We start from the raw sequence: 72089 nt of genomic DNA, 5'->3' as shown, positions 1-72089 counted from the left end.
CTTCCTCTGTGGCGGCATCCTTCAGATCCCCCTCACTCACCCGTGTTGACAGGTATCAGGAACTCTTCATGCTTGGCTCTGTGCGGAGGCACGGCCCTGGGTTCTTCTCCTCGTTCCAGCTTAGAGGTCAGAGCAATTTTGGAGATTGGAAACCCTGCCCATGAGGAAGGAGAAAGGAGGTGCTCTGTGCTAGTTTGCGAAGGGGCCCCAGCCTTTATCCCTTTGTGGAAAGAAAGGACGTTTTAAGACAAGAAACGAAGGCTTGGCAAGTAGACTGTTTTACCTCAGAAGGACAATTAGATAATTTTCTTTCTCTTGTATAAAGAAAACTCCAGAAGTTTTACTGGAGACACAGATATTAGTCCCCAGCCTGAAAGAAAAAGTGCAGTTACCCAAGGGAACGAGAAAAAAGGCTGGAAAGAGAGGACTCAGCCGTGGTAAAAGAAACTCCTGTTTCTAAAAACAGGGCAGCGACTCTTAGGAATCTCCACGTCTTAAGGGAAATACGGTCTCTAACTCCGTCCCGGGTTCAGTTGGACAGGAATTCTCTCATCCGTCAGGAAATATCAAGGCCCCACCAAACTATTGTTATTTTAAGATTGCTATGTCCTGTCTCATTCCCAAAGAGGATTTGAGGCAGATCCAGTAGTACAGGAGGAAGGAAAGAAATCACAAATATGGATCTTCAGTTGGGGCAGGGAATTAGGGAGAAGCAGCGGTCCTTACCCAGCCAGAGGCAGTTCCGGTGATCCTCCGGCGTCACGTCTCTACAGAGCTCCTTCTGGGCAGGATTCAGACAGTCCCACTCTTCCCGGGAGAAACGTACAGCCACATCCTCACGTGTTAATGCATCCTGAAAGGATACATTCTATTATTCCAGTTCCTGACCCCACTGTGTAGGCCCAGGATGAGGGGCGAAGCTGGCTGAAGCAGAACAGAGGCTGGAGGGCGCCAGCGTCACTGTGTCCATGTGGGATTTAGGTGACAGACAGGGCTCATAGTGGGGAATATCTTTCAATAGCTGGGCCTCAGCTCACAGGGAGCTGGAGGAAAGGCAGGGGGCTCTGATGGCAAATTATTGGACAAACCAGCCAGAGGCTGAGGAAATGCCATCCACAGTAATGGGGCTTTAGAAGGCATGGAGAGGACTGAGACCCACCTCTAGTTTTTCTGACAGGACAGGAGCCATACTGGGGGTCCTGGTCTTTTCTCGGGCACTGGGAGGTATCGAGTAGAGCTGAGAAGGAAAAAGCAACTGTGAGCGCCATCCTCAAACTAAAGATAACAACAGCTAAGTTTTATGGAGCATTCCGGTGTGCCAGACCCTCCTGAGAATCAACGAGAAGCCCAGGAGCCCTCACATCCACAGCGCGCTTCCTGGCCCCAGGCCCCAGCCTATCTGCCACTCAGCTGTAAAATCATCTTAAGCTAACGTGCTGTAGCTTAATCTCGAAAGACCACGCAAATATCTAGGGTTTAGGTTTCAGATGGGGTTGTTGGGGTCTTCAACCATCCATAAGCAGAAAGAGAACGAGCGACGGCTAACAGAAACGTTGCCATGAGAGCCACTTAAGGCCATGTCTTTTTTTCCCTCATCCGCCTCTTCGCACCAACACCAGAGGAGCCCAGGGAAGAGGGACGGGGAGGCAGTTAGAGAACAGCCTGAACATACTCCAAGCTGAGCTGAGAGAGAACTTTGAATCGGATATGCGTGAAGAATTTGGGGTTTGGTTTTGTTTTGTTTAGTCATGGCATAGAGAGAAGGGAGACAGGGTAGACCGAGGAGTTTGATCTGTAACCGACTGTGAACGATCCGTTGCGCTAACTCACCACCTGTGGACCAGCCAAGTATTCTTGAACGAGGACTAAATCTTAAAAATCGGCATAACAGTGTTGATAATGCTGTTGTGGTTAGGCTTGAAAGAGAGACCTTATCTTTTAAAGCTACGCACTGAAGTATTTGCAGATGAAATATGATGTCTTGGATTTGCTTGAAAATAATATAGAGGTGGAGAGAGGATAAGGGAGGACTGGCCAAGGGCTGGTGTGTGTTGGGGCTGGATGATGGGCATGTGGGGTTATCATACTATTCTGCCTACCTTCATGGATGTTTGAAATTCTCCATATTAAGAGGTTTGAATAAAAACCTAAAAGTTATTTAAAAAACTATTTTGATAACTAAAAATGGCTGAAACAACCTCAGTGTTAAAGTTCAACCCGATAGGGCAATAAACATACACAGAAATACACATACACACAAGTATGTGAAGATATAAATATTTCCGGTGGACGGGGTTAAACACAAATAGGTTTATACTATGCATGGCGTTCTGTAATTTGAGTTTTTCCCGCCTTATGTTTTGGGTGTTTTTGTGTATTGGTACTTTCAAGTTTATTGCATTCCTTTTCAACAGCTCAGAGTATTTTGATATACGAATTTACTGTAATTTTATCAGTTCCCCATTGATGGACACTTAGATTGCTTCTAGAGTTTTCCAATAACAAACAAAAATGCAATGGACAGCCATGTGTATATATCTTTGCATTCTTCAGCAAGTACACCTGATGGGCGATACCTGGAGGCTGAATCGTTCAGTAAATGAACAGGAGCAACAGTCAACACTCCTGCCGACAGTGCCGTATTTTGCCTGCTTCGTTATGCACACGTCTGCATCCATCAAATTAAAAAATGTAGACACAGGAGCATAAAACACACTTTTTACAGCTTGCTTTCTTCACGAGAAAATCTTTCCATGTGTGAACACATTAAGGATGTTTTCTTGAGATAAAGGAAGAACTGAATCTGAAGGCTGAAAGAGCTCACTACGTTCTTGAGAAAAAAAATAGTGATTAGGACCAAGACACATCTAGAATAAAAAAGAACGCATGTTTTCCACTTCTGGAAGACAGACCCTTATATTGGCAAATTTGTCTAATAGAGTCACAGATAGACAGAACAGTCCCAACCAGGGTAGAGAGTGACTAATATCAAAGATGAAAATTTCCTGGAATTGAAGATGGACCAAGTCTTCAAATAGAAAGGGCCAACCAAGTACTGAGCAAGATGGAGGAGAGGAGAAAGGTGGGCAGGAGGGGTGGGATCAGCCCCACATCTAGGTACATTTTAGTACAGATTCCACAACTAGGCACATTATACAGATTATGAACTCCAAGAATACAGATTTTAAAACCTAAAATGAAATCAGGAAGAAAAAAATAGTTACCAACTCTGGTGTTTTTCAACACCACTAAGCAATTAACTCATTTCTGACACTATCTACCTGGAGATAGCAGCAGAACCCACAGGCTAGGGGCTCAGTCCCACAAGACTGCCCCCCTCCAAAACCACACACTTCAGGTGCCAATCCCAAATCCAGGTTGTCACCTGCCCTTCTGACTCACCGGCTATTGATAGGAGCTTCCCACGGCCCACTCCATGGGTTCGATTAATTTGCTACAGCAGCTCAGGGAACTCACAGAAACATTTTACTTCTTAGATACCAGTTTAGGACAAAAGGATCAACTCAGGAACAGCCGGCTGGAAAAGATACATGGGGCAGGTTATAGGGAGGGGCGAGGAACTTCCAGGCTGTCTCCCAGCTGGCCACTCTATTCTCACCTCCACGTGTTGCCTGAACCCTGTCCTCTCGGATTTTTATGGAGGCTTCATTACATAGGCATGATTGATTAAGTCATTGGCCATTGGTGATGGAACTCAATCTCCAGCCCCTCTCCTCTCCCGGAGGTTGTGGGGAGGGGCTAAAAGTTCCATCCTTCTAATGAAGGTTGGTTCCCCTGGTAACCAGCCCCATCCTTAGGTTGTCTAGGGATCCACCAAGTGTCACCTCATTAACATACACTCAGCTGTGTATAAGGGGTCCTTATGAATGACAAGAGACACTCCTGTCACTCAGAAATATCCAAGGGTTTTAGGAGCTCTGTGCCATACCAAATATATTTCCTATCGACCACTCCAACAAAAAATCGAGCTGACATCATACTTCTCGTTTGCAATCCTGGCGCTAGATGACAACAAAGCATGTCTTTGGAGTTCTGTGGAAAAATTAGAATTGAGAATTTTATAAACAGTCTAATTTATCTTTCAAATACCAGCCTTCTTTCTCCCTCAAAAAGTGGGAAGGGGTGAATAAACAAGGATGGCAGAATGTTGCTAATTGTTGGCTCATGGTACATGTTGGTTCATTAGTACTCTTGTCTTTTTCATGCCTGTTTGAAATTCCCATAGAACAATGTTTTTAAAAAAAAGAAGCATTTTACCAAGTCAGTACTAAAAGTTATAATTCAAATGTAAAAGCAAATTATCTTAAAATGTTAAGATTCTGAAATCTTTCACCCACAATGGGCTACTTGAAGATGTACACAAGCAAAACAAAAAATAAATCCAAGAAGGGCTGCACGGTGGCGCAGCGGTTAAGTTCGTGTGCTCCACTTCGCGGCCTGGGGTTCGCCTGTTCAGATCCTAGGCGTGGACATAAGCACCACTTGTCAAGCTATGTTGTGGCAGGCGTCCCGCATATAAAGTAGAGGAAGATGGGCATGGATGTTAGCTCAGGGCCAGTCTTCCTCAGCAAAAAGAGGAGGATTGGCAGTGGATGTTAGCTCAGAGCTAATCTTCCTCAAAAATAAAACAAAAATCTGAGAGAGAAGGTGACATGATATATAGGAAACAATGATGAGTAAACAAACCAGCATAATACATAGTGAAGTCTGAATGATTATTGATAATTGGTCTGTGAAGTTTAATAAAATTGTTTTAAATGATTCCTAAGAAATCAAAGGCACATAAAAATAGTATAAACTTAAAATTCCAGATAACAGTAAGACAAGGGAGGTAGCTGGGGGAGAAAGGAGTAAGGAGATGCAATGGAAGTATGAGAATGTCTACCCTTCTCTGACACTGGGAGGGGTGAAATAGTGGGGAATATAGTTCATTCTTTACATTAATAGAAAAATGAGTTCAAATAAGAAAACAATTTAAAGCTCCAAATAAGCCAAAAAAGAAGACATGAATAAAAAAAGTTTTTGAAAAATAAAAGCAATGAGGATTTGCCCTACTAAATACCAAATATTCTTTAAAGCTGCATTAATAAATGTGTGGGATTAGAGTACAAATAGGCAGAGAGATCAATGGGAAGAACAGAGGAACTCCAAACAGACCCAGGGTGTAGAGAAAGGTTTTGATAAAGGTGGTATTTCAAAAAATGATGTAGGGGGGCCGGCTCCGTGGCCGAGTGGTTAAGTTCGCGCACTCTGCTGCAGCGGCCCAGGGTTCGGATCCTGGGCGCGGACATGGCACTACTCGTCAGGCCATGTTGAGGTGGCGTCCCACATCCCACAACTAGAAGGAACTGCAACTAAGATATACAACTATGCACTGAGGTGGGGGAGGTTTGGGAAATAAAGCAGAAAAAAAAAAAAAAAAGATTGGCAACAGTTGTTAGCCCAGGTGCCAATCCTTAAAAAAAAAAAAAAAAGGAAGATTGGCAACAGTTGTTAGCCCAGGTGCCAATCTTTAAAAAAACAGAAAAATGACGTAGGAAAAACTGGCTATCTGGCTGAGAGGAAAAAAAGATCAACACCTCGCATCATATAGAAAATAAATTCCAGATGCATTGAAGATCCTAAGGTTAAAAAAGATACTTAAGAAAATATTCGAGAATATTTTTGTAATGTTTGATAGGAAAGGCCTTCCTAAACAAGATGTCACACCCAGTAGCTATTCAAACAAACAAACAGAGTCGGCTGGATAAAAAATTAAAAATTTCTATATGACAAATGGCACTATTAACAAAATTAAAAGATAAACAACAGACTGGTAGAAAAATCCTCTCAGCAGTAGGGGAAGGAAAGTATTTTTCCCTCTACTCTGCTAGGTTCTGTGGCTGAGACCCCCCAGAAATAAAAGACAGATTAACAAGAGAGAAATAGACACAAGTTTAACAACATGTATATGTCCTGTGCGCATGGGAGAGACCCAGGAAAACTGAGCAAAACTTCCAGAGTTTTAAGCACCTTAAACACCATCTTCAGCTAAAAATGAAAGGTGCTGGGGCGAGGTCACCAGGAAGCAGGTAAACAAGGGTGAGGTTTGTCATGCAGACATCAGTCGGGGCGTCTCCACTGATGAAGGGGCTTCTGGAGGTTCTGAGGCAGCCTTTTCCTGGTGCGCAGAGGGAGGCAACCCCACAAACGGAGATTTCCCTTATAAATGTGAGTTTCCCTCACAAAAGGGTGAATCCTACTCTGTTTTTAGAGCTTCTCCTATGTTTCTTTTTTCTCAAAAATAATCAGTTCAAAATAATCCTTATGCCAAAGAGGCAAATATATTTTGGGGTGGCACATTCTGCCACCCTTCATAGCCCGTATAAAATATAAAGGATTAATATAAACTTCTAATGTCTAGAAGCTCCTAGAAACCAATTTAAAAAAGATAAACAAGCGAATAGAAAAATGGGTAATCTAATTCTCTTTATCTAGAGATGATCAAGGAGTGGTCATGTGACCGAATTTTAGCCACTGACATGGAAGCAGCAGTCTACAGGATGGTGCTTCAGGAAAGCCTTTGTTTTCTGTGCTAAAAGGGGCAAAGCCAGCTGATGCACGCTTTCTGCTCCTTTCTCCTTCCTGCTTGGAATGTAGATGTGCTGTGTAGGGGTGCAGCAGCCATTTTAGGACCATGAGGTGACAAAAAATGACAATGAGCATGAACATGCCAAGGATGGTGGGAAAAAAAACAAATCTGGGGCCCTTATGGCGTTGCCAGACACCTCGGTCAGCTCTGGACTACCTATCTCGGGACTTCAGGTTTGGGGAGGCCAATAAACCACAGCGAGAATTTCTGTTACTCATAGCTGAATGCATGCGGAACTGAAACATTCTGCCTTCCCTCTTGTTCCAGCCCTCTCTGTTTACCTCAGCAGCAGAAGGCTACTGGGTTTTGTTTATTGATCTACTATCAGGAAACCTCACGGAACCCTCTTCTTCACTCTAATAATTGATCTTTCGGATTTTTTGTCTAGACATCATATCTATGGAGATAACTGCAAATAATGGCAATTTATTTCTCCCTTTCAAATCTCTTAACTTTTTGTCTCTTTTCGTTTCTTGTGTCTGTTAGGACCACCAGTACAATGTTGAACAGAAGCCACCCTAGTGGGCATCCTCTTATTTCCCCTTTAAATGGGGTGATTCTGACGTTTTACCGTGACTATATTTAAGTATTTGATCGATCCTTTTTACCGAATTAAGGAATTCATCGCTAATCTTAATTTGCTAAGTGTTTTTATCATGAGTTTAAACATTTTTATGCACACACACACTCTTGCTGGCTTTGATTTGCAAATAGTTTGTTTAGCACTTTCCCACGTCTATGCTTTTAAGTGAGATGGGCCCATAATTTTCCGTCTCTTACTGTCCTTTTACGAGTTGAGTAGCTGTTGTTGGTTTTACCTATTGCTGTTCAGAGGTTCAGTGGCGCTACCTCATAAAACCACGTGGGGCTGATGAGTTTAGTTTCATTAATCTTCAGTCTTCTAATAATCGGTGTACATTCAAAGCATAAAATTTGCTGTAAGTACCATTTTGGCTATATATCACAAGTTTTAATATGCATGATTTTCATTGTCATTCGGTTCTAAATAATTCTGAGACTCCATTATGATTTTCTTTTAGTCCAAAAAGCATTTGGAGATGTCCTGTTAAAATTCCAAACTGAAGGTTTTGTGCGGGAGTAGAGTAATTAAAAAAATTGTCTTGGGGCCAGTCCCCTGGCGTGGTGGTGAAGCTCGTGTGCTCTGCTTCCATGGCCTGGAGTTTGAAGCTTTGGATCCTTGGTGCAGACCTAAGCACCACTCAGCAAGCCACGCTGCGGTGACATCCCACATAGAATAGAGGAAGACTGGCACAGATGTTAGCTCAGTGACAATCTTCCTCAAGCAAAAAGAGGAAGATTGGCGTCAGATGTTAGGTCAAGGTCAGTCTTCCTTACACCCCCCCAAACGTTTTTTATATCTAATTGTATTGCATTGTCCTCGGGGAAATAACCCGTAAGATATCAACCCTTAAGTGCATTCCATGTGTGCTTGAAAAATGTCTCCTTGTCTCATTGTTGGGTTATTTACAGGTCCATTAGATTAAGTGTCTTAAGTTGTGCTGTAAAAGTCATCTAATTTATTACTAAGTTTGTCTGTTTATCAATTGTTGAGAAAAGTATAAAATATCTCACTATGGTTGTGAATTTGTCCATTTCTCCTAGTTGGAACAATTTTTTTCTGCTTATCTTTTGAGGCTATACTGTTAGATACAGACAGCTTCCAAACTGTTATATTTTCCTGATGAATTGACCCTCTTAAAATTATGACCTACCCCTCTGTATCTTTGATATAGCTTGTTATCACATGGTTAGTTTTGCCAGATAGTAATATAGCTGCACCAGCTTTCTTTTGCTTAGTAATTACCTGTATACATATTTTTTGCACCCCTTTACTTTTCAAGCTTACTGGATAATCATGTTGGTGTGTCTCTTGTAAACAATATATAGCTGCACTTTAAAAAAAATCACCATCTTTGAAAGTGCACATTATAGTCTGTCTTAAAATTCACTTGAGATTTCTAGTAGATTGTCATACCTCAGTTATACAATTCTGTTACTCAGTTAGAGTGCTTACTGATGCGTTGGGATTTATTTCTACCACCTGCACTCCAGCTGCCCTATTGCCTTCCCCTGTTTAGTCTTTCTCGATAGCACTGCTCCTCATATACATAGTAGATATTTTATTAATTTCCTTTGTTTATCGTCTGCCTCCTGTCTCTCGAGTGTAACCTCATGAGGGCAGGGATTGTCTTCTGTTTGTTCACGTTATCTCCCCAATGCCAAGAATAGGACCTGGTACACAGTGGTCAGGCCATAAGTATTTGTGGAATAAATGAATGGAAATGAATTATATTTGTAACCAAAAGTCTCCTGCCCAGGCCACAGGGCAGGACTAGATGGTTTTACAAAAATGTTTTACCAAACCTTCAGAACAGATAATCCACATTACTATCTAAAGAAGGGAAAGCAACTCAATTCAATTTTTAAAGATGGTTTGACTAAATAAGAAACAAACCAGCGCCGGCCCAGTGGTGCAGCGGTTAAATTCGCACGTTCTGCTTTGGTGGCCCAGGGTTACCCGGCTGGGATCCCAGATGTGGACATGGCACCGCTCATCAAGCCATGCTGTGGCAGGCGTCCCACATATAAAGTAGAGGAAGCTGGGCGCAGATGTTAGCTCAGGGACAGTCTTCCTCAGCAAACAGAGGAGGATTGGCAGCAGATGTTAGCTCAGGGCTATCTTCCTCAAACAAAAAAGGAAAAGAAAAAGAAAAAAACCATTCTCACTTATGAACATGGATGCTAAAATCCTAAACATCAATATGACAACTTTATTAGTATAATAAAATATATCATAAAATTTTATCACTGGAATGGAAGGATCTTTAAACATTAAACAAATCTATAAATGTAATATACTATATTAACAGGTTAAATGAGAAAAGTCATATGATCATTTCAATAGATGCAGAAAAGCGTTAGCAACTTGAAACATGCATGATAAAAATTCTCAAAAATCCCAATAAAGTGGATCTATCAAAACAGAAAGCACACATCATATTTACCTGTGAGATTTTAGAAGAAATCCCATTAAAGTCACGAACAAGACAAGGATGCTTAAGATGATTTCTATTTATCTAACAGTTTGACAATAAACTGCAGGTCCTAACTTATGCAAGAAGAAAAAGAAAGTCACAAGAACTGGAAAAGAAAAGATAAAAAACCACCTTGTTGAAAGACAATATGGGGGACTGCCCGGCGGTGTAGTGGTTAAGTTTTCGTGCTCTGCTTCAGCAGACTGGGGTGCACAGGCTTGGATCCTGACTATGGACCTACACCAATTGTCAAGCCATGTTGTAGCTGTAACCCACGTACAAAATACAGGGAGATTGGTACCGATGTTAGTTCAGTGACAATCTTTCTCAAGCAAGAGGAGGAAGATTGGCAACAGATGTTAGCTCAGGGCCAACCTTCCTCCCAAAAAGAAAACCAAACAGTATGTATTATCTACCTGAAAATCTTAAGAAAATTATTAGAAATAATAAAAGCTCAGCAAGTTGCTGGATACAAAATCAACATACAAATCAATAACATTCTTTTCTATTATAATAACCAACTAAGATTTAATAGGAATGAAAAGATCTCATTCACAATAAACACTGCAAAGTGACAAGACCTTGTGTAGAGATATGTAAGTATGAGGAATTATAAAATATTATTGAAGGACAAAGAAAGAAGACCTGAATAAATGGAGAAATAAACCATAGTAAGGAATGGAAGGACAAAACATGGCAGAGATATCCATTCTCCCAAACTTCCTGTATAAATTCATTGTAAATGTTGCATCACCCACAGAGGCAAATGGACCCTCCTCGCCCCATACAAAATTTGGTTCTAATGTCGAGACTGATGACTCCACACACACACCAAGGAGTATGAAATCGTTTATCAGTTACACAACTGGGGGCTCCAGGGAGTGGAAGGCAGCCCTCACAAGCAGATTGAGAGAGCAGGGAAAGGAGACGGGGCTGGGTTTTTGATCATTGTTGGGGCTGGCTGGGAGTTCCTGCTCTTCCACGAGCCCCGCTGCTCCGAATCTCCTGCTGACAGTGGAGGACACCTGCTTTCTTACCAGCTTGCTTAGAGGTGGGGCATGGGGAAAGAGAGGGGGTAGCTTGAAAGCTGTCCGCAAACATCAAAAGATGGAGTCAGGCTGCTCGTTATGCATTAAAATTTCAAAACTTGGTTAGGACTTTGCTTTTCTTTTTAGCTGGTGTAACTTGACAAGTTGATCCTAAAATTCATAAATGTGAAACAGCAAAAGTCTAAAAAGTTTAGAAAAAAATATAGGAAAATAACAAGTAACTTTGGGGTGGGAAGTATTCCAAAAATACAAAAAGGGGCACATTGAAAAGGAAAATACTGATGAAATTTAACGTCTGAGGTTAACCCCTTAAGTTTAATATCTGCCTTTACCCTCTGTTTCACAAAAGTATCGCCTGAAAACACGGGGAGCCACAGCAAACAAGGTAAAATACAGACCGAGGGGAGGGGTCACAGAGGTCCTTCAGAAGGAGTGAGTGGGACATGAGGTGCGTTCACGGGATTCAGGTGACAATCTAGGGCAAACACGGGGAGATGTTTGCAACACACACAGCTGATGAAAGGCTGGTTTCCAGAATCGCGCTGAATTGTGAAAATACATCCAGCCTGGAAGTTAAGGCCCAACTCAGCCTTTTATTAGAATTGAATAATTCCCATTTGGCTCTTCATTTTGTCACCCATAAAACAAGGGGATTGGGTTATAGGATTGCTGAAGATCTTCTATCTTGAAATTCCAATAAATAGCCAATTCATGAGATTATCATATTTACAAGAATATTGATCCTCATCATGTATTATGATTGCAGGCAGACCTAGAGTCACGTTACACAGGAGCCACCTATTAGCTGGGAGACTGTCTGCAAGACAATTACCCTTCTGGTGACTGTTTCTTCATTGATAAAACAAAGAAACTAATAATAACACTGTTGTTGAGGAAAAAATTAAATCATGTACGTAAAGTGTTTAGCACAGTGCCTGGCTCCTATTAAGAGCTCAGAAGATGTTAGTTGTCATTATCATCACTATTATTAAAATAGGAATTGTTTCCACTTGAGTAAATGTAAAATTGGTACTCTGTGACATTTATTCACTAGGGTTCCATCTTATTTTTTAAGGAGTCTTAAAGTGAAACAAGAGGAATCATCTACAAATTATTTATTGCCCACTCTCCACTTTGGAAACATAGAGATATGAATGAGTTATTTTCTAAGTTCTAGGCACTGCTCAGAATTTATATTTTGTTTGTAAATCCCCCTCAAATGTTAAGCATTGGCCCTGATGTAAGAAAGAAAATTAAATTTCTTTCTTTTTTTTTTTTGAGGAAGATTAGCCCTGAGCTAACTACTGCCAGTCCTCCTCTTTTTGCTGAGGAAGACTGGCCCTGAGCTAACATCCATGCCCATCTTCCTCTACTTGATATCCGGGACGCCTACCACAGCATGGCTTGCCGGGCGCTGCCATGTCTGCACCCGGGATCCGAACCGGCAAACCCCGTGCCTCCGAGAAGCGGAACATGTCAACTTAATCGCTGGGCCACCAGACTGGCCCCAGAAAATTAAATTTCTGATTCTCTTTCCCTTTACAATATCCTCAATAAGATAATGAGAATATTACTTTGTTTTTGTATTTTTATTAAGTGACTTTTTCCAGACTATATGAAGACTTTCTATGTATCAACCTAGTGGTAAAATAGGCAAGTAGATAAGCAATTAAAAGAACTCTGAATGACTAAAAACATGTCAAAAGATGCTCAATTTCAAGAAAAGGTAGGAAAATACAAATTAAGACAATGGTATTCCATTTTACAACCATCTGAAATAATTTGTTGTCAGCAATGCCAAGCGGTTTAAGGGGTAACCTGGGACTCCTCAAGAGAACAATTTGGCATCATCTAAGAGGACTGAAGATGATGCTCATGTGCTGTGCCAGCAACTGCACTGCTCAGGATCGGAGAAGCGCAGGGTTCTCACAGAGTATACAGTCATATTTGCTTCAACACTGTTTGTGATAGGAAAAAAAGGGGGAAACATCCTACATGTCCATCAATAAAATAATCATACAATGGGCTGTTATCTTGCAGTTAAATCGCACTAGAGCTTATCTCAGCATGGTTTAAAAAACAATAATAACTGAAAAAAGCAAGCTGTGGAGTGTGGTATGATATCATTTATCGCCAATTTAAAAATCTTCAAAACAAAATGATGTAGATTGTGTGTAAATACACATTTAGCAAAAGTGCAAAATGATACATGGAAATGAGAAACACAGAATTCATAATGGTTAGCACTGGAGACAGAAACAGGTTCAAGGGAAACAAGGTGCAAGGGTTTACAGGGGAGGGTTTCTAAACACAGAAATTTTATTTCTTAAAAAACGGAGGGGGAGGGGTAGAAAGAGAATCTGAAGCAAATAGAGCGTAATTTAAAGATCTGGAAGAAAAACAGGTGGTGGGCACATTTATTTCAAGCATACAGATAAGAAGAGAATAATACATTTCATAATATTTTAATAAATGAAGACACAAAAAGTCAATAAAAATAGTGCACATTTTTTCTAATTTTGTATGGGGAAGGCTTTTCTAAGAACAAAACACTGGTGAAGGAGTGTAAATTGGCTCAGTATTTTGGAAGGCAATATGGTGACACAAAAAGTGCACACTATGCCGCCGACGAAATGAATATGCAAACACAGGTTGCTGTGTAGTCTCTCGAGTTTCTCGAGCTCTTTATTTTTATAGCCTCTAAACAAAGCTGGCATTTTGCCAAAGCAAGGAGTCAACGACTTAAGCCTGCGTCCCACAATAATGACCTTTCCCCTACATATCTGTTTCTAACAGGTTCCCTCATAATGTTTCAAACTCCCAAGGCCCCAGGCTTGTCCTTGTGAGGAACTGATAAAACATCCTTGTTTGCAAGCAATGTTTTCCCTGGGGCCTTGTGAGTTCACAAGGCAGAACATTCTGTTTGCAGAAAAGTCCAGCCAGTCTTGTGGATGCCTCGCGTGCAAGCGCAACCACATTTCATGCCAGGTCTCCTTCATCTCTCCCTCTTTTGTTAGCATTTTGACGGACAGCATGCGCAACGGTCTTAACGATACTTTTTAGTTGTTGTCGCTTTCTCCAGCGCCGGAAGACTACATAGAGAAGCAAGCATAAAATCAATATTAGCACCAGATTCCCTAAAGAAGTAGACAGTAGCGTATTTACATGCCCCAAGGGATTCAAACGGTTTAACCCCTCCTGCAGTCCCTTTAGTATGTCATCCCCCGTCAATTTAGGCAATTCTTTACTGAAAATGTCTGCAATAGATCGTTCGAGTTGCATTATCTCTGCAGTTAAATTTTGATGACCCCGTAAAGAGCACTTAATCTTTTCCCATCCTTCTGACATGTTAAAATGCAGTGGGGTGACACACATTTGTGTAGAATTCCAATCACATTTCAATATACTGCGGGTAGCAAGAACTGTCAGTTGATCCCCTAACCAAGATACAGTATGTTGCAAGTTAATTACATCGGTAGCTAATTGAGCATCTAAGTCCTTTTGCTGTTGCCATAAGGCATGAGAGTCTTTGTGCCATTCCCTGACAAAGTCCGCAGTTTGTATCTCTTGCTGCAGTGCCAGGCTGGCCACAGCGGCCGTCGCAGTAACGGATGCAACCGCAAGGATAGTCGCGACGATCAATCCTACTAGTCGATGAGATCGATGTAGTACAACTTGAAGGGCATCATACAGATGTGAAACAGCAATAGAGTCAGACCAAGGACGTGTCAGATTAACAGGCATCCAAAGCTCGGAACGAGCTTTTACAATTATTACAGATTTATTGGTATCTTCGATTGTCTCCCACCAAGTTTTATTTACACATTGAGTAAAGACACAATCAGCAGTACAATTTACATATCCCTCTGTAACACTTAACATAATTTTCCCTGATAATAAGGAATAGGGAAATTTGACACAAGCCGTTGCAGTGTAGGTGTTATTCTTATGTAGGTGAACCTGAAAAGGTCCGGAACTTTGAGGCACATTTAAGGTAAAATTACCAGTCCATACAGTCAAATGTCCAGACACCGCCCACAATTTCCATATATCTCCCTGAATTTGAGGATAAGGAGGATGTTGTAAAAGTGGGGGAACAAGAGCGAAATGCTGCATAGTCACAGTCTTATTTCCATAACCATTTAAAGTTCCATTGTGGCAATGCCACTTTAAGGTATGTTTCGACCATTTCTCTACTCACATCCCCCTTTTTTAGTTTTGTGAGATATTCACGCAAGGTCCTATTAGCACGTTCAATGATCGCTTGACCTTGGCTATTATAAGGAATACCAAAAATGTGCTGAATGTGATATTTTTGAAAAAATTTATGGAGTTTAAGAGACTGATAAGCAGGCGCATTATCAGTCTTTATCTGTAAAGGTATTCCCATGATTGCAAAACAAGCGAGTAAATGTGTAATAACTGCATCAGCTTTTTCCGAAGATAAGGCCGATGCCCATTGAAAACGAGAGTAGGTGTCAATAGTGTGGTGAACATACTTTAATCGTCCGAAAAAGGGAACAATAAGAACATCCATCTGCCAGACTTCATTCACTTGACGGCCTCGAGGGTTGACACCTGGAGGAAGAAGGGTCAAAGAGAAAGGGGCACAAGAGGGGCATGTACGGATTATGTCACGAGCCTGGTGATGAGTAATAGAATGTTTGGAAAGAAGTCCTTGAACATTAGTATGATGAAGAGCGTGTTCGTGTTCCGCCGCCTGGAGAGGGAACAGTAAGGTGTCTATTAAGCGATTGCCCTCAGCAACAGGGCCAGGTAAGGTAGAATGAGCTCAAACATGACAAATGTACACTGGGTCATGTCTTTGTAGTAGTAACTGTTGGGCCCGTAAGAAAAGTTTATCTATAGAAGATCTAGAAAACAAAGGGAGATCAACGTCTGGAAGTATGGAGCAGGATAAGGCAGCATAACGAGAATCAGAAACAATATTAAGAGGGACGGTATTAAATTCTTGTAAGGCTAAAGTTACGGCCCAAAGTTCAGCGAGTTGGACTGAAGAAAAGGAGTGAGGCAACACCTTGTATTGTTGGTCTGTCCAATATCCCTCAGATGTCTTGTTAGCATCAATAAAAGCAGTAATACCTGAAACGGGCGTGTGAGAAATAACATTAGTAATGACAACAGATGTCTGTCGAAGAAAATCGAAAAGTTTAGAGTGAGGATAATGATTGGATAGCCTTCCAGGATAATCTGCTAAAGCTAGTTGCCATTCTTCATTGAATTGAAAACCTTTTGAGACTTGAGCATTAGTTAATTGAGTAGTAATTTCTTGGGGCTCTTGGCCAGTCAATTGAAGGACTCGTGTTCTACCTTTTGCAATGAGAAGAGCTATTTTATCAATATATGTTTGTAACTTCTTGTTGGTCTGATTGGAGAGGGAGAGCCATTCTAAAATGGCTACGTCCTGGGATATTACTCCAGTAGGAGAGTGAGGCGTTTGGAAAAGAATTAATTGAACAGACTTTTGTGGATTTAAGTAGGAAAGAAACCCTTGGGAGATACGCTGTTCTACATATGAGAGCTCCTTTGCAGCTTGAGGGGACAATTGTCTGGGACCATTAAGCGCCCTATCTCCTTCTAAGGTGCCAAATAAATGACATAATCGATAAGTCGGGATGCCAATGGAGGGCCTAAGCCAATTAATATCTCCGAGTAACTTTTGAAAATCATTAAGTGTTTTTAGATGATCTCTTCGAATTTGAATTTTTTGGGGTCTAATCTGAGTGGATTCAAGAGTCGATCCTAGATAAGAATAAGGAAATTCCTCTTGGATCTTTTCAGGCGCAACCTGTAATCCAAAGGCTTTTAAGGCCTCCAGAACCTTGTGATAAAATGGAGCCTTTTGTTCCCTATTAGGGGCAGCAAGGAGTAAATCATCCATGTAGTGATATAAGATAAATTGAGGAAACAACTGTCTCACAGGAGTCAAGGCCCGCGCCACAAACTCTTGGCATAAGGTCGGACTATTAATCATACCTTGAGGGATATCGGTCCATTGATAACGTTCAACTGGCTGTTGATGATTATAGGTAGGTACAGTGAAAGCAAATTTGGCCTTATCCTGTGGCTGTAAAGGGATTGTCAAAAAGCAATCTTTTAGGTCTATTACAGTAATAGACCAAGTCTGAGGAATCATGGCGGGGGAAGGCAAGCCAAGTTGTAATCCGCCCATGGGTTCAATACATTTGTTAACCTCTCTTAGATCGACCAAGAGCTTCCACTTTCCAGATTTCTTTTTGATTACAAACACAGGAGAATTCCATGGGGAAGTGGAAGGTTCGATATGGCCAGCAGTTAATTGTTCTGCCACTAACGATCTTAAGGCCTCGAGCTTTATCATAGGAAGAGGCCACTGCTCAATCCATTTAGGAGTAGTTGTAAGCCATTTAAGAGGAAGTGCTTGAGGGGGTTGAGCAGTGGCTATTAGTTTTCCAGAGGGAAAGATAAGGATACTCCTAGTTTAGTTAAAATATCTCTTCCCCAGATGTTAATGGGTATATTAACCACATAAAATGTTATAAATATCTCTTTTCCCTCATTTATGTGGCAAGACAAGGGCTGGGCACTTTGCCATACTTCAGAGGCCGTACCGATCCCTGACAACATCAAAGAACATCTCTGTTTTTTCCAGTCGGCTGGCCATTGAAGTAAAGATATAACAGATAGATCGGCCCCGGTGTCAATTAGGCCTTCAAAAGATTTTTGATTTATAGTCAAGGTTAAAGATGGACGGGAATCATTGATGAACATTTCCCAATATATTCCTTTGCCTGTACTGCCGAAACCCCCTGTCCTTTCTTTGTCCATCGCAGGAAAAGAAATATATGGAAGTAGCAAGAGTTGAGCTATCCGTTCTCCTGCCAATAATAAAGTAACTTTGGAAACTTAGGCAACAACGCAAATCTCTCCCCTATAATCAGGATCAATCACTCCCGGAAAAACAGTTATTCCTCGAAGGGCAGCGCTACTCCGACCTAAGAGGAGTGCAAAAGTGCCCTGAGGTAAGGGACCAAAACCACTGGTCTGTAATTTACATGGGCCACTTCCTGGGGAGAGTGTTACATTCTCAGCAATAGGCAGATCAGCGGCGGCACTGCCATGGGTGGCAGCCTTTAAATCTGAAATTACTAAGTGACAACCATATGAGGGGATTTTTGCAAAGTTGGAGACGATGGGAGAGTCGTTGGCCCCTGGGTCCTCGGTATTGTTGCTGGGCCCCAAGGACTGAGGCCCACTGGGAAGTTTCCCGGACGGGGTTTTGGGAGAGGATTTCCATCTTTATCGGTGCGGGATTGACATTCGTTAGTCCAATGTCTTCCCTTTCCACAGCGTTTGCAAAGACCTGGTGGCTGTGGTTTTGGGACATTAAGGAGACCAGGAGGTCCCCCTTTTTGTCGGTTGCGCTGTCGACAGTCCTTGCGAAAATGTCCTGGCTTCCCACAATTGAAGCAAGTGCCCTGTCGCTGAGGTTTCAAGGCAGTAGCCATAGCAGTAGCAAAAACAGAGGTCTGATGTTCAACTCCTCCCACACCTGCACATGCCCTAAAGTATTCAGCAATGCTAGCCCCCTGACCACGCAACGGATCAAGAACGCGCTTACATTCAGGATTGGCATTTTTATATGCCAAGGTCTCTAGCAAGAGCCTCCCAACCTGATCGGTACCAACAGCTCTCTCAACAGCAATCCTTAATCGCGCCAAAAAATCAGTATAAGGCTCTGTAGCACCCTGCATAGTCTTAACAAAAGAGGGCTGTGATTGTCCACTCGGGACTACACGCCTCCATGCTCTTAAAAATACCTGACGAACCTGTTGTAAATCTTGATCAGTGTATTGAGCTTGAGCTGCTAAAGAGCTAAATGCAGCTTCCCCCATTGGCTTATCCTCCAAGGGCCCCGGGGGATTTTGGGTCTGATTAATGCGAGCTTGCTTCCTTGCTTCTTCCTCCCACCAACTTCACAACTGTAGCCATTGCGACCCTTCAAGAACAGCCTGTCCTATTGCCTCCCGGTCTATGGGCAGGAGCAATTTGGCCATCCCCACATTTTCCATCATTGCCAAGACAAAGGGAGACTGGGGTCCATATTGGGATACTGCCAATTTTAAATCCTTAAAAAATTTATATTCCATTGGCGTATAATGGGCATTAATCATTCCGGGCTGACCGGGCTGTCGGGTAATAGGGAAAAGAAAAGGAGAGTCTATAAATCCACCAGGCGGCGCAGGGAGATCCTCCTCGCCATCATAAAACATTGTGGCTGGAAATGTAAAACGGCGATTTTCCCGACCCACATCCATATGCTTTGTCTTGGCAACTGGGTACAAGGAGGCATAAAGAGGAGCAGTGGGTGTACACCGTTGGCTTTTCTTCCCTTGAGTCTTTTGTAGTAATTTAGAAAACGTTTCAGCCATTTTGGAAATCAATTTATCTTCTTCCTCCTCGTCACTATCCTCCTCAGAATCTGAGCTAGACTTAGAAATCCCATCAGGAGGCTCCGGTGGAGAGGGAGGGAAAGATCCCTCCTTTTTATCTTTTTCTTCCACCGGAACGTCCTCATAATGAGCCTCACTACGAAGGAATTAACCTCACTATCTGTTTCAAAAATTTCAAGCGCCTGAGTAACGGCGCTACAGAGAATCCAGAGTTTAAGAGACATAACGTTTCCCCGCTGATGTTGCTTCCGCAACTCCTTTTGAACTTGCTTCCACTCCCCCAAATTTAACTGAACCTTTGTCTGATGACGGAACCAATAACAGTGGCATTCAACATGCCGAAATAATTCATTTAAGCGCCGAGAGGACGCTTCTACCCCGACGGACTCAAGGAGTCCCTTTATAAGGTCTAAATATTGTGACCTGAGAGAATTAGAATTCCCCATGACTTACTTATTCCCGAAAGTCCCCCTTTGCTTTTCCCGGGGTGCTTACCCTTTCGGTTTCGTCGAGCCCCACGTTGGGCGCCAGATGCCGCCGACGAAATGAATATGCAAACACCGGTTGCTGTGTAGTCTCGAGTTTCTCGAGCTCTTTATTTTTATAGCCTCTAAACAAAGCCAGCATTTTGCCAAAGCAAGGAGTCAGCGACTTAAGCCTGCGCAAGCGTCCCACAATAATGAGCTTTCCCCTACATATCTGTTTCTAACAGGTTCCCTCATAATGTTTCAAACTCCCAAGGCCCCAGGCTTGTTCCTTGTGAGGAACTGATAAAACATCCTTGTTTGCAAGCAATGTTTTCCCTGGGGCCTTGTGAGTTCACAAGGCAGAACATTCTGTTTGCAGATAAGTCCAGCCAGCTTTGTGAGATGCCTTGCGTGCAAGCGCAACCACATTTCATGCCAGGTCTCCTTTACACTACGTTAGAACAATTCCACATCTAGGAATTTGTTGTATGGAAATACTTCCATAAGTCTGCAAAGAAACCTGTGCAAAAATGCCCTTCGTAATCACACAGAATTGGACAAAATCCAAATGTTAACCATGAGATGAAAGGTTAAATAAACCAGGTAATGGTTAGAATGAAGTTTGATTCCTATGTACAGTATTGATCGATATGGGAGAAGGTCCAAGGTACAATTAGACTTTAAAAGTGCAAAGTCCAAAACAGCATATATACCATAACCCCATTTTTGTTAAAAAAAAATGTATTTATATATGCTTGGAAAAGTCTTTAAGGATCACTTGGCATTTAATATTAAGTGTGAGCTTATAAGGGGCGTTTATTTTGCAGGTAACATTTCTCTACTACTCTAGTTTTTAAAAACAGCGTGCATCAAGTTAGCTTATCGGAATAACTCATTGAGATACAGATCTTAAGTAAGCAGACCAACACTGTATTAGGGGTCAACTTGTGTAACCATCAAGAGCACTGAAGCATGCAGCGGTCCCCAGAAGGCTTGAGATCCAGCCCCAGCGCGGCCAACCCTGCCTTTAGGGCCTGCGTGCGTTATAGGCTGGATCCGGCTCCTCAGGAATCTTGAGGGTTAAGCGGCTCAGCCGCAAGGAAAGCGCACGGCCCAGCGGGAGCGCGCGCAGAAGCCCAGGGCCGCCAGCAGCCGGAGCGCGCTCGCCTCGCGGGGGGTCGCCGGAACCGGACGCGGCCCCGCCCCCGGAGCCTCACCGGGCAGCGCCGCGTCCTTTGCCGGCCCGGGGCACCCACGATTCGGAACGAACGGACCTCCCGACAGCGGCCGAGGCGCTGGGACCCAAACCCACGCGCGCGGGCTCTCCGCCCATTTTCTGTGAGGCCCCAGCCTGAGGAGACCCCCGGCCTCGCGACTTCGGGCCTCTCTAGGACCTCGGAGGTTTAGCTCACTCTGTGGTCCTGACGCTGGCGTTCCCGGACAGGGGAGGGAGGGAGGGGGCACAGAGGGGAGGGGGTGGGGGAGGAGGCCGGAATGTGGGCAGCCTCTAGAGGCTGGAAAATGCAAGGAATTAGATTGTCCCCCAGAGTCCACAAAGGAACACAGCCCTGCTACCACCTTGATTTTAGCCCAGTGAGACCCATGTTGCAGTTCTAATCCACAGATAACAAAGCCGTGTTGTTGCGGGTGGGCGAAAGAGGTAAAAGGGCACATAGGGACAGTGATGGATGAAAATTAGACCACTGGTGGTCAGCACAATGAAGTCTACTCAGAAACTGATAAACAATAACGTACACAATAATTACACAGGTATAGACCATTATGATCTCAATAAAATTATTGAAAAAAAGTTTTTTTTAAGTCACCAAGTTTGTGGTAATTTATTACAGCAACCATAGAAAAACTAATACAATCCTAATGCACTCTAGGTGGCTCATTAAAACTTGGATGTGAATGATGGCCTATAGTAAATGAGGCAGAGCTGCTGCAACTAATTAATTAGCAGTGTTGAGAAAGGGGTCAGCAGGCTCATGAGTGCTAAGGTGAACTTAAAACATGAGACTGGAGAACCCAACGCCTGACTATGTTACTAGGGGGCCTAAAGCACTCCCCCTTCACTAAGACAATAGGGATGCACTAATGAGGGGAGCACAGGTATTGCTGAGAAGTTCGGTGGTGGCCGTCACTGTAGGTTAGGATTAACGGGAGATGCTGCCATGGAACTGAGTTCCTGCCGTCAGTGGGGATGACTGAATTCTAAAATAGCTACTATGAAGGGCAACGTGGACAGACTGGCAACTAGGGTGTCTTGACCCACAGGGATCCGTGGTGATGGCTAATAACCCCTGGTGTTCCTGGGAAAGATTGGGAGTCACCAAGGTAGTGCCTGACATATAAACAAACAAAAAAATCAAGAGCTGGGGGGAAGGCTGATATTAGCCACTGTGATGGGAAATTGCAATCTTTCACCCACTTTCCGGGTCTCAGCCAGTCCTCAGATGAATTCATCAGTTGAACGGGAGGTTTGGGTTCTTTGGGGAAGAACTTTACAATTCCACCACAAGAATATGCAATAAATATTGCCCCAGAGGGTCTTGTGGCTGTTCCCTAGATGGACACGAAGGGAAGGGAATGCCAGACCTTTTGAGGCTACTGGATGAGGGTCTGAGGTGACCTGAATCTAGAGCGTCTACGACTCCATCACTGCCATGCAGATAGAGGTGAGCTCATAAACGGAGTCCTGACCCAGATGCACCTCAGTGGGCCCAGTGGGCCCGAGACCCACCGTGTGGACCTGTTCCTGAGAGGGTAACTGGGATGGATGTATTCAGGAGGGTGATGGAGCTTTGGCAAATTGGTTCCCCAACCTGTAGCATAAGTTGTTATGGTAGAAAGGGCAAAGAGGAAACCCTTGAAGTCCTCCCTCCCCTTTACCGAGCCAAGATAGTACATCAGAAACAATACTATATCCTGTGTGGAACTGAAGTGATTAGTGCCACTCTCAAAGATTTGACTCAATTTTTCTGTATTGCTCCTATAAAAAACAGATGAATCGTGGCCGATGACGGTTGTCTGCCGTCAACCTAATCACAACTGCTGTGCTGTCTTCACTGGAACAGATCAACACGGCCCTGGTTCCTGGCATGCAGCTAGTGGTCTGGTGAATGCATTCTTTCCATTCCCATCAATAAAAAGGACCAAAGGCAGTTCATGATTAAGTGGGAAGGACAGCGGAATACATCCAACTTCTTGACAAAGGACTTGTCAACCCTCCTACTTCACACAGGGACTGATTTTGTGGACATTCTGTGGAACATCCTTCAACTGATAACATCCTAATAATCAGACCTGGTGAAGAGGAAGTGGCAGGCGTACATGGATCCCTCAGTAACACACATACATACCAGAGGAGGGGAGATAAACCCTACAAAGATGCCAGGGCCTTTTATATCAGTGAAGTTTTTAAGGGTCCAAGCATCTGAGGCATGCTGGGACATTCTAAGGTAAGGGACAAATTACTGCATCTTGCCCTCACTACTAAGACTAAGAAAGAGGCAGTGTTTGGTGGGCCTCCTTGGATTTTGGAGGCAGCACATCCACTTTCAAGTGCGGTCCAGTCACACAGCCCAAGCACCATATGACCCGGCAGATTCAAATGGTGCTAGAGTCATCTGTGTTGGATAGAAATGTTGTGTAGAGGTCTGCCAAGCCCAATAGGAACTTGCCAATAGAAGTCATGCCTGCTGCAGCAGAGAACTACGCAGTTTGAAAAGCAGCTCCTGGGATGCTACTGACCATGACAGCAAATGACTACGTGCCTGTAGCTATTGATCACAGCTGAGTATTTTCTGACTCATCAAGTCACTCGACTGGGTAGACAGAGCAACCATCCATCATGTGGGGGAAGTGTCACACTTGGGATCAGGCATGAGCAGGTCCAGAAGCCACAAGGTATGTACGCAGGAGGCTCAGACCCATCCCCGTCTCCTACGTTTGCTGAAGTGATGCCCTCCCTCTGTTCACACCTGTGGATTCACGGAAGGCTCCCTTTAACCTGTCGGTGGAACACCTAGGGTTTGTTTCACAGAGGGATCAGCTCAAGACTGATGTGAACCAGAAATGCATTGTTGATGCACTCCGGCCTTCCCCAGGAGGGCCCTACAGGCCAGCGTGAGGGGAAATCCAGTGGGCAGAGCTGCAGTCTACCTGGAGGGAGAGACTGTATGTCTGTACGTCTCGCTTGCATGGAGGGAGAAGCAGCCTAAGGTAAAGATTTCACGGCCTGCTGGGCGGTGAGACAGCACAGATGTGGGACCCCTTCACCTCTCACCAAAGTAGGACGATGAGCGGCAGCTCTTGGGGCCCAGCAGGATGCTTCATTTCCCTCATATGCAGCAGCTCCACCAGGGGCCTAAAGATAATCAGCTGCTGCCTGATCACTAAATTCTCTGTGGGCCTCCATCACGGTTAATATGCAAACAGCACAGCTCACGTGAAATGTACTGAGTTTAAGGTGCTGGCAGGACATCAGGATCGTCAGCAAGCTACCGGAGGAGTAAGAATATTTCGTATTTCAAGCACTATTGATTCTTTTTCAGCAATGACCCTCTCCCTAACTTATCTGGCTGGTGCATAAAGACTTAGTTATTTAATCATCCCAGGATGGCATTCAGGCTGGTTTCCAGAGATCAGAACTGGTACTAGACATGAGACTTTCTTGCTGTCCCTAATCCTGGCATGTAGGTTCGTCTGACCCTAAGGGCTGCAGCAGTAGACAAAAAGGTATTTCAGTGACTACTAGTCAGAGGTAAAAAAAAAACCTTGTAACATGAAGATAAGCAAGTGAGAGGAGGGAGTGAACTAGCTGGGTTTCTAGGGGAGAGGAGGACTTGCCGGCCAGAAGACTTTATAAGGGACACAGAGAAAAATATCTTAAGACCTCAGAGAGACCGCAGTCAGAAGGAAAAGGCAGGATGGACCTAAGTAATCGTATTATGTATTACTGACTTCTGGAGTTTAGAAGAAACTTCTCGGGGAGAGTCACACTTTCAGACTTTGGTAGAGACAGAATATACACAACAAAAAGCACAGGAGGCTGACAAAATGTTCCCGGCGATGGAAAAATGTGTTCAGTCTGTAGAAAACCACAATGTAGACCAAGAGGCAGCAGGCGACTACACCCTACCGCGACCTCCTGACACACACGTTCACAAGTACTAAAAGTTCCATTTACCCAAAGCCAAATTTTCCAAACGCTAAACCAGGAGAAGTTTTCTCTCTTCAGCATAGTGTTCAATAACCAACAGACCCTCTATTATAATAACAGTCTTGAGGCATTACAAGATGTTCTAAGTTTATTCTGAATCAGATTAAATTGTGTTCAACGTGGCTCAATTCTTTACAAATTGTCATTCTTGAATACATATTAAAACAGTTAAACAGCTTTTACGTTTCTTCTTTAACTATACTGGATACACATGAGTTTAACTATACAAAAGGCAATGCTGGCATGGTTTATGGGACCAAAGTGTGGCGAGGGGACCCTGCCCCAGTGAGCTGGTGAGTGAGGAATCCCGACACCCACCAGGGCCCCATCCTACAGTGCTGCCGCCTCAGCTCCCTCCTCAGGCATCCTTTGATGTGGAGTGAAATAAAATCCACCACCAGAGTTTATATTGCAATTACTGGGTTTCTCTCTAGCACTCATGTTCTAAAGAAGAAAAACAAACACAGAATCCCAAAACCAGCAAGAGTATATTTGCCAGTTAAAGCACTTCTCCCTCTCCAGTGTGGACTCTCTGGTGTTTGGAGAGATTTGACTTACTGCAGAAGGTCTTTCCACAATTATTACACCAATAGGGCTTTTCCCCAGTATGGATTCGGTGATGTTTATTAAAATTGGAGCTGTGGTTGAAGGCTTTCCCACACTCCTTACATTTATATGGCTTCTCTCCAGTGTGGAGTCTCTGATGAGAACTAAGACCCGCGTGCTGACTAAAGCTCTTCCCACACTCGTTACACTGATAAGGTTTCTCCCCAGTGTGTATTCGATAGTGCCGAATGAGGCTGCCTTTACCACTGAAAGCCTTTCCACAATCTTTACACTGATAAGGTGCCTCTTCAGTGTGCATTCGCTGATGTTTAAGGAGGTCTGAGCTCTGACCGAAGGCTTTCCCACACTTACAGTCATAGGGCCGGTCCACCAAGTGTGTCCTGTAGTGAAGGGTAAGGTTTGAGCTGTGGCTGAAGGCTTTCCCACACTTGGTGCACACATACGGCTTCTCCCCAGTGTGTGTTCTCCGGTGCTTAGTGAGGTTTGAGCTATTACTAAAGGCTTTCCCACACTCAGCGCATATGTAACGTCTCTCTCCCGGGGGAGGTTTAGTAGGAATTAGTTCTCTACCTTTCTTGGAACCTTTGTCTAGGAGAGGGGTTTTTGTTCCACTTTCCTTTTCAAGGTTTACCCACTGCCTTTCTAACCTGGCCTCACATTTATTGGCAGTAATCATGGGGGTAATATCCCTTTGGAATCCTTCTGCATGAGATTCTTCAGAACTTTCTGGCTTATCTGTTGATGCCTCATTCTGAGTGTTCGATTTACGATCTGAAACATGAAGTAGAAAAAGGACATGTCAGTTGTTTCCTGTGCTGAGAAGAAAGTGTTAAAGGAGAAACAGAATCCTCAGTGACACGGATGGGTTCCAAAGGGTGGCCAAACATTGCTCTGAGAGGTCACAATATCACATTGATACAAATAAGTCACCATCAAATCTAGTTTCAAGACCAGACTCTCACACAAGTCCCTACCAGAAGCTGTTATGGTGTGATGAACACATGGCTTTCTTTGTTAGAACTTCATACCTAGAGGGCAACAAGGCCAAACCAAGCGTATGGGGACAGCAGCAAAGGAGACGGGTGATGCTCGACAGAAAGGAACAAGAAAGATAGATTGCTGAAGGGTCAGAGTTGATTAAGGAAAATAAAAAGGATAATTAAGGGAGAAGGGGCTAGTGGCAAACTAACAAAATCCACATTCTCACAAAAACTGAATATAAAAGCAAAAGAAGGGAAGATTCAGCCCATTTATAATCATTCTAGTCCTAGATCCTTATTCATTTGAATGAAAGCACTTAACTCCCACAAGAGTTTAACTCTTTATCATGTCACCTATATTGGCTTTGTCTTATAATTCGTTTAAAGTAACATTTACTGTTGAAATCAGACTGAAGAATTAGATCATTTTTAGAGCAATTCACTAGGCAGTCACACTTCTAAAAAGTCCATCTAACTGCCCACATACACGGAAAAGGGGACTAAGAGAAATTCACACAGAAAAAGGGGCTCCCTCTGACAACTGTCATCCCTCAACGAGCACTTTCCTCTGAGCCCCTTTTTCCTTGTCCCTGTGTCTCTCTCTCTCTCCACCTGACCACCTATTTCCTTCCTCTGCTGGCAGTAACTACTCAGCGGCTTCCAGGCTCATCCCCACTGACCGTCTGCTGCAAACATAGCACCGAAGCACCAAAATCCCTGTCACTCTCCAGATGAGCAAGCACTGGGCTACGCAGAGAGACTTCCCTTCCAGCTGCCATGAACTGTGTGGGAAAGGAGTTAACGTAACGAAGCTCAAGAATTTTAAATAGCCTAAGCAGGCAGCAGTTGAAAAACAATTTACCAGGGACCATTTCTGCATCATCCAAAGCTGACTATGACAGCTTCACTAAATCACTAACAGACAACAAGCACCTTCTCTTATTGGTTCATTCAACCTGTCCACACCTCTGGAAACAGTCCCTTTGTTAAACTCACTTCAACTGACCCTTTAGGAGTGTGTCATCTGTTCCCATGCTAGGACTGAGATGCATCTGAGGCAAGAAAGGCAACTCTTTCTGGTAGTCAGACCAGTCGAGTCAAACCAGGGGACTGCCTCAGAACAGTAATTAGAATTATCCCGTTTCTTCTTCAATCACAAAGGCCTGGGGCATCAAGCAGGGCCTGGCTGATCTTCCCTACCTTGAATCTGTCTCAGCTCTGGAGTGAAATCCTGCTCTTCACCAGTCTCTTGGATGTACAGGGGCCCCCAAGATTCGTATTTGGGAATGGTCTCCACAGACTGTGGCTGCACGCCGCTGAGGGATTCCTTTGCTGTTCCTGAAGATGACATCTTCGCCCACACCTGTTTCTGTTCATTTGGAGGAGGTGAGACCTAGAGACAATCAGGAATGGCTGGGTCTCAGCACAGCTCACTTTAAGAATTAGAAGGAAAGCAAGCTTCAGGAGAGCTATGTAGAACCTCTAGGAAAGAGAAAAGAAAAACATCCATCCCATTCAATTCCCAAAGCTAAAAGTCAATACAGGACGCAGAAGAAAAACAGGGGGAAACAAGGTCTAACTCAACAGAAACGTCCATTCAGCTATTCTTATTGCATGGACAAACCCATTCCCTCCAGGAATGCTCTCCATCCCATAGAGTAAAAGGTCTCCCCCAGCCTACCTGCTGTCCTGGCTCATCCAGTTCTCGCTCCAGATCTTCCAGGAGAGTGACAGCCTCTTCAGCGCTCTCTGGGCAGTGCTCCTGCACCCAGGCCTGGAGCTCCTGGGGCAGGATGGTCAGGAACTGCTCCAGCACCAGCAGCTCCAAGATCTGCTCCTTGGTGTGGATCTCGGGCCTCAGCCACTCACAGCAAAGCACCCGGAGCTGGCTCAGGGCCTCCCGGGGTCCAGGTGTGTCATGGTACCCAAACTGCCTGAAGCGCTGGCGGAACATCTCCAGGCTAGGAAGGCACTTCCCTTTCTCCTCCTCCTCGACTTTCACAATCACAAGCCCCACCTGCTCCTGTGGAGGCCTAGGGCCCAGAACTGTGGCCATGCCCAGCACCTTGGTCATCATACAGACTCCAGCAACAGCCTCACTAAAGATGGGGCTCTGCGTGGCAGGAATATTGGTTCCTTTGGGTTTCTGGTTCTTTAGGGCTACACGTTAAACCTAAAAAATATGGTTACCATAAAATTACCAAAAAGAAAAAAGTATGTTCTTTTGGTCTTTACAGCCACACCTTTAGCACAAGAAATTGTGGAAATTATGGGCACTGTAAAACTACTACGTAAAAATTACTATTCAGAATTTTTCTGGAGGCAGCTCAGGGTATCTTAATTTGATTTTACTGTGTGTCTACTCTCCTAAAAAGTGCACTGCGGCATAATCTTAAAACATCTGCTGCCAATCCTCCTCTTTTTGCTGAGGAAGACTGGCCCTGAGCCAACATCCGTGCCCATCTTCCTCTACTTTATATGTGGGATGCCTGCTATCATTACCAGCACTCATTAAATCTATTTTGAAAGAAAAATACATAAATTAATGAGTGTTACATGCTGTGACTGGCCTTCCTGAGCATGTTTTCAAACTTTAGGCAGCATCTTTCATGTCACACAGGTGCTCCCATACTGCATTTGGATCATGTAGGACAGGAAAACTCCAGTAGTCTCAATTAAGAACCAAATAGATAAAAATCTATATGGGTATTTGTTACATGAAATTATATTGATAACAATGGTAGACACCATAAAGAGGATGTATAAATAGCTTATAAAAGCTGAAGATGAGGGAAGAGAAGTTGCAGATAATCCAAATTACAGGCATTAAAAAACTTGAGTACGCTCATTTCTAACATGCACGTCAATCTCCATGGATCTAGTTTGACAGCACTTGAAATATCAAGTGTCTCTCTCACTCGCACACCCACCCATAATATACAACGAAGGGAAATACATAATCACACTGAAGGACACAGGACAAATCACAAACAGCGATATTTCTGGGTATAGAATTAGGGATGATTTCAATCTTTTTAATTCTTGTTTTGATTTTCCAAATCTTCTATAAGGGGTATTATTACTTCTGTAATCAGAAAATCATAAAATCTTTAAAGGGATCAGTCTGTTAACAAAATAGGTTTTACTAATGCCCAAACTTAATGGCCTTCAAAACAAAACCCAGGGGGGAAAAGCCCCAGGAATTCCAGCCCATAGAGAACTCGCCAATAAACGTACATTTATGTTACTGCTTTTATATTAGGTGTTTAGTTTCACACATTTAGCAAATACATATTAAAATATGTATTTTTTATGACTGTTCCCTTTCATTTGTTTTTGTGACCAATCTTGGTAATTTTTCTTGTGAGGAAGATGTGCCCTGAGTTAATGTCTGTTGCCAATCCTCCTCTTTTTTTGTGTGAGGAAGACTGGCCCTGAGCTAACTAACACCTGTGCCAGTCTTCCTCTACTTTGCATGTGGGATGCCGCCAGAGCGCGGCTGATGAGTGGAGCAGATCTGCACCTGTGAACTCTGGGCCACCGAAGCAGAGGGTGTGGAACTTTAACCACTCGGCCACAGGGCCAGCCCGGATTTTGGTAATTTTTAAAAATATGAAATGGGATTCTAGGACTAGAATCTCAGTAAGTAACCTTACTTCTATGAGAAGTTCAATAATTATCAGCTGCTAATTAGTTCAGAATTCCAAGGAGGCCAGTAGTCAGACTCCTCTCCACTGTACCCCAATTCTGCAGGATCTTGAGATGCCAACAGGTGTTGTGACACGGTGGACCTGAATCAGCACCATCCACTCCCTCATGCTGTCCTATGCACCCAATACACTGCTGGTGCCACCAAGTTCAGGATGACCTGTAAACTGAGCCAAGGGAGAAGCACAGCCACCTAGTCTCCTAAAATAAAGGCCCTGGCACCAAAGGCTAAAATAACCTAAAAACAACAGCTGTAGCAGTGCTGGAGAGCATTCTTTAGAAATGCTTAGAAGGAGACCTCCTCAGTGCTGGAATAACTTTACTTAACTGGTTACAAAACTTCCCACTCTATCCAGAGGAGGGCACCCCAAGAACAGGAAAGACATGGGAACCTGTTTGGGCTGCTCAGCTTCTGGGATCCAGCCTGGGAAACTCAGCAGGATATGAGGAGTTACATAGCACAGGGGGCTATTAAATGGGGAGCGTCCTATATCACATTCATGTAGGATATGTTCCCAGAAGTTGGTGAGTCGAGAGTCCCAACTCACAGATGCCACTATATCACGTGACTGCCTTTAAAAAACATGTACATAGTCACAACTGAGGGAGAAAGCTTCCTGAGATGGTGCTGCTGGGCAGCTGGCTGGGCCAGCTCACCAGCGAAGTGATGTATTCTAGTGCACCTGTTTTGTAGTGCCCACAATTCACATTCATGTCTCAGCAGGACCACAGACGAGTGGAGGGCTGGGTACCTGGACCCCTCCTTCCTTGCTGCACTCAATCTCTTTGGAGATTTCATTCAGTCGCATGGCTTTAATTACCATCTATGTACTCGCGACTGCCCAATTATCTCCAGGCTGGATCTCTCTTCTGAACTCAACTCCTAACCACCAACTGCTCACTTGACATTGCCACCTGCATATCCAAAACTGACATTCTTCATCTTTGCCCGCAAAGCTGCTCATCTCAGCTAATGGCAAGTCCATCATTCTGTTTACTTAGATCAAAAAAACCTAGTCACCCCTGACTCCTCATTCACATTCTACATACAATTCATAAGCAAATCCTGTTAGTCCTACGTCCAAAAGATCCCAAGTTCGACCACTTCTCACTACCTCCAACACTGCTGCCCAGCCCATCACGTCTGGCCTGGAGAAGTGCACCAGCCTCCTAACTGCTTCCAGCCCTGCCCCTCAGTCTATTCCCAGCACACCATGTGTTCCTGTTAAAATACAAGTCAGGTCACATCGTTCCTCTGCTCACACCCTTCATGGCTCCGTGTTTCATACAGAGTAAAAGCCAAAGTCATCACAAAGGCCAACAAGGCCCACAAGATCGCAGGCCTGCTGCCTCTCTGACCTCATCCTGTACTTCTCTCCCTCCTGTTCATTCTGCCGTAGTCACGCTCGCTGTTCCCTGAACGTGTGAGGCACGCTCCCATCTCAGAGCCTTTGTACTCGCTGCTCCCGCCACCTAACACTTCCTCCAGCTTACACGTGGCTCACTCCCTCACCTCCTTCAGGTCTGCACTTCTCACTGAGGCATCCCTATCACCCTGTTTTAAACTGCACACTGCCTGCCCTCACCCCAGAACTCCTAATCCTCCTAATGTACTCTTTTCCTCTATATCATTTACTACTATAATATACTACATATTTTATCTTTTTGTTTTTTTTTAAACTGTTTCTGTCCTTGAATATCAACCCTAGAGGGCAGGGACTTCCATCTGCTTTGCTCACTGCTGTATTCCAGATGTCCAGAATATGCCTGGTACTTTGTAGGTGCTCAAATATCTGTGGAAAGGATAAATATGAAACCTGGATCTTTAGGGCTACTCTTAAGGAGTAAAAATTGTGAAAACAGATTTTAAAAAAATATTATCAATACAAATTTAAGTTGAAAAAATATGGCAGCATGAATTCACGTTTAGCTTAATTAGCTACATGTGTGCCCATGGGTTAGGATACGGACATTTATTTCCTAGCTCTGTCTGCTGTGGAGGTCTAAAAGCAATGACATGCTGGTAGCAATCAGCCACCCAATGCCCAGATCTTGGTTTCTAAATATCATTTTCTACTAAGAGGAACTAGAAAATGGAGAAACGGCTGATTCTAGGTTGAGGAGTATACGAGATGAGCCTGGAGCCTGCCAGAAAGTGTTCAAAAAACAAAACAATGGGGTGTGTCAAAGGGACACAGAAGCCGACCTAAAAAAAAAAAAAAAAACCTCCCAATGACCACAGCTGAAACAACTTGAGCAACAAAATAAATAATGTAATACTGGGTTATAATCCAAAGTATAAAATAAAAGTCTGTAAGTTCATACTGATATAAAAAAAAGGTGATTGAATAAATAAACAGGAGACAATCTCCCATACAGAATTATTCAAAATAATTTATGTAGATACTCCCCCTCAAGAAGATGGAGCTTAACTCCCTACTCCTAGAGCGTGGGCTGACTTGCTTCTAAAGAGGAGAGGAAGGAAAGGGTTTGGGGGAGGTAACTACAGTGGAGAAACCTGGCCAGCACCACCTCAGCCAGGCAATCAAGGTTAACATCATCAGTGATAAGTCCTGTGTCCGTAACAGGAAGGGCTGACAAGGGCACTTCACCTCCGTGGACTTCCTCCCCCAAACCACGAGAAAAACATCAGATAAACCTAAACTGAGAGACATTCTACAAAATAACCAACCAGTACTCCTCAAAACTCTCAAGGTCATCAAAAACAAGGAAAGACTGAGAAATTGTTACTGACCACAGCATACTAAATAGACATGAAGACCAATGGAATGTGGTATCCTAGACGGGATCCTGAAACAGAAAAAGGACATTAGGGGAAAACCAGTGAGATCCAAATAAATGATGAAGCTTAATCATAATGTATCAACGTTGGTTACTTAGTTGTGACAAATGTAAGGCGTCAACAACAAAGGAAACCAGGTGAGAGGGAAATGAAGCTCATTATATTATTTTTGTGCTTCTCTATAAATCTAAAACTATTCTAAAATAAAATGTTTACTTAAAAAAATATGAGGCATTGGGGAAAAACAGCAGCCTCGGTAAATGCTGTTCTATTACGGAGGGGTGGTAAAGAGAAATATAGCTGTTAACTTCAACAACACTTAGAAGGTTGAAGCCGACCACTCAGAGTTAATTGGACATTTAAAAAAGTTGTGAAGCCTTTTTCTTTCAGAATTATTTAAAAAAAGGTGCGTGCTTTGTTTCTAGGAGCAACAATAGTTTCTAACTCCCTTCCAACAACTGTCAGAATATTGGCCTAATGAAATAAAGTTTCTAGCAAATGTATTTCAAAAATAACACAAAGCCTACTTTTTTTAAAGATTGGCAGCTGAGCTAACTGTTGCCACTTTTTTTTTTAATCCTTCTCCCCAAAGTGCCCTAGTACATAGTTGCATATTCTGGTTGTAGGACCCTCTGGTTGTGCTGTGTGGGACGACGCCTCAAGAAGGCCTGGGGAGCGGTGCCATGTCTGGACCCAGGATCCAAACCGTTGAAACCCTGGGCTGCGGAAGCGGAGCATGTGAACTTAACCACTCAGCCACAAGCCTGGCCCTCGACAAAGCCTATTTTTAATTTTATCAAACACTTGTAGCTTTTAACTACTTGGTAATCTTACGACAATATCCATTCTTCCTTTGAAATCACCCAGACCATTTTCCAATTTGGCAATTCTATCTCCACAGGCTCAAAGGCTATCTGTGGAAGTTTAAAATACAGAGCTGCACATATCACCCAGCTGTTTAAAATCATGTAATAACTTCTTTGCGTGGCAAACAAAGTCACTCACAATCCAGGCTCTGCCTCCACTGTCAGTCTCGTCACTCCTCTTCTCCTGCCCTATACTCCAACAGTGTCCAATTCCCATGGCCAACGTCTATTTGTCTTTCAAGTCTCAGCTTAGTAATTAACCCATGAAAAGATGCTCAACCTCAGTTATGCTTAACAAAAGAAATGCAAATAAAGCTACAATGAAATGTTTCTACCTATCAGACCAGCAAAGATTTTTTTTTAAATCTGATAATGCTGTCTTGATTTGTTTTTCCCCTGCGCAAAGCCAGTAATTTCATTTTTAGTCATGCTGTTTGTCTAAAGGGTCATTGAGGGATGCCCTCCAGGTCTCAGCTTCTGAAATTTTCTTAATAAAGTTTTTATAAAATAAAAAAGCACGTGGATGGAAAACACAGGTTTCGTTACTAACTGATGTTGTGTTCAACCACAGTGAATCACTTTTTTAGGCTATCTAGCGTGTTTAGCTCAAGAGGTCCATCAAGCAAAGGTTCATGGTCATCTATAAGCAGAAGGCCTTTGTTCTGTTCCCCGTTTCTTTTTTTCCTCCTTTATGCTCATTTCCTGAAGCTTATATGCCCTTATAAAAGTACCCCAAACCCATTCTGGAACAAGACAAGGCACAAATAAATCAAATCACCAGAGACTCTAACAATTTAATGGGACTTACAACTAAAGGTAGAATGCCTTTAACACACCCATTCTGTGCCTGAAAACTCCCAGGCAAGCAAATTAGATAATTCTTTAGGCACAGAATTCTATTGCTGGATAGTTGTAATTGTTACAAGGTTTTCTTTAAACCGAACCAAATTTTGCATCACTTTTTATCTTCTTTCTTCGGTCTCAGACCAATACTTACCCTCTCCCCAGTAGTCTTTCAACACCTGAAAACAACTGTCTTGCCTCTTAACTCTTTTCTTCAGTTCCTTCAGCTGCTCCTTATACAACATAGGTTTCTAAATACCTCACCCAGCAGATCACCCTTCTCTTGACAAACTAGTTACAAATGCTCCTCTAAAAATGTGTTTCCAACCTCGAGCAGATCCGTTAGGCATGTGCTTTCTAACCTCAACAAAGCCCAACGGAATCACTCCCTCCCTTTAATCTGATACTACCCAGATTTCTAATGAGCCTCACTTTCTCACCGGAGGTCCCCAACCCTCTCGGGCGTGTTCTCATCAATTCCCCTGGAGTTCAGACCTCCCGTGGAGAGCCAGGGAAAAAGAGAAGGCAGCCCTGGTCAGACTGAAAAGACGGCTCGGCTCAGGGAGCGCACTGAAAAACTGCTCTGGAATGAGAAAGGGACAGAGTTTCATTTGTTAAACCCGGGGGGGGGGGGGGGGGGGGAGGAGGAAAACGCTTTCCAGGGCGCCAGCGCCTCCCCCATCTACGGCTGGGCACGGACACGGGCTCCTCCCCAGAGCCCTCGCAGGACTGGTCCGGGGGTAGGGGAATCCCCAGAGGCCACAGCTGCCTAACCCACTCCTCCCTCCCTGAACCCTTGCGGCCAAGGCTCCCTGTTCCAACCGCTACCCCAACGGGAATCTAGAGGCTCACCGTGAATCAGAGCCGCTCGGGGGTCCGGGACGCCTCGACGCGCACAACGGCCGGCGCAGCCGGAAGTGCGTCACAGCCCCGCTCCCGCGGAGCGTTGTGCGGGGTCGCAGCGACCCCTCTAGGAATTCCGGAGGTCTTCTCTGCATCTCTGCGTCTCGGATGCGCGGGAGGCTGGGGCGTGTCAGGGACAAGCGGAGTCGTCCCCCCAAGATGGACAGGCAGGTGCCTCATTCCCCTGCCCCGCCCCTTTTATTTAACCAAGGAAGGGCCGACCGGTTGAAGGCTTCGGCGGTTCTCGCACCCCGCTCCCGACGCCCCAGGCCAGGGAAAGGCGGGTGGGCGCGGCGCGGCGACCTCGGGTCCCCTCGTGGACTTCAGAGCCCGGGTCACCTGTGGCCCACAGGCTCGTCACTCCGTGAGAACATGGTCCACGTTTATGGACACGGATCCCCACGCTTGGCCCATGGAGCCAGAGATTCAGTTGTCACTCTCAGACCCGGGCACCTGCGGCATCAATCCGAAGTAGCCGGGCCCTTGGGCCTTGTGCGGCTTCTCAGCTTCCCGGGCGGGAGTCTCAGAGGCTGCCCTTCAAGCGCTCCAGATGCTGCAGGACTTGATGAAGAAGTCTTTGCCCACCTTTATCTCCCGCTGCTCCTACTCAGCTGCAGGCTTCCAGCCTAGATTCTCAGTGTTTTCGATCTCAGCCCCCACCCCCTCTGACCGCCAGGAGCTTGCTTTTGCCTGGTCCCTCGAAAGGCGCACGTTGGCCCTTTTTCCTGCCGCCCCTGCCCGGGCTGGAGTGCCCCGGCCGAACTCCGGACACGTGCGAAGAGGCCAGCTGTGGACTGTGGGCAAATGCAACCCCAGGATGACTTGAAAGTAGGGCATCTTTGGCCTTCCTGAAAGGAGAGTATTAGTGGCAGGCAGATAGTCTGTGTATGGAGTTTTCAGATGCCTTCACCTGAGTGAGAAACCTGCCTGCGTCAGGACCTCAGATGTCTGATAGCCCTGTGTGACACCAAGATAAGCAATGGTTGAAAGAAACTGCTGTCAATGGACTGTTGCGTTGAAATTTTGGATCATGTCTCACATTTTAATCAGGAAAATACAACCCCAGAGGAATAAATTCTGCAGGCCCCAAAGGCACATAAAAAAGTGACTCAGTGCCCAGGAATTCACACAAAGGAAAACCACCTGGATATTCATGTAAATATACTGCAGGATGTGTGAATACTGACAACAATTACTGCATGTTGACCATGTGCCAGTGCTGCCGAGACCAGCTAGGCAGCCAGCTGAAGGGGCGGACAGAATTAATAGACAGAACACAGTCTATATAATAGACACAACACACTCTATATTATTTAATGGGACAGGGGACCATCGGCCTCAAGGACTGAGGTGCCATCCCTCTGATCGCCACGTATTTATTTGCAGGTCAAGAAGTACAAGCATAGCAGGAACTCATGCCAGCAGGGATATGCAAGTCAAAGCTTAGCAGTTCTAGTCTTCCCCTCTTCAATGTACCCCGACCCTACACAAGGCCATTCTCTTAGGGAGTATCCTGGGAACAAACAATCTAGCAAGTTATGCAGATGGCGTTCCAGTCCTGCAAGGGCCCGGCGTTCCTAAGCCCCTTGCCTTCATGTTTGATAAGATCCTCCCTTCCGGCCTTTGATTCCAAAGCACAAACAATCTAGTATAGTAATTTATGAGAATCAGCAGATTGCATATTTCTCAGTTGCCCATTTTGTAATTTGTTCTTGCTAAGCTTCAAGCCTTGCGATAATGTTGCTATGCTCTCCTGCAACATGGCAGAACTACTAAATTCATTCTATGCATCTCTTAATCCTCTCAACAACTCTGTAAGTAAGGTACATGCTGTTATTTGCCCAAGGTCACACAGTTAGTGGATCCAGGAACTACTGTGGTGTTCAATAAATCTGACTCCAAAGCTAAAAAGAAAAAAGGCGCAGATGTTGAGGGATGGCAACATACGTGCACACAGAATTCCCTAAGTGCACCATAAATTTATAGAAACATGACATCATTTTTCCCTGATGTTTTCTAGGAGCATTAAAAAAATTTTTATTTTCATAGATAAACAATAGTAGAGAGAATGACATAGGGAGCCTCCATGTACCAACTGGCCAGTTTCAGCAGTTGTCACATGGTCAGTGTTGTTTCACTCGTTCCCCCATGCACTGGTCAGATGTCTAAGATGGGACTGTTCCGTGTGCCACATGTTAAGAGGAGCATTCAAAACCCCACAGGCATCCAGAAATTAGCAAATCAGAAAGTGTGAGGTCTGAACACCATGCCAGTCGACCTAAGAGAATCTGGAGAATTTTTTATTCCCTTAGGTAGGAGAAGACAAGGGGAGGATGAGGGACAAAGCAGTCTTAGTTTTCAAGTATGTGGAGTGTTGCCATTTGAAAAAGCAGTTTGTCTTATGGGACCCCAGAAGACAAAATACCAATGAATGGAAATGATAGAAAAGTTTGATCCAAGGAAGGACTTCCTAATAGAGTTGCTTAAAGATGGCCACTTCCTGCCTCATCTTGTGCTGTTTTGAAGACGTGGGAGAGCCCTGGGGATGGGGAGGATGGGAGTTTTGCAGAGTAAATTTTATGGCTAGATGATCTTTAACATCTTCTCCCAGCCTGACCCAGACTCCTGTTAGTTTTTCCGTTAGACTCCAACCCTTTCACAGCACTCATTCACCATTACTGCTCCCTCTACACACCTCCTTTGAGTACTTACCAAGGGCCAGGTGCTGTGTTAAGCACTTGGTTTCAGTTCTATTGCTTCAGAAAAAACTACCCCCAGAGTGAGCCCTGATGGCCTAATGGTTGAAGTTCAGCACTCTCACTGCTTCGATGGCCTGGTTCATTTCCTGGTTGAGGAACGACACCTCCCATCTCTTAGTTCCCGTGCTGTGGTGGTGGCTCACATAGAAGAACTAGAAGGACTTACAACTAGGATATGCAATTATGCACTGGGGCTTTGGGGAGAAAAAAAAAAAACACTACCCTCAAATTGAGTGCCTTAACACAATTATCATTTCTCACAAATCTGTGGATTGGCTGAGTTGTTCTTCCTGTGGTATCAACTGAGGAGCTGGGAGGGCTGGCAGTTGGTGCTGGCCCAGACTGGAAGCTCAGCTGGGATGTTGGCCTGGGGCCTCGGTGCTCCTCCAAGTGAGTCTCTCTGCATGGCTGCTTGGGCTTCCTCACGGCGTGACAACTGGGTTCCCCACGAGGGGCATTTTAAGAGATCAAGGTGGAACTTGCAGATGTTTAGGGCCCAGCCTTGGAAGTCCCACAGTATCATTTCCAGCACATTCTATTGTTAAAACAGGTCACTGGGCCCCATTCAAGGGGAAGAAATGAAACCAGTAAACAGCCATTGAGGATTAAGTAGCTAGTAACTAAAGGTTTTTTTCCTTTTTGCAATTACTGATTATAGCTTTTAGCTGTTTAACCCACCCATTGTTAACTGTGCTCTTTAGGCGATATGCTGTCTGACTTCCACTAGGCTCCTATAGATAACATCTCCCTGGAGCCTGGTCACCACGGTAATGGTTGTGTGAGCTGTTTTTCAGGAGTTAGAACTCCTTGTCCACTTCAGGCCAATCCATCAACCCATCAACTGGGCCTGATCAGATGTCTGACGTCAAGAGACTAAAAACTCCATCCTCAGATCATGCTAACACCACCATTTTGTGAACATGCATCCTGTGAAGAGGTATGGTCTGACTACGCTTGTGCAGATCATCAATTACCTCACCTCTCCTCACCTCCAATCACATACCTCCACATTTCAGACCACTTTGCCCCCTATCCCAGAAATACCCCTGAGCCCCCCATTTCCGGGGAGGTGGATTTGAGACTTGTTCTTCCGTTTCCTCACTCGACTGCCTTGTGGTTAAACTCTCTCTTTGCTGCAATCTCATCATCTTGGTGTTTGGCTTTCCAGGCGACGGGCAAAAACAAACCTGGTTTGGTAACAGAAACACAGGCTCTGTCTCTTGCTCACATTGCAAAAGAGCGCGTGGGATGGGAGATAATGTGGTGACTATCTTTGGAAGCAATTTACTGCACACATTTATCTTCATTATATCAACCCTATGAAATATTATAATCCTGAGAATACTTAGCCCTGTGAAATATTAAAATCTCTATTTTAAACATTAGGATACTTGGGCTCAGAAAAGTAAGTAACCTTTCCAGTGTCATATAAGTGATGTATGAGAAAGTCAAGCTTCAGACTTGGCTCTTTCTCCAAAGCCCATGCTTTTAAGCATCTACTGCCTCTGAGTTAAACTGGAGAAAGGAGGGAAGGTTGAAGGGAACAGCATCACTAGGGCAGAGGGGAGAACCAGGGAACCTGCACAATTCCATGAGCCACACGTGTTGATGCCTTGGTGGCGCTCTATCCAGCCTCTCAGTCAAAAGGATCTTTGGATCTTTGCCTTGTCATGCAACCTGTGAGTGGTGATGTTGGGGCTTGAAAGAAATCCTTCCAATTCTAAGCCCATTGTTCTTTCTAAAGCAAGGGGGCCTAGAGCTGAAAAATATTAATGCCAAAAGAGACCTTGAGGACAATCTGGTAAACTCTCGTTTTCAGGTGAAGAATCAATGTCTGAAGAAGTCAGATCCAAGGCACACTAACGAGCTAGTTAGTAGCAGAGATGAGAGTAGAATGCAGATTCTGTAATTCAATCCTGTGTCCTCACTATATCTCCACAATTTTAAAAATAGCATTAGAAAGATCAATATGCTGTCCATCCAAATCATACAGTATTAAAACAAGTTAATTTAGGATGATCCATTATTATCTTCCATTAATATAACCATGACCATATGACAAAACCATAAGAGAGCAAAGGAAAAGCTAGCCAGTGTGACCTGTGGCTCACTGTAATGTGTCACCTGCATTCCCTCTTCAGAATGGTTTTGATTTTTAAGAACCTCACCATTTTCCAATGAATTCATTCAACAAACACTTACCAAGAATCTACAATGTGTCAGGCATTGTGTTGCGGCACAAGGAAAAAATTAAAAATACACACAGTTCTTGGCAGATCTGTAAACAACTAATTACAGATGTGTTCAGTGATAATAGACCCCAGACCAATAAATGGTGACTGTGTGTGTCATCTTGCTATCCACACTCTAACCTCTCATAAACATCTTTTCTACAACAGTCCTCTGCTTGGAAACTTACTACTCTAGAGTACCGTTCCCTCCTTTTGGAGAGTTCTAATTGCTAAAAGTTCTTTAAATTAAAGCAAAAATCTGCTTTCCTATAATTTCAACTCATTGATCCTAGTCTTGATTGATTCTTTTCTCTCACAAAATGCATGTAGTTATTCTTCTTGTCAGCCCTTCAAAATATTTGAAAACTATCACGTATGATTGTCCCAAAGATCACCTACAACCGTTGCATGATCTTGTCTTAAAGTTACTTCTGAATCTTGGAATGTAAAATGTCCGAACTGACCGCGGGCCCTCTGAAGGTCCCGCGGTTCAAGATTTGGTTTCAAAGAGAAAAAGGATTCCCCTCCCCCTTGTAGCAGAAATCGGGAAGGGGAAAAGCTACAGGGTTACTGTGGGCCCTGGCTCCCTCCCTCTTCTCTCAGCAGGGTGGGGCCGGTTCTCTCTAAAATGGTTGCTCTTTGGATCACCCTCCCTCACTCTCACCATGGCTTATTTTTGCTGCCATCGCTATGCTTGGCCAGTAGAGGGCGATCAAACCTTGATTTCTCTTAGAACAGGGCTAGGAAAGCTGCTCACCCCTTATGGGTCTGAAAACTTCCCTTCTTTCTTTCCAGAAGGAGTCCACTTGCAGCTGCAAAGACATTCATTCAGCTAAAGAAAATGAAAGGAAAGGAGAATAAAAGTGGAGTGATTTAGTTAGCCCCACAGCTTAGAGCTGGAGCTCTGCTGCTAACAAGCCTTGGGAGATTTGGATAGACAACCGGATTCTCTGGAAAATGGGCATAATAATACCTGTTCTGACAACTTGAAAGCATTTGGATCATGTGAGAATGAACTAGCTCTGCAACTACCTATACCAATAGTAAGGGATTTTTAATCTTCAAAACTCTTGGCTACAATATTATTTCTGATCTCTTCTGGGTTTTTTGGTTGGTTTTTTTTTGGTGAGGAAGGTGGGCTCTGAGTTAACATCTGTTGCCAATCTTCCTCTTTTTTTTTTGGCTTGAGGAAGATTGTCACTGAGCTAACATCTGTGCCAATCTTCCTCTCTTTTGTATGTGGGATGCCACCACAGTGTGGCTTGATGAGCTGTGTAGGTCTGCACCCAGGATCTGAACCCATGAACCCTGGTCTGCCAAAGTAGACCACACAAACTTAACAACTACACTGTTGGGCCACCCCTCTTCTGTTTTAATGTCAACCCTCTCTGCCCCCTGCCCCACAGGAATATATGTGGCTCCACCTATCACAGATCCTTTTTTCCAGTCTGCCTTCCCTGGAGAGGGCCACCTGCCTTCTCCTTAATTAGAGAGGATACAGTTTCCTGCCAAGACTTTTACGAGAGCAGATTGCTGGCTTGTTCCCCCTTGTTTGTGGAAGAACCCAGAAAAAATTGGCGTAATCTCAGAGGAGAAGGAGATCACAACGGGCATCTGGCCCAGCCTTCCCCCATGCAACATCCCTTCCTGCCCAGGACCCAAGTGTCCCCCAGCCATCCCTGAACACCTGAACTGATGCATCACAGCCACCTGCTCTGGCTGGCTCTGCGACAAGGTTCTTTCTTCTTCCAGTGGCCTTCACTAGGACCACTCCTTCCGGTTGTGCAACTTGTGCCCTGCACAACGCCAGGGGTCACCACTCATCTTGTTATCAGGGAGCTGTACTATATAGTTATGCTTGCCAGCAGGAGGCAGTCAAGTGTCTTGAGGAAGGGGTGCCTTTTTCTAACTTGCCCTAAGGCCTGGTGGGGCTGGGCAGAGCTGCCTTTACTTGTCTGCCTTACTCATTGCTGTTACCTTTTGTTTTATTATTCCTCACACTCAGCACATGGCCTGACAACAATGTTTGTTGGAAAGGATTTAGTTCTAGTTCTTGGAGTCATGCAGAACAATTGAATCCCTCTTCTAACACGACAGGCCTTTAGATATTTGAGGGCAGAGACAAGTTCCCAGTGAGTTTTCTCCTCACCAAGCAAAACCCTATTGCGCAGGAGGTGGTTTTGCCCTTACCATCCTGCAGTTGGTCTGTCTTTTAAAATGTGGAATCCAGGACAAAATGCACGGCACATGATGACATAACCCAGGCAGAGTCGAGTCAGCCTAGTACCTGCTGTGTTAAAGAATCTGGAGCGGAGGCCGTGCTGAAGACCTCTGAGACTTGGAGGCACTGATGGGATCTACTGGCAAAGGGACACGGCTGGTTTGGGACAAGAAAGGCCTCCTGAAGCTGTGCAGCAATTTCCATCGTTCCAGGGGAAATTTGATTCCTCAGAGGATTTGGGATTTAAAAGGAATTTTGTCAGCTGAGGATTGGGGCAGGGGAAGGAATTGAGCAAGGATTGGGACAATTTGGGAGAATCACAGAAACCGTGTGGAATTCTGTCCATAACATCTGGGACTGAAATGGTCTCTGAACAGTCTTTTCATAAAGACCTGATTTCAAGGTGATGTGTTTTAGGAACTCATGGGATGGAGGACACTGCCAGCACGTTTCACTTACAAAAGGGAGACTTTTGTGAGGGGTAAATGAGAATTCAGGAGAGAAGAGCAAGAGGGACATGAGGAAATAATCATAGCTAATATTTTTGGAACACTTATGTAAGGCAATGTTGTAGGCGCTCCACGTGTAATGGCTCATTTAATGCTTAGGATAACTCTATGTCCATTTTACAGATGAGGACACTAAGACACAGCAAGTCAGTGGTGGATGAAGGACTTGATCTTAGGCAAACTGGCTCCAGTGCCTGTGTGCCTAACCACTATGCTAGGCTGCTCCATAAACATAGCTGTGGGACCACAGCTGTGATGTATGAAGATGGGAGAATAATTGAGCTCATAAAGGAGGACAGGGGACAGTTAAGTAGTGGAAAGAATCTGGTTGCTGGAGTCACACACCTGCTTTTAAAATCCAGCTCTGCCACTTGCTGGGTCAGCCACTTCACTTTCTGCATCTGTAAAATGGGGCAACTGTCTTTGAGAAGTTGACATGTGGATTAGAGAAAATTCATGGTTATTATAACTCATAAGTGAAGGAAGAGGAGTTGAAGGACAGCATAACGTGAACTGACAATGTTTCAAGGAAATGGTCAAATGTTATAGAAAAATGAGAAAATGCTCTGTCAAGAACACCGGCGACCTTAAACAGTGCCACTGAAGTAGGTGGGATAAGGGCTGAGTCACAGGGGCTTTAAGAGGGAGGACACTGGCAGTGAAGAGATGAAAACAGCAGTGATGGTCCACTTGGTAGAGGATTGGTAGCTAAAAGGAAGGGACAAGGTCAAACAAAAGATTTTTACACATTTGCTTTTGCCCCTTAAATCTACAAGTTTGTGCTTATTTAAATGTAGAACTGATGCTGAAGGGTCAGGAGGAGCTTAGAGGCACCCGATCGAGGCCATACCCCTTGCAGGCAGCATGCAAGGGGCTCCAGGGAGCAGGAAGGACCAGAGTGAAGCACATCCGGATGGCCTGGGGCCCTCGGGAAAGAATGCTGAGGGGGTCTCTGCTGGGAAGGGGTGAGGTGAGGCTGTGGTAGGCACGGAAGTTTGCGGGGGCAGGAGACACCCAGACTGTGAAATCGAGACTAGGGGATTGTCTAGTAGGGGCCAGACACCAAGGCAGCCACGTGGGCCTGTCTGCCTCTGGCAGCTCTCCGCAACGAAGGCGCAGGAATGGAGGAAGTGGAGGAAGCCACCAGGCTTTGAACTGGACTGGACAGAGTGAAATGTTGAGAGCAGCTCAGATGGTGAACCCTGACCCTTGTGACTCCTAGGGCTCTTGTCTATACATTGGCGCTGGAAGGCTCGTCGTCTCCGTGTCCAAGCCTTTATTAACTTGGGACAAGAATCTCTCACAAGACCCACTGTCCATAGCAGTGACCAAGTCCAATAAACTACTGGATTTCTTCCTGTTCTTGACTACCCTGTCCCTCACTTCTGTTCTCTGGAATCATTTCCTTAAGTAAATCATCTGCACACAAGCCCTCACCTGTTTCTGCTCTGTCTGTGGGGAACGCAGGCTGAGACAGGTGGACAGGATAGGGTGAAGATCCCCTGAACAGGGATTTGGATGTGAAGATACCCAAGTAAAAATACATGTTTTTTTCACATGTGCCACCTTTTATTTACTTTAGAAAAAATTTGTTTATTCTGCCATAACCTTGGAAAGCAAGCAGGGCAGGGGGTAGTATTAAATACCTTAAGGATTCTGAAACTGAAGCATGCAGGAAAACAAAACACTTTGCACCTCTATTCTGGTTTTTGAAAAGGATGAATGTCAATTATTTAAATGAGACAAAGTAAAAAAAAATCAAATAGAATTTGTCTCAATATATCATGCAGTGACAAAACAAGGTTATCAGGTTAGAGGTCATAGTTTGAAGGTCTCAACTATTGATTGCATGCTGCACCTACCCTTAGGATGTTCAGTTTTCTAAGTTTCATAAATTGGTCAAAGGTTATTTTAATGGTTCCATCTTATAAGAAAATTGTTTGGGGGGGATCATTAAAAAGCTACTTTGTTTCATGGTTTTTCACCCTCTTGCCTTCTTTCCAAGAAGCTACCTGGAGCTCTAAGGTGGTGTTTCATACAGAGCTCTGTGAAATTACTCAGAACATGTTCATGTGTGTGAGGATTGTTTGTGGGTCACAGTTCCAGTTTTTAACTTCGAAATTACACTTTTTTCTTTACCCAAAACATGTGTATTTACACAACCAAGGATGACAAAAAAAACCAAGCGCCACAAATACTGCCACCTAGAGATGATAATTTATTGTTTTACCATGACCCAGAAGAGAAACAACATAAAGAGAATATTTATTACAAATCCCCACAATTTCCTTCCCCAACCTCACTACTCTAGCATTTGTCAGACACCACCGGCCTCCTAAAATGGACCATTGACTATAAATGCATATAAATTTCCTTTTGCTGCCATGTCTCATGATTGAAACTTTAATCCTCAATCAAGGTTTCAAATGATTATTTTCGGTGGAGGAGTTCCTTAGTTTCTAAAAAAACAAACCACTTTTCCTCTAAGATTCCATTATTTATTGAAAGAAGCCTTTCTAGAAAAGTTAATGAGGATTTTAAATGAACAAATTTAATTTAAAATCACTTACTGAACATCTACCAAGCATCTGGACTCTTCAAAGACTAGCGAAATGAAAAGGCCAGGTTTTAACAGCAATAACTTAATTCTGCAGGTATTTAAAGACAAGTAAGTTTCTTCTTTTGGTCTAATTTATTCTAAACTAAGAAACTAGGAACTGACACAACAGGAAAGGGTTGTTTTATCCAGTCTACAGATAAACAAGACAATGCCTGAGTTAGCTCTCTATATAGATTTAGGCTTATCATGTCGAGTTGGTTGTAATAATCTATATTTAACTAAAAGTTAATAAAAATACATACGTTCATTTTAAAATAATTACTGATTTTGCTTGCATATCACCCTTTACCCCTAAACTCATAGATTTTTAGAACAAGATTTTCCTGCATAATCACAATCGGCTTCCTCCCACCCCACCCCCCTCACGTATTTGCTTTCACGTAAGAACCCCGCCTACCAGCAGAAGCATCTCAGTCTAACACGCTCCGCCGGACTGAAACCTTCCTTCAGCTGCTAAGTGGTTGAGCTGAGGAGGAAGGCGAGCGAGCACTGACGCAACACATCCCCAAGTTTCTCTCCTCTCCCTTCGCCAGGCGTCGTCGGCACTATTCCTCCTCAGCTGGGAGCAGGCGCTGTTAAAAACCTCCTCCCCTCGCTCCTTCCTAAAACACCTGACCTCGTCGGGAGACAAAATGACAGAGATTTGGGGCGACTGGGGTTGCCTAGTCCCTTCCCTGGACCAAAGGAACTTAAAACCTAAATCTGAAACTGGAATGAAATCCGAGTTTCAATCCCACCTTTCAATCACTCACAGATTTCATTCTTTATATCTTAAAACACTCAGCCTCACTGCTTAATGAGTGCTTGCTGAAGGGATAAAATTTAATTTCAAGACCAATTAACTTTGCTGATTACTGTGTAAATACTTCATGATTCTTTAGTAAATGGAGGTGAGAATCTCAAAGATTAAAAAAAAAAAAGCTGTTAAAATCACAGCAGACCATTGTTTAGAAGTCAACCTAATGCCCAATCTTTACCTTCCGCTGTTTTAGGATGAGAAAAACTTGGTTTGTGGTATCCACTACTAAACAGAACCAGACAACATGAAACTAAGTTCTCATGTTAAGACATTCTGTATTATGAGATGTCCGAAGTATTTCCCAAACTTCTGTTTGACCTGCAGAATTGGAGATGGCTTACCTCCATATAACTTCAAGTTTGTTTCACAATGCTTTGAAAAGTAAAACAGATAATTTCATTTTCAGATAGAATAAAAAATTAATTTGAATAGCAAAATAAGTAACTGCTTTTAAATGTGCAAGTGTGTTCATTCTAAAAATGAAACATAAATCTGTTACGAAAATTTTTCAAATAATGCTTTTTAGTAAATTCTCCAGTAGCAGTTGAAATAAAAATCTACTCTAACTTCTATGAAAAGACCTATTTATACCACTTAATTTCCTTTTTTCTGATTCTGTATTTCACTGGGCAATCTGTAGACCCTCATTTGGTTTCCCAGATGGAGAACCCCAGCCCCCTCATAAACATTTCTGAGAAGTTGCTCAGAGTGGGACACACAAAAATACAGCTCCCCTGGCAAGTACTGTGGTCACTGTCTGATTACATTTTAACACTGTTACTCCAATTCACACAACGAACCTTCCAGGAGGTGGCAGGATGAACCTGGTTAGCTAGCTTTAGATGCGTACATCAGGATGACCAGACCCTGCAATAAAAGGTGATCGATTCTAGGATAAAAACTAGAAAAGAATTCTTTCACAGCTATGAATCTTCACAAGTCCTCTCTCCTAATCATCATAAACCGGGGAAGAAATGGGAGCAGGGACGGCACGCAGGAGCACAGACAAGAATATTGCAAAATGCTTCTCAAGCCTTATCAGGAAAACTTTCTGTAATGCCAGGAACTGGAGGCATCTGTGCCTATTTTCCAGGAAAGAGTCCACCTTGGTGTTTCCCTATCCCAAATTTTCTAAGCACAAGGATTTAAGAGTTAGTGGGGGAAGCAGGACTATGGTTTACAGAATCCGGTCAAGTTAAGTGGTCCCACTGGCCTTTCCAGTATACTCCCTCCTCTAGATTCATGGAGAAGACCCTCTTTCTCCCCAGACAAGCTCTGAGAACCTGTTCTCTTTGTTTGAAATGGTGATCTGGCAGCTAAGAGGTTAACTTCCTGGCTTTGAAGAGAAAATTCTCAGGAAGCTACAGATGTTTACAGGAATTGTTCCATTTGAGTGCCCTATGAACTTGTCTCTCCTAACAATCGACTACCCTCCTCTCCAGATCTGATAAGCACCAAACTATGGAAATTTTTTCTCATTTTCCTCCTCCTCAGTTCTGTGAACTGATTTTTTGTCTATAACCACATCGACTTTTTCACTACTCACTCCAAAACTTTGCTCTCTTGGAGTGATGTGTTCTGTCAAATAGATTAAAATAAAATACACTATCTGTTTACAGAGAATATACAGAATAACAACAGGGGCTGGAGGTACAAAACACAAGACACTGACATCATGGTCATACAAAATATATAGAAGTACCCAACATTAACAATTTTTGTAAGAAGCACATTTTGCTATTTCTTTAGCATTTCCCCACATTGTTTTCTTCTGCGGATCCTCTGGAGTTAAGATTGAGTTTCCTCTGCAGTGTTTCTGAAATTCGTTATATGACTGGAACGTACTGACGGAATTCATTTTCTGTCCAAAGCAACGAGTGCTATACGTGAAAGTTTTCCTCACATATAATGTTAGTAAAGTTTATTTACAGTGTAAGCTTTCTGACGCTAAGGGCTGAGATGTGATTAAAGGCTTTGCCATATTTATCACATTCAAGAGGTTCCTTTCTGGAATGAATTCTCTGATATATGTTAAGATGTGAACTGTCTCACATATCAAACACGTCCTCTCTGTACATATTTAGCACAGTTTCACCTTTATGCCTTTAATAAAAAACTAAGTGCCTTACATATCAAGATGCCTCACGCATCTGTATTCAGGCTTTAGCCTTGACTGCCAGGCTGGAGTAGAAACAAATACCCCACAACCTGAAGAATTTTACCTCTCTTCCTGGCAAGGTTAAGGTATATTTTTAAAAACCCTTCAAAAACTTCCATTAGGTCAACTAGCATGCTAATGGTTAACTGTAGAGTACTTAAACTGTTGACAGACTTCAGCCAGTCAAGAACTTTCGAGTGACTATCCTGAGCACTAATTAGATGTTGTAAGCCTGTTTGACCATGACCCAATTACACTCTGCACTGAGCAGCAGGTAAAGGAATGCAATGCAAATAAGCTTTAATAAACAGCTGTAACCCGTTTTCTTCAGAAAACATATCTTCAAACAGCTGCTTCAAGGCTGAAGATCTGAAGCAACCCCAGGGGCAACCACACATAGTCAGCACACTGTCCCAGTAAAACGGGAATTAAATGTGGGGGCTCAGGTTATATTTAACTTCCACTTAAAAAAAAAACAAAAATGATGGCTGACTTACGCCAGCATGTAGTTGCGGTTGAAAAAGGCCCACCTGGAACCGAGCAAAGTTCTTTCCCTCTTAAGAACAGTCAGTGCTTTGATCAGTGCCTGGGGGTAAGTACCTCACTGCCTTCAGTCGCTTCCCAGCAGCCAAAGTTGTAGCTCAAAAGCACCAGCGGTTGTTCTATGCAATCATCGCTGCGGCTCGCTCTTTGAAGAAAATCCTGAAAGCATTTTTTTCTACCTTCACTTTACTGTAAAGAGTTACTTACATAAACTCTTTGGGAGTATCTCATCTGTTTTTCTTAAACTGGATGGATAGGAACATTCTGGTCAGCAGCTGACTTCCTTGAAGTTTCCCCACGCAACATGATGAAACTGCTTCGAAGCTACAGGGAAGTTGTGGTTGGTCCAAGTAGTAAAGCCAAGCCAAAAAAAAAAAAAAAGAATTACTGCTGTGCAGAACTGTAGTTTAGTCTAGAGCTGAGGCCACAGCTGCTCCGATCCCGCTGGCTCCCCATAAAGCCATGCTGTCTCCCATGAGGAGCTGGTTCCTGTTTAGTGAACAACTGCTGAATTCTAGTTTCAGTTCTGTTTCTCGATGGGAGACCGCAAACTCTATGTGGGGTTCTCCCATTATGGGGAGTCTTCAGGTTTGGTCTTAGCCTATGTTTCTAAGTTCCTGCAGGGCTGTCCACAATCATTTGCGTGCTCTCATGAGCAGTCATCTCTACCCAAGTCCCTAATGAGTACCCGTGGAGCGCATGATACTTGGGTCTCCTGTATGTGTATCCCAAACCGCATGATACTTGGGTCTCCTGTATGTGTATCCCAAACCAGTCTCTGTCACTAGTTTTGAGGCAGCCAATTGCATCCTCCTGCGCAGATGATGGAAAAGCTCAAAGTTTCATAACCTCACCTCAGTCTTTAGTGATGAGAAGCAGAAAAGACCCTTGCAGTATGACTACGATACAGTTAACCACATCCTAGCGTGTTGGTGAACTTCACAGAGCAACAACGTGTTTAGTAACTGCCAGCTAACGATGTCAAATGCTTTTGCAAAGTTTCTGGAAAGTGTGGGGAAAAAATGCTCCCTGCAACTTTCCTTTTTCTGAAAAAGCAACAAAAATCACATCTTCTGAACTATATTATGTAAAGTTACAAATGATTCAGAAAGTGCCCAAATCATCAGGTTGTTCAGCTGCTGACTGAAGAGAACTCTGGCTAAGATCTTTACCGTAGAAAGATGTCAAGAAATGGCCTTAGTAAGTGTTCATAGTTTTCTTCTTTAAGATGACGACAACAGAGTCATTTCTGACATTCCATGGTACTCACTCACCGATCCATGTTTAGAAAGAGTCTATGCAGGCAGCCAACCAGCACCTTTCTTTTATATTTAGGACAAAAATAGCATCAGACCCTTGAGGGTTAGCATGCCTCAGGCTCTGAAGGTCCTCTTCAAAAGCTGGGTCAGGCTACTACACTTCAGGTACTCATGACTCACAGGGCTTTATCATAAATGCAAAAGTCCTGTTGGAAGTCAGGCAGAATGAGTGCCTCTTCTGCGTTCAGCACTGTGTCCAGTGCTGTGGGGGATATAAACACATCCCTTGACAACGGAAGCATCTCTTTTGGGGGGTGATGAAAACTTTCAGACACAAAACCATGAAGGATTAGAAGAGAGTGTACAATCAAGTGCTAACTTGTGGAGAAATGCATTTAGGAGTGCGATAGTGCTTTAGGGATTTCTAGAAGGGAGAGAAGTGTTTTGAATCATTGTTGCCATTTCAGTAGAATTTCTCTCAGTGATGAGGATAGAACCATCTACATGTGTTGCAGTCCTTTGGAACTGTAGACTGGTGCACGTACTCTCTCTTTCAGGAAGAGACAGAAATCTTTGGTTTAATACTCATCAGCACAGTCCTCGATTTCCATAGCTTTGGTAGGCTACCAGTGATCATATATATAACTTACTGTATATATAACTAGTTTGAGCAGCATGTCCCAATGGAGTTTTTGTTTTTTAACTGTTCCTCTTTTTTGAGAAATAAGGTACAGCCAGATGGCGGCCAGGCAGGGCTTGTTTGCAGCAAGCAGCTTTTTAACCTTGGTATCATTTTCAGAGCCAATCTTAATCTTTCAATCATATATTATGGTTGCTGAGAGTCCAATAGCGCCTTAGAGGTATCCTCATTACTGAAAAGCTTGACATTTTAGTGTGTGTGCTTTCATCTCGTGTGGAAAGAGCATGTCGATTATCCAGGACTAGCTTTCCCCTGCAGGGGCTGTGTGGAAGAACTAGATGCCCACAGACTGCGAAGGCAAAACACTGCTGATGTAACTACAAGGATCCTTAGTGTGATTTTTTAAAATCTGTTGAAGCTGTTTCTTTCCCCTCCACGGGCACACATCTCTGAGATAATTTTAGAAACGAAAGGGGGAAATGGCTTGTTGACAAACTCTTGCTTTACACACAGCTTTTCAGGAACGCTCCAAACGCATCGAGGGAGGCCGGGCTGTACTCGGAGGCGCGCTCTCTGGTGTGGATTCTGTGGTGCAGAGTGAGCGTTGAGCTCCGGGTGAAGGCCTTGCCACACTTAGTGCACTTATAGGGCTTTTCTCGGGTGTGAATCCTCCGGTGCAGAATAAGGTATGAGTTTCGGTTGAAAGCTTTTCCACACTCGCTACATTCATAGGGCTTTTCTCCTGTGTGGATCCTCTGATGTTTAGTGAGGTCTGAGCTCTGGCTGAAGGCCTTCCCACACTCATTACATTCGTAAGGTTTCTCTCCGGAGTGGATTCGCTGATGTAGAATGAGATTTGAACTATGACTGAAGGCTTTGCCACACTCGTTACATTCATGAGGTTTCTCTCCTGTGTGGATTCTCTGATGGAGGACAAGGTTTGAGTTAAGACTGAAGGCTTTCCCACACTCACTACATTCATAGGGCTTTTCTCCAGTGTGGATTATTTTATGGCGAATAAGGCTTGAACTCCTTGTGAAGCATTTACCACATTCATCACACCTATGAGACTTGGCTCCTGTCGGAACCTCCTCAGGGGTGTTAAAGTTTGAGCTCAAACTGAAGCTTCTTCCCAATCCTTTACCCTTCTCCCTTGGACCTCTCTCTCCCGTGGTGGGTTTTTTTTCCTTGACTGTAGCTGGCCCTGAATCTTTCTTTTCTTTTCCAGTTTTCTCCTCAGGGTTTCTTAGCTGCCTTTCTACTATTCTGCCCTGCTGTTCACGTTTTTCTCCAAAATCTTTCTGGAATCTTCCTGTTGTCTCCCCACGTGATGCTGAGTCTTCTGCAATTTCAGCCTTTGAGGTTGACTCCTCATTCTCATTCCTGTTTTCACAACCTGACACAATAAATACAAAATACAAATAGCATCTTTTTCTTTTCAATATAATCAGCTGACAGTGTTTTTCAGAAAGCTTCTACATGCCTGCAAAATGACCTCATAATATTAATCAGAGATAAAGTAGGAGAAAAATAAGGAAAAAAAATAGGGACAGCAGGGAGTAGAGCTGGGAAGTGAGAGGGCACGCAAAGAGTGGAGAAGACAACAAACGGAGTGTGCAGAGGGGACGGGAATGAACAGCCATGCTGGGGAATGAGCAGAGGGGACAGAACCAGTAAAGGAAGGAAGGGAGGCAGAATTAACACGAGAGGTCACAATTCACAGTTCTACTGTTGGGCACCTGATAACTAATTTGAAGGAATATACATTTAAAAAATCATATTTCATTTCTAATGCAAGCATTTATGAGTTAAAAACAAAAAGAATGGATAGATCTTTCCCAGAAAATATTAAGTGGTATTAGCAGAAAGAAAGGAACACAGTTAACAAAGGAAAAGTGAATACTCCTCCAATTATGTGAAACTTTTATCAATAAGGTCATGGTTAATGGGAAAAACAAGGAGCTCCGAACTTAGCAGTTATAAGGACCTTCAGACAAAGGAAATCATTTCTCTTCACCATGGGGGACAGCAGAGAGCTGCCAGTGCTCAACCAGGAGAGATGAGGGCGAAGAAGCTGGGTGGGGCATTAGTAAACATAATTAAATCCTTCACTGACAGACAACTGAGAATAATTGCGAACAGAAGAGAAACCGAAAACAATGCTGGAGACAGGCATGGAGATAACAGAAGAAAACAAAATTTTACAAATGCAGAGCTGATCCTCTCATTTCAGCAATCACATATTAAATGCTGGAATATATTTTTGCTGTAGCCTGCTACATTCTGTGTGTCACTTTGTTTTCTAAGTAGAGAGTGAAAATTGTTCAATAAACACACAATATTTTACATATGTTTACATTTGTCTAGGAATAAAACAAAAATATCCCAATTCTACTTTTTTTTACTTGGCCTTCAGAAACCTCTCCAGGTAGGTCTGCACCATCCCAAGAGGCCCCTGAATGCAGTTACTGAGGGAGCTAAATACTATCTAACTCCTGACTTGAGTGATGCACCGGCTTTTTTTTTTTTTTGGAGGAAGATCAGCCTTGAGCTAACATCTGCTGCTAATCCTCCTCTTTTTGCTGAGGAAGACTGGCCCTGAGCTAACATCCATGACCATCTTCCTCTACTTTATATGTGGGATGCCTACTACAGCATGGCTTGTCAAGCGGTGCCAAGTCCGCACCCAGGATCTGAACAGGCGAAACCCGGGCCGCCGAAGTGGAATGTGAGCACTTGACCACTGTGCCACCGGGCCCGCCCCTGACTTGAGTGATGAAATTACCATAAATACTGAACCAATTTTAAGGAAGAGGAAATCGGTCCACTTCTTTTGAATTCCAAGCCAAGCTCCTGACGGTCTAGATAATTCCCAGACTATTCCCAATGTCTTTTTTTAAAAGCTATTGCAGAGTAAGCAATACCCAGCTCATAAATACAGATCAGTTCTTTGGCTTAACTTTCATCTAGTCCAAAGGGCAGTTACCAAGAAGCCATAAACCCCAGTTACTCCTATGGCTCAAAACGAAACCTGACGTTTCTTTGCTAACACCCTGTCTTTCTTCATGGTTTCCCTTCATCCACCCTCCCTCTGCCCTCCCCAGGCAGAAGTCTCACTGTGGACTTCCCCGTGGTAAGACTCCTTTGAGAGCTGCGTTGCGGTATATCTCCCAGGGGCTGAGATCTAGCAGAGACAAATGGGAACGTCTGTCAATTGTGGTACCTCACAGACCTTCTTCATTCTTATTACACACCCAGGAGCCAGAGCTCTTCAAAGATCCCCATTAGTTTTGACACTGGGAATCCCGATCATGAGGGAGGCGTGGGTGCAGGTTCACGGAATTATATAAAGCTGTCGCGGAGCAGTGCTCACTGGATGGAAGAAGACACAGAGTCCATGGAAGGATGTTGGTAGGTTCAGGAGCATGATCCCGGATTACGGTTAGAGAGATGATCAGTTCTCACCTGGCCCTTTATACCAGGAAATACAGATACTGTCAGATGCCCCGACAGAGGTGCCTAAACTAACCCCTGAGGAGTGGAGAAGAATCCTCCCAGGTAACGGAGTGGCTGAAGAGGTAAGGACAAGAACGCAAGAGTATTTCTGACTTCAAATAGCAAAAACTACCTAGAGGGAAAAAATCCACCTGGAATCAGGGAGTCAAAGCACCAGGTTTTTGGGGTTAAATGAATACAAATGTTCTGATTCTCTATCCGGTCTGAAGAAAGGGGCTCAGTGGTCTCTAAATCCTGGTTAACACTCAACTGAACACATCAGAGATCCCACAACTAACAAGAAAACAGGCAAAACAATCTTATCAGACAATAATCCTGCATCAGTCTTACCCTGGGAAAACACGTTCCCATAATTCTCCTGCCTGTTGTCCCTATTGAGATTCCTCCGAGCCAGGTTCTGACATCCCCATTCCTCCAGGATGAGGGACACGGCCATGTCCTCGATCTTCACCATTGCCTGAAATAATGAGATCCCCACACTCAGTTCTCCCGAAGCTCAGGGACAATCCCACTGCCCAAACCTGGAGTCAGGGACAGAGTTGACTACAAACCTACAGGATGCTGGGAAAGAAAAGGTGACCATGCCAGGCTCTGGTGCATGGAGCGGGGAGTGAGGCTGCTCTGTGGGCAGGGGCATCAAGAGTGAGTGTCCTGAGTGGAGACTGCTAAAAGAGCTCCAGAAGAGAGGCAGATACGAGGGACTCAGGAGGGCAGAGGGGCCCACAGCTCACCTGGGAATCTGCCGTGAATAGTGCAGATGCCATCGCCTGGTCTCGGGGACTCCCCTCATTATGAGGGGCAGGAACGTGGGTGGCAGGGAGAGCTGAGGGAGGAGAAAGGAGCTGTGAGTAAAACCAGCTCTGCTCTGGGCCTCCCCTCGAAGAAGGGCCCAGGGGACTCTCTTTCCTGCACCAGCATGCTTGATATTCAACGTTCAACTACAGAATAGATAACCACAGAGAACATGAAGAAAAACCATGACCTCTACATTCCCAAGACTTCTAGTCTTAAGCAAGAGTCACAAGGAATCATATAAGGGTCCTTAAAATCACCTGGTCCAACCCCTTTATTTTAAAGGGGAAACTGAAGCCCTGAGGAAACTGAAGTCCTGAGAGGGTAAATGACTCGTCTAATGTCACACAGTTAAGAATGGCAGAACCAGAACCAGAACCCAGGTTCCTATTCTCAGCTACAGAAGTGGGTAACATTTAGCCCATGATTCAAGTCTGGGTCATAATTTAATTTTCTCCAGTGTAAGGAACAGTACCAGGACACGAGAATCCCATTTAGTTGTGAAAAACACACCACGGCTTTAAAAATCTTTAGCTGTAGGATCTTGAAACACAGGGTAAGAAGGGGATCATCTTACTTCTGGGTAAGTTTTTCCATTTCCATCCCTCTACTTTTCTCTCTCACTGAACCAAAGAGTTTTTTGATAAAATGTATACACGGTTCAAATGTTGACAAGACATTTACAAGAGTACAAAGGCCTGGGTTGACACTCATCTAACCAGACATCTATAACATAGTGAATGATCACACTAATTGCAGTGTGTAAGAGCAAGTAGAACAATTTTCAAGTGCGAAATTGAAATCCTCCCTTGCCAAGTAATAATAGATTTGGAAATGTTACTGCTAAACAGGTAATGTTACTGAGCCGCAAAGATATTAGGGAAATGAATTTGAAACTGAATTACTAAACCTTGCACCTATTTCAGAACTTACAATAATAAGACAAGCTAAGTAAAATGTACAAAAAGATCGAGTACCCAGCACTTCAACTTTCTGACAGTTAGGAGCACTCCGGAAGACGAAGCGCACAAAGAAGAAATTAAGAATGAGTGCGTATGCCTCAATTCGTTGAGGAACTCTGTACTAAGTAATAAGTGTATGTACCAGGGTCTCTGAAACTAATTCTGGCAACCTGAAGCTCTAATCTGGCACTTAAAACCATGAATATCCTCCTCAATTTCCTGATTTTCCCCTGTGGAGTGTCGAGAGACCCTGTAATCCCTGGAAGGGGTTGGGTGGACAGTGGTGGATGACATCACAGTGCATTGGTATATGTGGATTTCTCCAGCACGTGAATGCTGGCTATCCTCCAGGATATACAGACAAGAATGCTTCCTTAAGTGCTAATATTCCTACCCCAAATGTCATCACAAATAGACACACTGGCTAAGGAATGTGCCTTTATCAACTCTTCTTGGACAACTATAATTTTAGTATGTTATTGTTTATACTGATATCCTATGCACCTACTTTGATTTTAAAACTGGATAAAGATATTGTTAAAAGTCCCTCAAAGGAAAAAAAATTAAAACTGAGTTTTATTTATATGACCCTGAAGTGATTTTTTTCCCCATCATGTTCCTCACCCAAAAACAAAATATTTTTTCCATTGTTTGAAATTTCTAAAAGAAACCTAGAAGAGTGAAGTTACAGAATATTTTTATACATTTTAAATAAAATAAATTTTTCTTTTGGAAGGAAAATTTTTTTTTTTTTGAGGAAGATTAGCCCTGAGCTAACATCTGCTGCCAATCCTCCTCTTTTTGCTGAGGAAGACTGGCCCTGAGTTAACATCCGTGCCCACCTTCCTCTACTTTATATGTGGGACATCTACCACTTGCCAAGCGGTGCCATGTCCGCACCTGGGATCTGAACCCGTGAACCCCGGGCCGCCGAAGGGGAACGTGTGCATTTAACTGCTGCGCCACCAGGCCGGCCCTAATAAAATGAATTTTAAAGATGATCCTTTTTTAACATAATTTATGACATACTAGGGTGTTTCAAAACCCAGGCTGAAAATATATCATCTCTTCCCAGCACTTTCCTATAAAAAAAAATCTGCTAGACATCCAGAATGCTGACAATTCAGTAAATAATGTAATGTCCACCCAAGTTCACTATGCACATTTCATGTAACTCGTTAGTAACATTATTTGACTCCTGAGATTCGTCTGTAAGTTATATTTCTCTTCACGTTTAATAATGATGACAACCATGTATAATGATAAAAACAGCATGCTTCTTTATTACAGGCACTTAGCAACACAGAGAGGGCACGCCCACCCGAAACAGTCTGCATCTTTCTCCCACATGAAGATTTGCTTCTTACCTCGTGACTGTAAGAGGCGGGGTTTCCGAGATGAATGCTTGAAATGGGACTGGGCAGCTTCAGGATGAAGGTCAAAGCTCGAGGACTCCTGTACTGGATCCAGAGGCACCATCCCCCTTGCGAGCATCTCAGGTCCATGAACTTGACCTGGGACCTGAGGGACAAACAGGTTGGGCTCACGGGTAAATCGTGTTTTAACAGGAATTTAAACAAATGGAAAAACCATTACGTATACCAGTGGATGCAGTGGGGAGAAGGCCAGAATACTTTTTAATATCCAAACCGAGCTGGGAGAATAACCACCACAAAGACTACTCACATTAGATTTAAATGAGTAACTTTCTCTTTGTTCCAGTCTCAAAGTCCACGTGCTGCTCACATACAATAGGTTCCACTCCTTCTTACCTGCTGTCCTGATAAATCAAGCTCCAAATCTTCCAGAAGGGTCACAGCCTCCTCCCCACTATCGGGACGGTACTCCTGCAGCCAGACCTGGAGCTCCTTGGGCAGAATGGAAAGGAACTGCTCCAGCACGAGCAGCTCCAGAATCTGCTCCTTGGTGTTTATCTCTGGTCGTAGCCACTGATGACAAAGTTCTTTCAGTCGACTCAGAGCCTCTCGAGGCCCAAAAGTGTTCTGGTAACAGAAGTGCCTGAAACGTTGGCGGAATATCTCCGGGTCAGGAGGAGGGGTCTCCTGCAGGCTGGAATCCTGCCCCCACATGTGGTCCTCCTCATCTTCCTCTTCCACCTTCACTATGACAATGCCATCCTTCTCCTGGGCAGCCTGGGGGGAGAGACCCGTGGCTTCCCTTGATTCAGCAGTCATCATTCAGGCTCGGGGAACCGACTTGATCCAAATAGGGTCTGTGCTCTCCTTTCTGTCCTAGGAGATGTTTCTGGTACTTGTTTCTGCACTATTCCTGAGGTATTGAAAAAAGTTATTAGCACCTTTATGAAAAGTGAACTGTGCTGCTAACCCTTCATACAAGGCTTCACATCAAGGCGCTAAGAATGCCTCTGAACAGTAAAGGGGGAAAAAAAGCCTCAGGGCTGCACTGTTTTCACTGTCACTTCGTTTTCACTGTCACTCTGTATATTAAGGCTTGCAAACAGAAACCTCCAACAGGCGAATTCCACCCTCAGGGTGTTTGTCGAGTCTGAGCACCTTACCTCCAGGAGGACAGCAGGTTGTGACATCAGGTGTTTAAACTGCTTAGCCCAGGAGAGCTGAAGGTCAGCAGGGTGCCAGGCACCAGGCTCCACACAGGGCACGCAAAATGGCATATCCTGCCACAATAACCCCAGCAGGTGGGCACAAGTGCTAGTACCACTTTACAGATGACGTGACTGAAGCTTAGATAACTTCATTTGCTCGCTAGCAGGTGGTTACCTACGCGGTGGAGTCAACATTCAAGCCAAATTTGAAGTCCTGCCCTTGCCAATCTACCACCTGGCTACTTCTATTATTTCTTCTTTTTTTTTAAGATTTTATTTTTTCCCTTTTCTCCCCAAAGCCCCCCGGTACATAGTTGTATATTCTTCATTGTGGGTCCTTCTAGTTGTGGCATGTGGGACGCTGCCTCAGCGTGGTCTGATGAGCAGTGCCATGTCCGCACCCAGGATTTGAACCAACGAAACGCTGGGCCGCCTGCAGCAGAGCGCGCGAACTTAACCACTCGGCCACGGGGACAGCCCCTATTTCTATTATTTCTATAGGTGCCTTAGTCAGTCTAAAGCTGTGGTCTTCAAAGCACAAGATGATCTACCTTGGGTACAGAAAGAAAACGTCAGAATGCCTATTTATATTGTAAGCATTAGAGAAATTAAGCATATTTTATGTACAAATTGACACGAACAACCTCACTTGGTCTACATGTTGAACTGCCCCATGCCACACAGGGTGTATGATACATCCCAAAGGAAGAGTGGGAGCCCCCTCCCCCCGTACAGAGATGCCCTCATTCACTCGTTCACTTTTAGGTACTGTGGTGTTTCCCAATTTACCTGAGAACACTTAACGGAAATAATGGATTATTTTTATCCAGCCTTAACTAATGGCCTTCCTAAAAGAGACAAGCATGGGGGGTGGGTGGAATGGGTGAAGGGGGTCAAATGACACAAACTTCCAGTTATAAGATAAATAAGTTGTGGGGATGTAATGCACAGCATGGTTACTATAGTTACTAATACTGTATTGGATATTTGAAAGTTGCTAAGAGAGAAGATTCTAGAAGTTCTCATCACAAGAAAAAAAAATTGTAACTATGGTGATGGATATTGACTTAGTGTGGTGATCATTTCGCAATATATACAACCATCAAATCACTATGTTGTATACCTGAAACTCATATAATGTTCTGTCAATTATATCTCAGAAAAAAAGAGAGACAAGCAGCTTTAAAGATTCTTCCAGAGAAACTACAATTAGAAGAAATACCAATGATGCAAACACACGTGAACAAGAAAATGGTACAGCTGAAGCTTCTATCTAGAGTAAGGTTCTACTCTGCCAGATTAGAGGGTGAAAACCAATGTGGCTCTAAATCAAACAAGAAGTCAACAAATAAGAAGGCAGCTCCTTAAGAAAACAAAACAGAGTGTGAAGAACTATTATGAGAACAGGTGTATGCTGGGAGATGTTTCCACTGTTAAGTAGTTTTAACTGCCAAAAATCGTACTAAGTATCCTGGAAAAATCCTTATTACACATTTTAAAAACTTGGAGGGGCCAGTCCCGTGGCCAAGTGGTTAGGTCTATGCGCTCTGCTTCGGAGGCCCAGGGTTTCGCAGGTTCAGATCCGGGGCACAGACCTAGCACCACTCATCAAGCCATGCTGAGGTGGTGTCCCACACGGCAGAACTACAAGGACCTACAACTAGGAGATACAACTATGTACTTGGGGGCTTTGGGGAGAGAGAAGGAAAAAAAAAAGAAGATTGGCAACAGATGTTAGCTCAGGGCCAATCTTTAAAAAAAAACTTGGAAAAACTTCATCTGTTTAAAAATGTTCCAAATCAAGAATTTTAGTGGGTCTTAGGCCTGTTTGTTAAAAATATAAAACACCTTTAGATTAGTTTGTAAGAACAGATGATTTAAGGGCATGGAAAATGGAACTGTACTAGCTGAATTTCAACAGCAACAAAAAGCGTGCTTGGTGGACAGGACCAAGCACGAGTTACTAAGCAGTCGACAATGCGTTTCTTCCATGTGAAGTGACAAATCTTTGGGAAATATTTTTTTCACCTGTGCAGCCATCAAAATTAAGCACCAAATACAAGATAGAGTTTTAAAGACTGAGTATCACAATGAGTTAAGCCAAGAGTTTTAGATCAGCATAGCATTTTTAATTACATGGCTCTCACTAAAAAGTTATTAACAATTTTGGTGGGAAAGGAATCATGTACATTTAAAGCACAAAAATTATTTTTAAAGAGCACGATTTAATGTACTGTTTTATTATACAAAATGTTGGTGTCAACGCAAATAATCAATAATCAATGCATAAATCAAAATTGGGGTGAGTTTATTGTATGAGCCAGCCTGAGGACCATACAGCCTGAGAGAAGTAACCTCCACCAGGGGAAGAAGTGCTCCGAGGAAGAAGCGGCGTCTACAGAGCAGTTATACGCCATCTTGGAACAAGGAACACACACCAAGTATAACAGGAATCTCTCTTTTTTACTATGATCATAAGATGTCTTGCTAGCCCAACAGGTCAGTGGTCACGAGATGCACACAACAGGTCAGTTTGACCCTTAGTTTCTGGGAAGAAATGCTTATCTCTAAAGAAATGCTGATCTGGGGTGAGGCATACATCCCTATCTTTAAGGGCATTTTTCTTTGCTTTGGGATATTGTAAATGTTTAAAGCAGATGTACAAGGCATGCTGGACAGGCACGTCAGGTCATTCTCAAAAGCAAGGTCAGGCCGGATTAGTTTTAAACCAACTGGCTTCCTCATATGCCTCAATACGTTAACTGTTTTTAATTGCTTTTCATTTATTCATCATTGGTATAACAGTATATGTTTGTAATTTTTATAAATAGTTTTTACTGATAAGAATGTGACCAAAAAAGTTTGGAGATGACTATGTTAATTACAGAAAATATGACTGTAATTTGAGATTTATCACAGGATTAGTTCTTCTTTCTCCTTTGTCCCTAATGAAAAATAGAAATTCTTATTACAATAGCAGTCTATAATAATAACAAAGAACATTACATTCAAAAAGGCTTTCTACATAAATGTAAGATGTGGGAATCAAGTAATTTCTCTAATAATTTTAAACTAGCAAAAGTCCTATTGCAAACCATCTTCTAGCCATTCCCATCGATGGATTCCCTCAGACCTGTTTTGCACCCCAGCTTCCTTGCTGCAGTCTTAATATATTTTTTCAATTTCAGAGCAGCTTTACCTGCTTACAGCTACAATTATTCAACTTCCTAAACACTTCTGCAGATCTACAATATGCAAGGTGCCTGCTAGACTGAGGGGAATAAAAAGATGAGAAGCACGATTCCTATTTTTACATAAATAATTACAGTACAGAGAAGAAGGTGCCAACTGTTCTAAGGAGGTTTCAGTAGCAGTGCAAGAGGAGCCCTGAGAAGTAACTGACAGCCTTAATAAGACACCTTCTAGGAAGAGGCCCCCGGGAGCTGGGGCACAGAATAGCCAGAACCTCTATAGGAAGAGGCAGCAAGTTTGCCTAGTTTCTCCCCACTGGCTGCTAAATAGTTCCTATAAACCTTAGTTTCTTTCATTTCATTTTGAGAAGTCAAAAGAAACATGATCTTCTGCTATGCTTCCCACAATTATTTTCCACCACCCGAAGTCAGGCTCCATATCTCCTGCCTAGACTAGTGCCATAGTCCCGTATCGTTTCTCTAGATTCAATTTCTCCCTGTTCCAATACCAACAATACACCAAGGTCAACAGAGTATTGCCAAAGTATGCTTCTGGCTATTCCCTCCTTCTTCTCAATTATTGTCAACGAATCCTCAATATCTACCAATTCAGTGTTCAGACAACACACTACACTACTTTTCTTAGTAGCAAGCCCCTATATTTCAGCCTGTCTGGCCTATTAATGATCCCCAGGGTGATTTTTCATCCTCACTCTGCTGTGAACCATCTCCCACCGTATCAACTCTATGGGTCAAATTTTCACTCACCCTTCAAGATGTGTAATGTCTCCTGACATTCTGAATTAAATAAGGTATCTTCCTCCTTTGAACACCCTTAGTACTTTCTTTGTTCTATCTTATGGCACTTACATCCTCCTTGTATTATCACTATTTGGGTGACAGTTCCTATCTCCACTCCCAACTAAATTTTAAGCCCCTCAATGACAGGCACTCTTGTCTTTTTTGTAATCATCTCCTAGAGAACCTGGCAGAGTTTAATTCTGTTAAACTGAATAAAAGAAATAAGAACCACTCAAATTACCACAGCCCTCCCTGCCATCTGCCTTTTGTGGCAATTAGTGATCAGACGTTCTACTAATATCTCAATCGCACAGGCTCAGATTCTCACCTTCCTTGCCCCCTCTCCTTACATGCATTCAGTGTCCAAGCACCAGGTAGAAGGAATTCTTCGTTCATATATATTTTTCTCCCTAGCTGTATGAAGTCCAGATTCCTCCCTTTGGTTCCCTGCCTTCATTTTCTTCCTCCCCACAATTCATCTCCTACCTTATTCTCAGATTCTTCTTCCTAAAACTCTATAGCCTTGCGTCAACACACCCCAGTACCTGGTCCCAGTTTCCCCTCCAGCTTCAGTTCCCATCAATGTCTCTCCCTCCCCCGCATGAACCTTCTCCATCCAGCAAGATGAGTCTACTCAGTATTTCCCATATTGCCCCTGTATTTTGATTGCTATCCTTTCCTCACATCACACTCAGTGCCTGGGATTTCCTTCCCAGTCTCTCTGCCTTTTCAAATCCTACTTCTCTGTCAGACCTAAGCTAAAATGCCACTTGCCTCTCATCACTGTTCAATTCAAGCCTCCCGGAGGCAGAATAGTAAGAGCCAACGTTTATTGAGGGCTTTCTCTGTACCAGGTATCATATGAAGCATTTCACACAGCTATCATCTCACTTTATAATGACAAACCTAAGGTTTACTGACATTAAATAACATACCCAAGGTCACACAGCAATTAAATGGCAGAGCCAGGATTTGAAATTAGGTCTATGGGACTCCTCACTTCAAGCTCTAACCATCATACCAAACTCACTCTGTCCCAACATGTGGGGTAAGGAAGGGCTTTTGTGTACATACAGAGTCCTTCTGAGAGGAAGACCCATGAAGGATGATCACTCAGGAATGGGCTTCACCTGCCACCCACTGTTTTCACTGGAGAGCTATGTGACTCAGGAGACACAGGAGGAGAAGCAAGTGGGAATCATCTAAAGTCTAACCAGGTGGGACCTTGAAACAGGATAACTGAACTACTGCAGTAACTAGCCTAGCACTAGAAATCTCTATTTTTATGAAAATTCTATCCTGTCTCAGCTATAGTAAGGAGAATAAAAGGAATCTTCATTTGTGCCCACACTTAGGCCAGAGTTTTAAAGAGCAGAATACTCCTGGATCAGTGGGACTCAATAGGAAGACTCTGAGGAGGAAGTGAGACCTAAAGGGACAGAGACAAGGGCATGGGCATATGCCCTCTTCCCTCAATTGCGACAGGTCCTCTCCCCCATCTCCCAACATTTCTCTGCTCCTACTCTGGACAAGAGAAAGGTCACAACAGCAGTGGAAGGGCTGGGTTTTATTTTAGGTCTCCCAGAGGATCTGAGCACACAATCTTTTCTCCTTTCTCTAAACTCCTGGCCCTAATGGTCTCCACCTAGCATTTGATATGGAAGTTCTTAGGATGTTTCTTCCCCTGTAATTTAATTTTTCATGCCTTCTTTCTCAACCGGACTATTGTTAAGGGTATGCGTCTTTGTGCCTCTTAGACCACTCAGTATGCTTCCTTGCAAGCATCAGTTTTTAGAAAATACTTGACTGAATTTACAATGTCACTATTTTGTGCCTATTCATACAATGTTACCCTCAAATTAGCCCCACAGGCTACCACTTAGCAGCTCACCACTCATCAGGTGATGATTTGGGGCCGGTTCATCTCTCTATGCACATTTCTTTATCTGCACAACAGGGATGAAAAACAGTATTTACCTCAGAGTTGCTGTGAGGATTAAATGAGTTAACATATATAAGGCACTTAAAACAGTGTCTGGCATTTAGCAGGCACTAGAAAAGTATTTTAATTTTTGTTGATAAATTTACAAAATGTAACTGTATTTTGCAATTTTCAGCCTGCTGAGATTAAGCAATGGAAGAAATCCTATAATAGCAGCACAGGTTGGAACAGCTGAATTCCAGTCTCCCACAAATGAGTTACACATCCCCGAGTGAGTTATTTAACCTCTTGGACACTCAGTATCCTTACCTGTCAAGTGTGTGTAAGCGGGGGAGGAGTGGAAAACTACCTCCGGGGTCCCTTTAAGCTGACAACCATTCTGACACACTATCCAATATAGATAAGATTATCCCCCGCATGTGGTTCTCACCAAGAATACAAACGATTTTCTTACAAAAAGGGCTTGGAGTTACAAGCTCAGTTTATTCCAAAGGCTATTTTTCTAAACAGGTCAGTATCTTTTCCAGGGCGTAGTCTTAGAAGTTTAAACAAACCGCCCCCCTCCCATTTTTGAACAGAGCTATAAAATGTCTTAAAATATAAAAACATTTCCTTTAAAAGACAGCTACCTACCCAAAGAATATTGATACTATCTCAGAATGAAAAGGTAGGATTTAACCGTAACATTAATTTGTATTTAGATACCATATAAAGTTAGAAAAAATTTAAATGCTTAGCTCACGTAGAGAACCAGCAAAAGACTATAGTACCAAGTAGCTAGCTTCCGTTTGTACTGTAAGATTGGTGAAAACTGCCTGAAATAATGAACAAGAATCCTGCATACAAACTTGGAGAAACATTCTGGGGCAAATTATCATTATGGTTCCCTATGTAGTAAAGTTACTTCTCCACATTTGGCTAGCATATATAGGAACAGTGCTTTGTTGATCTGGTTACAATGAATTCTCCACAATTCAATTCAACAAGTATTTATTGACCACCTCCAATCCGCCTAGCACTGGCCTGTACAATAAATGCTTTCTTTGGTCCCAAGCCATGTAACAGCCACTCTCTATAATGAAAGTATCTTATTGTGTACCGGAGGCACTGCAGGAAAGGGAAGGGAGGGGAGCAGTGTCAGGCTAAACGGTAGCTGAGTTTTTCAATTACACTGACCAAATCAAATGATTTCCAAGTTGGAAGGGACTTTTGAGAAAATCTAGTTAATTTTATTGATGACAAAATTGAGAGTTGGCCAAGTGTTTTGTCTTATCCAAGGTCACTCGGTTCATCAGGCTCCTAACAGCCTGTGCAATTTCCACAAATGCCCTTCGCTGTTCACCCACTCCAAGTCAAGCAGAGCAACCACCGAGAACTAAAAAATCCACCTAATCTTCCGGACAGCTCATTTTTAAAAAGCCTTCAAAATACTCATTAGCTGAAAGTGAGAGAGAGTGGGATGTACATAATCGCTACTAGATTTGAATCACTTCTTTCTCCATTCTGACTAGGCTTCAAAGACTCCTGAATCACCACTCGCGAGTGGGGGTGGGGTGAAAAGACACAGGTGATCTCGAAACACGTATGCGGCACCTCAAAACGCGTCCACTGCTCGGCCTTCCGCATTTTTCACCTCGAGGTCCTGGAAGACCCCGAAAAAAAAATCTCTCATTGGAATCAAAGCAAATGGCGACTTAGGAGGAGCAGAAAAATCAGACAGGGGTCGCTTCGCTCGCGATTCTCTGAAACGTCAAACGACGACAACGACACCGCGGGCGAGAGGCCCGAAGGGGCCGTAGACGCCTTCTCCCCAGGTCTCCGAGCTCCCCTGGACGCTAAGCCCTCGCCCCATCCCCGCCTGGTCCCGGGGTGGGGCGGGGACGTCCCCCCGGGGGACGGAGCTTCCTACAGCCGGGCCTGGGGAGGGGACAGGGTCACGGACTCTCGTCACACTCCGCCCGGGCGGCCTGCAGGGCAACCCGGGCCGCAGCTGCAGAGCCCACCCTCACGCACACACCCCTGCGGCCCCGCCCGCCCTCCCCCGAGGCCGGCCCCAAGTCTCACCGTGAGCCCCGGGAGCGGCCTGGGGACGCTGTGCGAGAGAGGGGAGCTGACTCTGGGGCTCAGGCCGGCCGAAGGGCGCTGCACACGGACCTAGGCCCTCCCGACGCCTCGACACAGACACAATGAGTCACAAAGGCCGGAAGTGTGTCAGCACCTCGCCTTCCGGGACTGCGCGGCGCTTCCGGGTCCTCTCTAGGAGCGCGGGAGGATTTTGCATCTCGGTTCCCGAATTGCTAGACTGGGGACCTGCCCTCGGGGCATCAAGCCTCCAGCTTTGAAGTTCCCGTCCTCAGTTTGCGCGTCCGGAGTTAATGCCGGGGACGGACGACAAGGGGATTCAGGCTTTACGAGATACAAACAGACTGTCCAGCTCAAACACCTGTCCGTATGATGATTAGATTTCTCCTGTCTTTCCATCTCTGGCAGTCCTTGTAGTAATTATAGTTATTAGCAAGCAGTGATAATATTTAGTAATTGTATGTCTGTGACAGAGGTTCTGAAACAAGGCTGTAGACAGAGGAAGATCAAAGTGAAGCCAGGGGTGGCTGATTTCACAGAACTGCCATGGTAGCTTCTCTCGGGCCCTGGAGATTTCTGTCAGTCGAGAGGATGGTGTTTTCAAATACTTGACACAGCCGAGTTAGTTATGAGGTTCTGTGTTTTGCTCATGTGGCACATGCTATTATAATCAGTTTAAAGGAGGTTTCAGAGGAATAATAACAGACACTTTTGCCTTCAAGGTGCTTTAAAAACCTTCAACAATTATGGCCTTGACCTTTACCTGGCAAGGTAAGGCAGAAATAATGCTCCGCCTGCAAGGGTGACCACAAGCTTTAATGGCTGTGACTTTGTTCTACCTCCCAAAACAAGTACATGGGAAAGACTGAACTTAGTAGCTTGGTTGCATGACTCCTATTACATGGGGGAGATTACTTTTTTTTTTAAGTAATTTTATTGGGATTATAAAGGTTTATACCTTTGTGTAATTTCAGGAGTACATTGTTGTTTATCAATTCCTGAATACACTTCATTGTGCTGGGGGAGACTACTCTTTACAAAATACTTGAAAACTAAAAAAAAAACAATTACAGTGTCATTAAATGAAAATTGCAAAATGGAGAAAAGTAATCACTTGTAATCCCTCCACTTTAACTGGACTATGATGGCTTTAATTTATCCCCTTCCCATCTGTTTTCATATGTGTGCATGTATTTTTCATTAATTGTGTTAAACATAGTTCAAAACTATCCTTGTAATGGATAGGTAGCTGGTGTGCGTGAAGTACCTGCCACGTTCATCCTGTGACCACTTTTTGGACCAGAGCTGATTGCATCACATTTGGGCACCTGATGGAAATACGGCTTATATAGATGCTGCCCATTGGAGCTATGGAGGTGGCCTGGCCTGAGAGCTCTGACTAATGGAACAGCAGGGATCCAAGGCAATTAGATCTCCTTCCTGGGGAGTTTAAATGTGAGACACACAGAAAGCTGGAGGCAAGCAGAAATCAGTAAGCAGAAGACATTACGTGATAGAAGCCATGAGGAAGCAGAGGCTTGAGTAGAGAGAAAAACAAACTGAGCTCTAGAAACAAATGCAGAGAGGGGCTGGTGCTCTACATGGCAGAGCGCACAGGAGGGAGCCCAGCCACCCAGTGCTGAGGGCCCACTGCATGATGAGGCGACAGCCTGAATAACCTTCAGGTCCCTGTGTTTTATTCTCTGCAGTGCTTGACTTTGCTGCATATGCCATTGCGCCCTGTCTCCGTCCTTCCCCACGTGTCCTTACAATAAATCCCTTGCCAATGAAGAGTCTAACTTTGTTCTTTGTCACCTGGAAAAGCCCTATGTGATTGATGTGAAATCATGTGTACACTTAAAAATGCTTAATATCATTAACATTTTAAATTTTGCTACACAGAATGGATAAGTATCATTTTAATAGCTTATAGTATTCCATGGAGCAGCTATACCATTAATTATTTAATAATTCCTTTATTTCTAGACATGTAGAATACTTCCAAAGTTTGGATAGTTTAAGAAATATTTAAATGAAGATTTTTGTGCAAATGTCTTTTGGATTATTTAATTAGGACAGATTCTGACAAATGGGTTTACTGAGTTAATAGGTATGCACTTTACAATATATATATTACTATATTTCTTATCCAAAGAGGTCTAATTCTTGTCTTCTTCCTTCAGCAAAGTTACTTATACCAGAAGGGTGGCAAATGTCCTTCTATTGACCTTGATTAATTTATTGGGTCATATCAGAGTTACGGCAGAATTTATTTTTTTGTAGCCATTTATCACCTAGTAAGTATCAGGGATTATGCTTGATTTTGGAGGATGCAAAAGTGACTTTGCACTGGTCTTCAAGAAGTTTACCGTCTGGTAGGGGATGTTAGGCCAATGTGTGGGTCACCAAAATACAACGTGAAATGATGTGTGTGTCTGGAGCCACATAAATGCACTTCTCGGGGCTGGTTGCAGATTTCCCAGATCAGGATTAAGAGTTCTGTGGAGCTCTCTTCTGAAGGTTACTCTCTGCTAGTAGAAAAGGGGGTTGTCTCAAGCTTGCTCCAGGGTCAGCCATGTTGTAGCTTCTCCTCCTGCTGCCCCTGAGTGCCACTGCCAGCTGCTGTCTTCTCTGGGTCCCCTGGCTTGGAACAGCTTCTTCTTCAGTTTCTAGACCCATGAAAGATCCATCGCACAAGATTGTTGTGCACAATAGATTTAATCCTCAATTTCTGAATCAATGAGGAAGATGATAACCGTGTGGACTGGAATCAGCCTCAAGGTGAATATCCAACATTTTCAGCCATCTCAGCCATCAGGAATATATCCCTGGCCAGCTCTCTAATGCTTAGCCTCCCTTGAAGCCTTCTGCCTTGTCCAGATCCTTCCTCACATCTCCTTGCTTCTAAGATCCTAACAGTCTCTTGGAGCTTTTGTTCTGTTGGGCATTGATTTCACTTTACGTACATCAATCCGACCACCCCCATCCCCAAATGCCCACGAGGGCCAGGCAGCCAATGGCTGGGATAGATTTAATGGTTGCCTGAGTGTGAAGGGGGGCTGTGGGTAGCCGCCCATCTATTGAGCACATGCCCCGGCCGAGGGAGGCAATCACTTTTCAGCCTATTGTTGCCAAGTGGGATGTGGACTCAGAATTACCAGATAGGCTCATTTTTCTAAGGAGAAATGGGATTTTTAGATGAAATTTCTCATTTTTTCAATGGCACTCAGCAAACAAACAAGGGGCACACTCACACAGGGCACATACACAGGTACACCCCCTCTGAGTTGGGGGCAGACGGGTTTGCAGGTAGGTGGCCATGTGCTGCCTCTTGTCTAAAGAGCCCCATGGCTAAGGAGCTGCCTTTCTTAAACATGTTCTCTCAATGGGTTCCCCCAAACAAAGCGCCACCTGCCCGGGAGGTGAATGCCCATCCTCCCCAATAATATGGAAGCACATTTGCCACTCCTTCCCTTTCAAAAAGTGCATTCTTCTTCTTCACAATGCATGAGGAAATCGTGCCTCCTGGAGGTGAGTCCACTAGGCCTTCAGTGAAGGATGTTGATGGATGTGGCTGGTTGTTTTTAATCCTTGGCATCACGGCCTTAGACCAGAACCAACCTTCCCAACTCTTTGTGGCCCTCAGCGCCATGGGAGGGGGCTGATGGTGAACAAACTCCCATGGAGTCTGCAAGCTGCCCACTTGCCCTGCTTGTGGTAAGGCTGGTGCTCTCTAGAGAAGGTGGATGGCCAGGGTGGGCAGAGCCCACAGAAGGCACCCCGGGATGGGCGGTCTGGACAGCAGAGGAAGCCCAGAGTCTACGCAAGGAGACCTCAGCCAGGTGCCAGCCAACCACTTGCTAAACTGTATAACCTTACCCAATCACTTCATCTCTCCCAGCTGTAGTGGGTCACTGAAAATACGAGCAGAATAATGCCACAGTCCCCTTTCCATTGTCCAGGACAAGATGACTCAACACCTTCAAATCTTCTGGTAAGTGCTACTCAAATATTGATTTGCACTGCGGTAATACAGGTTTCACTGAAAAAGCCTGTCAGGTGTATGTGATGAAGGGAACGGGTGGACACAGTGTGGTAGATAACAGAAAAACCTTTCTCTTTCCCAGAGATATGGAAAACATTTCCCATAAACCACAAGGAATTAAGAAACCCAGCTTGGAAGGCAAAAATACATAAGCCACAATTTTTTTTTCTCCTCTCTCTGGTGGCTGCACATGGAAGGCAGCAGAGTGCGTGATCTGCTTGATTCTTAGGGTCAGACTGGGGTTTAAATCTTTGCTGAAATACTATCTCACTGTATGAGCTTGGGCAAGTTAGTTAACCTCTCCGAGCCTCTGTTCCCATTATGGGTTGACTTGTGTCCTCCATAAAAGGGTACCTTGGAGTCCTGACCCATGTGAATTCACTCTGGGGGTGCAAGTGTCTGGGCCTTTTGAATTTGAGGAATGTATCCTCCTCAGGCCTATTTGCACGAAGGTCGGAGAAGCCTCCTGAGACAGAGCTCACCCCATGGGAGAGGCTGGCAGACAAGTCTTACTCAGCAATAAAGTCGTCACAGGGGACTGCACTTCTGAGCATGAGTAATGCTGCCTGTCAGATTTACCACTTGAGCTGGCTCCCTGTGGCCTCCTATTTCAGTCTCACAGCCCTTAGGGCATATAAAATACAAATTTATTCTCTTGCAATTCTGGAGGTCAGAAGTCTGAAACTGGGTCTTACAGGGCCAAAATCAAGGTGTCAACGGGGCTGGTTCCTTCTGGAGGCTGTAGGGGAGAACCCACTTCCTGGCTTTTCTATCTTCCATGGGCCACCTGCATTCCTTGGCTCATGGCCCCTGCCTCCATCTTCAAACTCAGTAGTGTAGCATCTTCAAATCCCTGTCTTT

The 72089-nt window shown here is 43.9% G+C and overlaps 2 protein-coding genes across 2 annotated transcripts; both read right to left on the bottom strand.

Annotated features, from left to right (window-relative positions):
* Positions 1 to 24977: 24977 nt before the first annotated feature.
* LOC124242239 (zinc finger protein with KRAB and SCAN domains 1) lies at positions 24978 to 67293 on the bottom strand. Its single transcript, XM_046667054.1, has 7 exons — positions 67166 to 67293; positions 58356 to 58872; positions 57951 to 58104; positions 55561 to 55652; positions 55160 to 55286; positions 51891 to 52709; positions 24978 to 26011 (listed from the first exon to the last, which is right to left on the bottom strand). Exons 2-7 carry the CDS (start codon positions 58779 to 58781, stop codon positions 25404 to 25406), a joined length of 2226 nt encoding a protein of 741 aa, XP_046523010.1. The 5' UTR covers positions 58782 to 58872; positions 67166 to 67293; the 3' UTR covers positions 24978 to 25403.
* Positions 26111 to 37460, bottom strand: LOC124242238 (zinc finger and SCAN domain-containing protein 21). The gene is made up of 5 exons (XM_046667053.1): positions 35524 to 37460; positions 32915 to 32970; positions 28133 to 28624; positions 27652 to 27933; positions 26111 to 26242 (listed from the first exon to the last, which is right to left on the bottom strand). The coding sequence occupies exons 3-4, from the start codon at positions 28526 to 28528 to the stop codon at positions 27664 to 27666; spliced, it is 666 nt and encodes a 221-aa protein (XP_046523009.1). The 5' UTR covers positions 28529 to 28624; positions 32915 to 32970; positions 35524 to 37460; the 3' UTR covers positions 26111 to 26242; positions 27652 to 27663.
* Positions 67294 to 72089: the final 4796 nt, after the last annotated feature.

The sequence above is a fragment of the Equus quagga genome, chromosome 7, assembly GCF_021613505.1.
Source record: "Equus quagga isolate Etosha38 chromosome 7, UCLA_HA_Equagga_1.0, whole genome shotgun sequence".
Lineage (NCBI taxonomy): Eukaryota > Metazoa > Chordata > Mammalia > Perissodactyla > Equidae > Equus > Equus quagga.
The sequence above is the reverse complement of the archived record's forward strand: the minus strand, read 5'-3'. Positions and strand labels throughout refer to the sequence as shown.

Excerpts from the sequence above, each read along its gene's own strand:
- LOC124242239 (XM_046667054.1), bottom strand. The coding sequence starts at position 58,781 with ATGATGACTGCTGAATCAAGGGAAGCCACGGGTCTCTCCCCCCAGGCT. Across the intron at positions 52,710-55,159 it reads TGGGAACGTGTTTTCCCAGG|GTTGTGAAAACAGGAATGAG; the intron begins GTAAGACTGATG and ends TTATTGTGTCAG. Across the intron at positions 26,012-51,890 it reads TCTGCACCACAGAATCCACA|CGGGAGAGAGACGTTACATA; the intron begins CCAGAGAGCGCG and ends CTAAACCTCCCC.
- LOC124242238 (XM_046667053.1), bottom strand. The coding sequence starts at position 28,528 with ATGATGACCAAGGTGCTGGGCATGGCCACAGTTCTGGGCCCTAGGCCT. Across the intron at positions 27,934-28,132 it reads TGGATGAGCCAGGACAGCAG|AGGTTCTACATAGCTCTCCT; the intron begins GTAGGCTGGGGG and ends TCTCTTTCCTAG.